The following is a 72089-nucleotide window of genomic DNA, read 5'->3' as shown; positions in this document are numbered from 1 at the left end:
TGCCCAGATCACCACGCCAATGGAGAAACTATTGAAAAATGATGTCACGTTCTGCTGGAATGATGATTGCATGAAGAGCCTGGATGTACTAAAAGAGAAATTGGCCTCCGCTCCAATCTTGGTCTTCCCAAAATGGGATGTGGAGTTTCATGTCCATGTTGACACGTCATGCATAGCATTGGGCGCGGTGCTCACACAAGAGGGTGGAGAGGGTTTGGATCATCCTATCGCATTTGCAAGTCACAAGTTGTCCAAAGCGGAAAAGAACTATTCCACAACCGAGCGCGAGGGGTTGGCTATGGTGTACACGCTCCAAAAATACCGGCACTATTTTCTAGGAGGACATTTCAAGATGTATACAGAACATTCCTCACTAAAATACTTGATCAATAAGCCTGTGCTGGGGGGGGGCATATGTAGGTGGCTCTTATTGTTCCAAGAATATGACTTTGGGGTCGTGGTAAAGCCTGGATGCCTGAACGTAGGACCGGATCACTTGTTGCGTATTAACATGGGCGAGGAACCTACTAGTTTGGAGGAAGGATTACCTAATGCACAACTCTTTGTTGTGCGTGTCGCGGACGGACACTTTGAACATATCATCCACTTTCTGACAACAGGGATTGTCCTAAAGGAATACTCCATTCAATAGAAGAAGGAATTTGTGGTGTGCGCGGCGGATTTTTCTGTCATCATGAGGCACTTATAAAAATGGGAAATGATGAGATGCAATGAAGGTACGTACCTGAATTTGAAAGAAGTCAAATCCCCGCGGAAGCACATGGGGGAACTTCAGGAGGACACTATGTACAACAGGCGACCATGCAAAATATTCTCCACGTAGGGTTGTGGTGGCCAAGCCTTCATCAGGATTCAAAAGCACACTGTAAGGCCTATGATATATGTCAAAGAATAGGTAAACCATTGCGGAGTGACAAGATGCCTTTGAATCCACAAATGACGTTGTAGCCCTTCGAAAAGTGGGCAATCGACTTTATAGGACCTATCAAACCTTAGGGAAAAATGGGTGCGCGATACATCATCACCGCAACGGAGTACCTGACTCATTTGGCGGAAGCGCAGCCATTCAAAGACTACACGGCCGCTATGACTGTTAAGTTTTTTTTTGAACATGTGTTAACTCGATTTGGCTGTCTAAAAATATTAATGAGTGACTGCTGTACACATTTCCTGAATGAAACCATCAGCGCACTAATAGAGGATTTCTAGCTGTATCACTAGAAAAGCACACCGTATCACCCACAAGCCTATGGGTCAGTAAAGCATTCAACAAAATATTAGAGACTACACTAACCAAAGTATGCAACGCATAACAGAGCGACTGGGACCTGTGCGTACCTGCAGTACTATGGGATTATAGGACAACATGCAAGAAACTGACGGGATAAATATCTTTCTAGTTAGTTTATGGCGTGGAAGCTATCATGCCAATGGAGTATATTGTACCTAGTTTGTGCATAACAATGCTCACAGGTATGATGGACCGCAAAGCCCTGGACAAAAGGCTCGCACAGTTGGAAGAACTCGAGGGGGAATGGTTCCTAGATGGCTTTCATCAACAAGTGCAAAAACAGCATGAGAAGGCCTGGCACAATCGCCATATTAAGTTGCGCACCTTCACGATAAATGATTTGGTGCTATTGTATGACAGTAAGTTTGAAAAATTCCCGGGAAAGTTCAGAATGCATTGGCTGGGACCATATGTTGTTAAGGAGGTCATGGATGGAGGCGTTGTACAACTAGTCAAACTAAATGGAGAGCCTTTCTGAGGCAAAGTGAATGGTAGTTGCTTGAAGCCCTACATGGGTGGCCCGACTATCTGACTAGCCGGTAGAAGCATAGTCTTCACACTCTAAGGATCCTGACAAAGGTGCGAGACTATAAAAAAATGTAGGGGATACTAGCATAGATGCAGAGAAGTAGTCCGGATACAGAGGTATCGGAACAACGTATGTAGCAGATGTATCAAGCAGCAGCTCAACGCTCTGCTAACCTCCGCGCAATTTGAGAACATTTGGAGGGACTCCACGGAAAGATCATCGCGTCGATAGAGTGACTCAAGGGTGAGTCATGATGTTTGTGTTGGGGGCCTGTTGGGCATGGAATGCCCCCAAGGCATGTTTTGGGGCTCAAAGCCCAAGTTTTGACTAAATCTTGTTGTAAAGCTTCGCGAATTATGGGTGCGAGGCACGAAAGTATGATAGAGTTAAAGGGTTGTCCACCCTAGTTGTGCAATGTAATTTCAACTGGATAGACCTACCCATGGTCCGTAGACCATGCGATTATATAAATAGAGCGAGGCTCCAAGTATAAAAGGAAAGGAACTAAGAATAGAAGAGAAGTATGAGAATTCTAATTGATTGAGTCATAGTGTGAAGTGTGTCTTTGGGTCGTAGAGTAGGAGAAGGCTCTGTAGCTGAGTGCGCAGAGGCCTAGTAGTGCGGATCTGAGTGCCTGAACCCCTATAGCTGAATGCACAGGGCGAGTCGAGTCTATAACCATGGGAAGAATAAACAAAGAGAAGTTTTGCTATAACTCTGTGTATCTGTTCTTGGGTTAATGCATGGTTGATATAATTTGCGAATATACTATTTATTTACTGCATGCACCTGTATGAAGGTTATATGTTGTTAAGTATAACTTAAAGCACTTAAGTAGGCAAATAAAATTAACTAATATTGGAATATAGGCAAGGTTTTGACGCAGAGCGTAGCGCACAACTCCTGGGTAGGGTTGCGCGAAGGCAGTATATCAAGTCGTGAGGAACAGGAAAGTGCGCGAAGAAACCTGCGTGCAAGGAAAAAACACGGACCATTCGAACTCATTAGACATCTCGAAGGTGCGGAAACCTGGTTCTATCACCCTCCCATACTACTTCGAGTGAGACCTCAGTCCGCGCTCCGCAGACTGTTGCCGAAAGGGCCAGTAGTACCGAGATTTGTTTGGCTAATTAACTTGGAACTTGGGTCAAGCCCCAACAAGCCAACAATGGAATGACTGTGTATTTGTGGTCATGGAAAAATTTTCTAAGATGAATATATTAGCAGCCTGCAAGAAGAGTATCACAATAGAGGACATTACCAAACTCTTCTTTGAACGAGTGTAGGTACATTTTGGGATCCCGCAGAACATTATATCAGATTGGGATGGTAGGTTCATGAAAACATTATGGTCAAGCCTCTAGACTATTGGACACCAAGCTCACCAAGTCGACTACATTCCATCCCTAAATGACATTTTTTTGGAAAACAGGCAAATGTGAGTCTTAGATTAACGTTTGTAGTCGAAATTTATAGTCCTCAGATATATATTTATAACGAAGTATTGTGTGTGTCAAACAATGATACCTTGGGAAGTTGATGTACCAATTTACTGCATTGTGGAAGTTGATGTACCAATTTACTACATTGTGGCCCATATTTTTGGCGCTTCATCTCCTAGGGTTAGGTTTTTGGAAGCTTAGGGTTTTCCATTCTTTCTCAATTAAAAATAGGACTTTGAGCCTCATTCTAACATAGTTCAAAGGAATGTAGCCACCATGACTCTTCTCAAAGATAAGCTACCATCACTTGAGATAATTTATTTCCATTATGCATGTAAGCATATTTCAGTCCTTTGATATTAGTGAAATGAAGTTTTGTTTTTTATGCATCTCTACGTTTATGTTATAATGGTATTACATCGTGTTCCTACAAAAGTCCGGATCAGTGGTCTTCAGTGGATGGTAGTCCATATATCCACATGAGAAAGAGTCTCCATTTGATAGTAACCTACTATAACTCTATGTAAAAAAAATCTTGACATAATATAATATCTGAGTAGTACAACAACGGGTGGTCTTTTTCCTAGAGAGGGTTTTCCACCAGAAATATTTGTGTCTATTATGTTGATTTATTTTATGGTTTCATGTTCATATTTGATGCGTTGATCTATGATTTTGTGTTTCATTTTATGCATGATTAAAGAATAACATTTTGGAGAAAAAGTTATAAATGCTCTCACTAATGATTCATCCCCCACCCCTCGCAATAATGATCTAGTTTCCAACATCATTACTTCCTTGGGTTGGAGGCATGGTAGGGAGACGGAGAGATGTTTTTGAGTCAAGGGAGGTAACAGATATTTCATATGCAGGAATGCAAGCCTATAGGAACCTCGCTAGCTACAAACTGGAGGAAGGAGGATGCTTCTTCAGGAAAGACAATAGATGCTACCATTTACAAACAACTTTTGGGGTCCTTGATGTGTCTAGTGAAAACAAGGCCCGACATATGCTTTTAATTTAACTAGTTGAGTCAATTTATGGTAAATCCTACCATGCTTCACAGGAAAGAAACAAATCATGTGCTCAAATACCTCATAAAAGAACAAATTATGGGTTATGATACTAGAGGATAGATGGTGTGAAGCTCCAAGGATTCAATAATTTATACTGGGTAGGGAGTCCATTAGAAAATAAGTCTACTTTAGGAGTTATCATTAGTGTTGGGTTTGTACCTATTTCATGTTACAGTAGGAAACATAGGTTTGTGGCACTCAACTCAGTAGAGGTCGACTACATGGTTGCAAGTGAAGCTACATGCGAGGCCATATGGATGAGTGAAATTATTATTGGTATTTTCAGTCAAGAGATGGACTCGACAATGATTTATTGTAATAATTATAGTTGTATCAAAATATCTAAGAATCTAGTATTTCATGACAATTCCAATCACATTGATATAAGGTGCCATCACTTGAGAGATTGTGTGCAATGGAGAATCCATGGTGTTGCAGTACATTCCCATTGAGGAGTAGGATGCATATATTTTGACAAAGGCATTGTCAAGAGCTAAATCCGAGTTCGACAGGTGCAAGATAGGAGTGGTGCATAACCTTTTTCATGCTAAGAGGGAGTGTTCGAAATGTAGCAACGAAAGCCTTCATTTACCTTGTGCCTTAGTCAAATGGAGAAATTCAATTTTCCACATTAGCAGGATGACTTGGATTGTAGTTAGCTTAAGTGACATGGCCTTGTCACCTAGTTAGATCATAAAATTAGAGTTTGTAGGATTGGAGTAGATTTGTGCATGTGGTGATTTGCTAGAATTTAGTAATCGAGTTCAATTATTTTCAGTTCAACTCATTTAACTGATATCTAGTCATTAATAGAGTCAGTTGAAGGTCAGTTGAGTAGTTAAGACTGTTGTAAACCCATTGATCTCTTAGTTAACTAGTCAATCAACCAAAAAGTAGCCCATACATGCTTGGAATTTTAATTTCCTAATTGGAGTGGAGGAAAAGGCACGTTGTAATCATCAATTATATATTGGTTGAGCAGACAGGCTTGACAATTAAGTAGGTGATGAATTCCCTTAGATTTATGTAAGGTAATAGGGAATTCCCCTATTCTTTAGGAGCTCAATTTCTCCAGGATCGCGCAAGAAAATAGGAGGAATATGGGGGGATTGAATAGGATAATTGCTGGCCAGGGATAGTCATTCAGCAGGAGAACAATTTTAGGGTGTAGAGTGTGCTTTAGAGCTTAAAGCTGACATTGTAATAGTTTCTCATTCTCATCTGATTAATGAAAAGAAATGGAGGGGATTTTCCCAATTGCATTCCCTTGTAAATAATTGTGTTTGTTGTGTTTTGATGGTTGCATGTGTTTCTATCTTGTGATTTTATATTCCATAGATTGTAGAAGAAATTTGTATCTCTTGTTTTTAGTTCGAATTCATTAGTAGAAGCGAATTTCTTTCCATTTCTACACTTTGAATCCTCTTGTATGTGGTGTACACCAACAGAGAGAAGTATTTTTTGACTTCCAATGCTTTAACACAATTTTCTTCTAATGTTTCCTTATTAGCCCTTTTCGCAAAGATTTCTATGTTATAATATAGGGCTAATATATAATATTCAATAACTATTGATTCACAAGGAGGTACATCAGTAGGGAATTTATTCAAGATCATGGTGAAGCATTGGTTGAAATATTTAACATTCTCTTTTTTCTCTATTTTCAAAACATTTGTCTCCCTTAATAGCTTAGTTGACGTTTCTCTTCTGCAAATTTATCAATAAATGGGTTTTGAATTTTTTCCCAATTTGTAATGAAACCTGCTAGAAGATTATAACAGTAGGTGGTGGCTTTATTCTTGAAAGTGTAAAGAAATAATTTGCACGTCACATATTCATATTGAACCCTCATTAATCTTAAGCATAGTTATAAATTCTGAATATGATCTTCTGTGGAACTTGATATGTGTGGGTCAAATTTTGAAAGCAATGTTTCTAGATGTTGGGGAATCATGTAAGGGACCTAGCAAGTTCGAAGCCCCTTGATCCATCCAAGGAAATTTATTGTCGTCCATATTACTGTCTAAATGTTATTCTTCACACTACAAGAAAAAATGTTATTAGTGGCGGTTGAAAAATGTCACCATAAGCTCATTGGTGATGGTCAAAAGAGCCTTCGTCACTAAAAACTGAACGTCACCAAAGGTGGTGTCGTCAAAAGTATAGGTGTTGTGGTGACATTCAAGGTCCATCACCAATACTAATTTATAATGACAGATAGTGACCGTCACCATTTAATATGAGAAATGGTGATGGATATTAGCCTCCGTCACCAAAAAAATGAACGTCACCAAAGGTGGCATCACCAAAAGTGTAGGTGTTGTGGTGACATTCAAGGTCCATCACAAACAATGATTATAATGCTGGATAGTGATCGTCACCATTTCATATGAACAACAATGAGTTATTGTGATGGAATTTTCATGGTCGTCACTATTAATGCATATATATGGCGATGTTCATTGACCGTCACCATTTCATATGAACAACAACAATTTATGGTGATGGACATTTCATGGTCGTTACTATTGATACATATATATGGTGTCGTTCTATTACTGTCACAATTTCATATTTTGGTGAGGGTAAACAAATGTCACCGTAAGCTTATTGGTGATGGTCAAAAGAGCCTTCATCACCAAAAACTAATCTTCGCCATTTCATATCAATATTAGGGCACGATGGAATTGAACCACAAACCTTCTTCTTACAAATAAGGTGCTCTTCCATTGAGCTAGAACCCTTGAAAAAATAGACTTTTAAAAATTAGACTTTGAAACTTTATAGATTGTAAATTCTGCAACTTTAAATAAATTATAAAACTTTGTAAAGTCTTGGAAAATCTCTTATTAAACAAAGAAAATAGCATCGAAGTTGTAGGTACCTATCTAATGGTTATGGAAGTTATGAAAAGTGGGTGGAAGGAAAAATAATTAAGTATAAGATACTCAATATGTTTAGTTGAATACTCAATTAGAAGTGAAACTTTGAAGACATTTATAACCTATAAATGATCTATAACTATAAAACCTAAAATCTGCAATTACATGAAATATTGATTTCTCACCTTGTGAATCATGTAAATCTGTTGTGACTGATTTGTGTGCCAAAAAGTAAAAAAAAGAATATTCATGATGCAATTATGACTAATTAGCTACATGCTTGAATCCTACTGGCTATGGGGTCTAGAAAACTTGTTGGGAGTGCTTCTAATTATTAATTAATTCAATATATCAAAATACAACACTCAATAAAAATGATCCTGAAATGTAACCAATAAACATATTTTAAGATTATAAGTACAAAATTTTGGCTAATATCCGTAGTGCACACCAGGATACACAAAAAAAAATAACACATACACTCCATAATAAATAAATTAATTAATACAACAATTTCTTTAGCACTTAACATATTATATTAACATAAATGATGCACAATAGTTCACAAATTCCAAATGAAATGCATAGTTTCTAATTTATCTGTTAAGAAATTATAAGTAATTGAAGGCTCTACCATAGGAAAAACTTCAAATAGAGAAGCATAAATCATATTAGTATAAAGCACAAGGATATAAATAAATTAAAAAAAAAACATCGCAAGGACATCAAAGCACTTATTTTTACTTTGTAGCAAAACTATTCCATTCCATACATTACCATAACTATCTCATCATTAGTAGTTTTCATTTTGACTTCCATGTCACTCTATTTTCTTTCCATTCCATATTCATCCTTGTTCGTTTTTAATAACTTTTCATTAAACCCTATCCACTCAAGAAAATTTTCCATTTAACTGTTCATCAACAATAAAATTTTGCAAATTCTGTGTAGTTCTATAGGGAGGCTATAGGATTGAGGAAAATATACAAGTCATTGAAATTTTCATATCCAAGTGTTCAAATTGTAAATAGAATTGTTGGGCCATGAATACGACCAGTTTGTAACACTTATTTCATCCATTTTTACTCTTCTCTATTATATCATCTATTATAATTTATCATTTAAATCCATTTTATAAATGATTTATGCTCTTATGGATGAATATTATTTATTCTCTTTTATTTCTAATAAATTGATGATTATGCGTGATTTTATCAATGATAGTTTTAATAAATCAGTTGTAACATTATTCACCATTTTTAGCCTCCAAGATAATTTCCAGATTGAAGACTTGATCATTAAAAGTGCCAACTCAGAAATTCACTGGAATAAGAAGTGACGGTTTTGCGGTTGAGATTCTCAGCAAATGAAGCAGAATCTGGAAAATCCAGAACATGGGTTTTGTCCAGAACGGGCCCAATTAACTTTTGTAAAGAACAGTTTGCCCAAATTTGGCTTGTACTGAGAGAAACACAGGGTTCTTTGAGCACTATTTTCTCAGATTTGTTGTTGCGGCCGTCCTCCAAATCTCAGCTGCAAAGCCAAATTCGTCTTGCTCTTGTTGAAAGATGGATGGAAATATATCTTCTTGTTTATCAATTGGTTGGAAACAATCTAGTTTTGTAATAGAAATCATGTTGTACTTATCTTGATTGTAACTGCTCTCTGATCTCTCTTTATTTAAATCACAACAGAGATCAGAGAGGGGGGTGATTTTAGAGGGATTCGAATGATGGAATTGAGGATGAATTAGAGATTCAGAATTGAGGATGGCAGAGGGAATGGATAATGGCTGAGAGATTCAGAGATTTCTTGTTGTAATCCACTGTAACTCTGCTCTGATATTTTAATATAAATCTAGTTGCCATTTCATCTTTGATCCTGAAGTAACCCAGCAGCATCCGCTGGCGGCTAAGGGCCCAGCCTCCGGTGGAGTACGCTGCTGCTATATTATATCTTTATGCTTCATGTATGGTTTGATTTCTTTATTTTACTCTGTTCAGTAATCTGATGCACTTTACTGTTTTACATATCAGCGCTATTAGATATACTTGATTGGATACTATCGTTATCTGCAACAGGAATGCTATGTTATCATTTTAACTTTGTATCGCATTTCCGTTCCTTTTGATAATTGATATAACATTGCTGTTCCTTACAGATTGTCATTCGATTACAGATTAACCGTGCTGTATGTTCCTAAATTGGTACAACTGTATGATGTATTCTTAAATTGTGACTGTTGTTTATTCGGGATTGCTGTTCCGTTACAATTGCTGTTACTTTATAACTGTGATTCATGCATATTGTATCGAAGCTCGGATTACTGTCCCTTTTAATGATAAGTGTGTTGCGTGCTTGATTTTGATTGTTGTACATTCATATTTAGTTGCTGTTCCATTTCTGAATTGCTATTCCATTTCAATTGCTGGTCTATTTCAAGATTGCTGATTTGTTGTTTCATTTACTTGCCATTTCTTAAGGACAGACTCAGGCTGTAGTGACTGTCAACTTCTGCTATTTGGCTCCCAGACCTCTGATCTGCTCGCATCAGTTATGAAAGGGATAGGTTATTGCCACCAAACCCTTGGCTGATGTGCTATTCTATTTTATCGTTATTTCCTTTACTTGTCGTTTCATTTATATTCATCAAGGACGATCTCAGGCTGTAGTGAGCCCCAGCATCTGCTACCTAGCTCCCAGACCTCGGATTTGTTCTCATCAGTTACGAAAAGGATGGGTTATTGCTACCGAACGTTCGACTGATGCAATGCTTGGTGTGATTTAGCCTTTTGAAGTAGTTAAGTTGTAGACATGCACCCATTTACTTTGTTGTTCATTTATATTGATTAATTGCACTAGTTTGCTTTTAAAGAGTTTTCCTAGTTTACTTTCAATGGCAGCTTTAGTTCAAGTTCGATTTCCTTTTGATTGCTTTAAAGCAGGACTGTCGACTGTAGAGAACATTGGTTATTGATTCCTCGTTCCCAGATTGATTGTCTTGTTTCGGGTTGATTTCAATTGCATCAATCTCTAGAGGAATGAGTTATTGCTACTATATCCTCAATTGATGTTTGCTGAGTGAATAGTTGGATTTCAGAGCATTTGAGTTTATGTTATTGTTAGATTTCTTTTTCAAGCATTTATTTACTTTTGGGTTTTAAGCACTATACTACAAAACATTACTCTTAAGTAAATAGCCGCCTCAGACTGAGTATACTCTTGAAATAAAAGTCGTCCCTGGGTTGATAATTAATGTGAATGTAATTAGAGGTGAAAAAGACCCTTTTTATCGCTTCACATTTTGGCGTCGTTGCCGGGGAGAGTGTAGCCATTACTAAAGAGTAGTGTGAATCTGATGAGTGCCTACTAGGGAAGAGTTGGATCTTAAAAATGGAAGGTAAGAACCTGTGTGCAGAACATGTAAAAGCCCTGCTCCACTGTCCGCTTTCCTAAAAGATTTGCTGTTGCTTTATTGTGTAGAAATAGATGTTTGAATTTTTGTGTGAATGACTAGGAAAAAATAGAAATTTTGAAAAATAAATCACATGATTTCACTCAAGTGGTGATGTAAGCACCATCCATTTCACTAACTAATTGACAGGAACATTGGAAGAAGGAGCTTCGAAGGAACACATGAAGAACATCTTCTGTTATGGTAAGAAACTGCCCAACATTTTTTTTTTTTGAATTTCCTGCTCAACTAATTCCACACCCTCACCACAATAAACCAGTACAACATGCTTACAGTGTTGGACTACCAAATTTACCCAACCTTCCCACCCATTCTATCTCACATGTGCCATTAGAGAAAATTTACAATGAGATTCAGAATGTTTTAAATTCAAAAATTGTAGAAGCTATGGAAGAAAATGAGGTTTCTTGTAGGTTGCACCAACAAACCATTTTAAAAGCTCAAGAACTTCATGGTATGAAGGGAAATTAAGAAAGGAACGGACATATTGAAGATTGGTTTCACTCCATCACATGTTTGCATCATCACTCCATACTTCAACAATTTTTGATACCATCTTTTCAAGGGAAGTTGGCTTCTCATACCCTAATTTTTATCAACATGCATTTTTCAAATTTGGGTATGTGCATACGTAAAGCCTCAATTCTAAAGTGGTTCCACTGGAAATAATCTTATACATAAACATATTCGATTCTCAAAGAAGAGTATGATAGTGGAGAAAATAAAATAAATAAACAAATAAAACAAACACATCTTTTTTATTTTTATTTTTGTAAAGCTAGTTGTTTTTTTGTTACAACATGCTATGGAAATCAACATCGGTGATATTTTTTTTTTTTTTTAAATTCATTTGTGTATGTAGATGAATTATAATGGAAATAATAGTTCTACAAACACTTATATTCATTTTTATCATCAATATGAAAAAATGGTTGAATATCATTTTTTTTGGCTTTCGGGCTTGATGAAATTTCTAGAAAAACAGTTGGGACAGTCATGTGTTCAGGGACCAAAAGTGAATATTTTTAAAACCTGTTTCTACCCTAGGTAGCCCTTGATGTCTACTTTCTAACCCAATTTGAATCACTCAATTTGGATTTGAAACGAAAAAGTTAGAAACAAAACATTGACAGGGTGTCTAGTGGGCAGCTCAGGAACAGAGTTGGGACAGTCAGTTTTTGGAGGCCTAAATGTTTGAATTTTTAAAACCTATTACTATGGTATATTCCCCTATGAATATAGTTTACAATTCAATTGGAATCACTCATTTTTGATATCGTATGGGGAAGTTATGATCAAAATATTGACTGTCTATTGTAAATCAGCACCCTTAAAACTATGTCTTTCCGGTTGTTCCTTACAGTATTTGACCTATCAATTCTTCTTTTCTTCAAAACCTGTTTCTATTTGAGATAAAAAAATGAATCTACTTTCATCTCCAATTTGAATAATTTGAATCCGACATCAAACGAAAAAATTATGCTTGAAATATCAACCGTTGGTCTAAGTGGGGTAATAAAAAATGACTCTGTAATGCAGGTTGTTCTAACTAAAATTGACATATCATATCATTGAATTTTTAAAACTTGTTTCTATTGGAGATAAAACTTTGAATTAGATCTCATTTAGCTTTGGAATCACTCAATTTGGACAAAAAACAAAGAAGTTGTGATTAAAACACTGCTGGTTAGTATGGTCGACCACTGCTCTCCCGCATGTGACAAATAAATTTTACTTTGTTATTTTCTCCATGAATTTTTTCTACAAAGTAACTACTTGTTAGTTTTTTTGCATAATTATTGGATTAGGGGAGCCGTGCACCTCTCCTTCTCCAGGATTTAATGTTTTATTGCAGGTAGACACTCGTTTTTTGCAGGTCCTAGGAGAAAAAGAATGTCAATTTATGGACGAGTGATTCTTGAAAGAAATTTTAAATGAAACAAAGGAATTTCATCCAGCTCATTACCCAACGGATTCATAATAGAAGAAATGAAGAATTGATTTCCATTTGAAGATTCATGTCATGATGCCAAAACATTTTTCGAATAAATCATTTCTTTGACATAACATCATAGCTGTTGTAACTTAATTTATTTATTTACATACTGTTTTTTGTTGTTTCTTTTCTAATTTCTCTTATATTTTGTGTTTCAGGTGTTGCTTCACTCAAAGTATAACTCATCCTCAGCATCAATACAGTGAACAACGAATTCCTTCTTAGCATGCTTGCATTTTATGCTTGTGCATTTTGTTGTTCCTTTTCTGAAGGGACAGCATTTGTGTGCACTTTTGTTATTTCTGCTGTTCCTTTTCCAAAAGGACAACATTTTCGTTTTGTTGTTCCTTTTTCAAAGGAATAGCACCTTTTGGGTTAGCTGTTCATTTTGCTGTTCCTTCTTCATGATTCATTTTGTTGTTCCTTTTTCAATTTCATTTTGTCGTTCGTTTTCCATGGTTCATTTTGCCGTTCCTTTTCCACGGTTCATTTTGCCGTTCCTTTTCCACAGTTCATTTTGCCGTTCCTTTTCCACGGTTCATTTTGCCGTTCCTTTTCCATGGTTCATTTTGTTGTTCCTTTTTCACGGTTCATTTTTGCTGTTCCTTTTCCAAAGGAATGACATTTGCGTTTTTGCTGTTCCTTTTCCAAAGGAACAACACTTTTCATTTTTGCTGTTCCTTTTCCAAAGGAACGACACTTGCGTTTTTGCTGTTCCTTTTCCAAAAGAACGACACTTCTCATTTTTGCTGTTCCTTTTCCAAAGGAACGGCACTTGTGTTTTTGCTGTTCCTTTTCCAAAGGAACGTCACCTTTCATTTTTGCTGTTCCTTTTCCAAATGAACGACACTTGCGTTTTTGCTGTTCCTTTTCTAAAGGAACAACACTTTTAGTTTTTGCTGTTACTTTTTCTAAAGGAACAACATTTCCATTTTCACACTTTTTGGTGTGTATTTTTGCTTTTTTTTGTGTACATTTCCTTTGTTGTTCCCTACAAGGAATAACACTTTTTTTGAGTGTTTTTGCTGTTCATTCAAAAGAGCAACACTTTAGGAATATTTTTGAGAGCAACCCTTTCCTTCCTCTTGTAGGATTACTCATAGTTCATCTCAACCACATTTTACTGATTCCCTTTTATGGCATGAAGTATACTACTTTTATGAGGACAAGAATTATGAATCCTTTTGAAGCAAAGTTAATATCATTCACGTTATGATCTTTAACAGGACAACTCCTTGATGATAACTTATTTTCAAAATGGACACAATTATTTATATACTACTTTACTGCATTGTTTTCTGTTAAACATGATATTGATTGATCATCTTAATACCATGCTGGTTCCACCCTTCCTGGTTATAATCTTCTCTGTCTGTAATAAATGAGATTATGGGTATATTTTTCTATTGACATGTTCAACTTCTTCCACCATCTCTACTCTTAAGGAGTACTGAGCCTCCCTCATTTTATCATAAAAATATGTAATAACAACAAAATTTTGTTCGCAGATGGAGGATAGGGGGTCTCATTACGAGCCAGCCTACCATGTTCATAAGGTTGTAACAAAGTGACATTCCCATTATGGCCACCACACCAGGGTTATGATCCATTGGATAGCCAAATTATCCTTGGAACAGGAGGTCTCATCACGAGCCGGCCTGATCACTTTTGCTACATCCTAGTGAATGGCAGTGTGGTTATCTGGTTACCACGCCAGCACACTGATCTCTTCTGTAGAATAGCACTGAAACTCTCCAGTTACAAATTGAGGATTCTGGCTCATATGGGTTAAAAAGCAACCCTGTCGAGGCTATGGACGCCTGCTGGCAGCAGCGGCTCTGCTTATGGTATTGAAGTTATATCTTATCGTCAATTATTATTATAATACCCTTTTCTTATTTTTTCTTTTTATCAGAGAAATTATTTCCTTAACTTTTTCCCTGTTTTGAACCTTTATGCATGAGAAATTGTTTTATGATCAATCACATCATTTTCAGCTAGAATACCATTAGCAAAGCATCTTTTTAGCATATTGTTGTCCTTTTTCGTTTTTCATAAACTATCATCAATCCAAAGTATCCTATCTCTTATTCATAACTATCTTTACACACTTTGCTCTCAATATAACCATAACTTTCACTGTCCTATCATTGATAAGTGTACTCTGCTTCATTTACTGATATATTGTTCATTCCATTGCCTTGTCGTCAGCACCACCCCTTTCATATGCTTTATGGTTATGGAACCCATTTTCCAATTGGATGGGGGAATGTATGCATTATGAGATTGCATGCGATATGATTACTGCACTTTGCCATACCTTGTTGATTTGACAACATATTAGTATTGCATGTATACATAAGTTTTTCTAATTGAAATTTTGCATGCATCTTATCTGTTGCTATTCAAAGCTAACACTATGGATTCAAGAACATTGTATGCAAAATAGTGTTTTGTTTACAGGAGAACAACAAGTATGGGCAGAATTCTATTCGTAGTATGACCACACTATTGCACTTAACAGAAGAGGCTCGCGAACGTGAACAATTCTTCAGACATGATGTGCTTACCTGGATTTCACCTTTTGCATCACTTTCCGCACCAACTCAGCTTCAATAACTGCCAATCCATATATGTCATTTCACATTTTTCTTTTTGGAGGTAAAACTTGAGGTAAAATCACATAGTTTTATGATTTATTACGAATTTAGGAGAATTTCATGAACATCCATTTTGAGCATTATTTATCATCCTTCATTCCACATCTTTACCACTTCCCCTTTTTCAGCAGCATATCATTTTCGAAGTGTGGGGGAGTGTTCTTTTCATTCATTTCTTTCTTATGACCACGTCATTCATATTCTTTATCATCCATTTCTATTCTTATTCCTTCTCAACACCTCCCTTATTCCATGTTGTTTTACACCAAGCATAGAATTCAACAGATAGTAGCAACCACCTCTATTTGTTTTCTAGCATCGCATGAGGGCATGCTAATTTTCAGAGAGGGGGAGGAATTGCTACGCATGATGGATGTTTTCTATTTTCTTTCTTATTTAAGGCATACAATTTCAGTGTAGAAATTGATTTCCATAATATTTTTAAAACTATGAACTCAATTCTTGTGATCTCTAGGAAACACAGACATACTATTAAAATACACATACCTAGATAATTTAAAGATAAATTGGTTCATAAAATTTCGGAAATCATGCACTCTCACCTACAGCCATTTTGTTTATATCTCATGATCCGTGCATCAAAACAGTCTGATTTTTGGATCATAGAGGCATTCATATATTGTAAATTTACTTAATCTGGTTTGTAGTTTTTGAGAAAATGGTTAATGAAGTTTGCTGTTATCTATATCATATTTTGCTGCAACTTCATACATATAAGTTGAAAGTCAATGTAAAAATTGTTATGCCTTCATAAAGATTGCTAAAATTGAATATTCATTAATTAAAGAAGCATTCATTTGTTCTCAAATTTTTATTGCTTGGTTAACACATGGGTTTTTGTCTTTGGGTTGCATGAAGACATGCAATATATTCAGTTTTCTTTGCATGAGGACATGCAACATATTGAGTGTGGGGGTATGTTGGGCCATGAATACAACCACTTTGTAACACTTATTTCATCCATTTTTACTCTTCTCTATTATATCATCTATTATAATTTATCATTTAAATCCATTTTATAAAAGATTTATGCTCTTATGGATGAATATTATTTATTCCCTTTTATTTCTAATAAATTGATGATTATGCATGATTTTATCAATGATAGTTTTAATAAATCAGTTGTAACATTATTCACCATTTTTAGCCTCCAAGATAATTTCCAGATTGAAGACTTGATCATTAAAAGTGCCAACTTAGAAATTCGCTGGAATAAGAAGTGACGGTTTTGCGGTTGCGATTTTGAGCAAATGAAGCAGAATCTGGAAAATCCAGAACATGGGTTTTGTCCAGAACGGGCCCAATTAACTTCTAGAAAGAACGGTTTGCCAAAATTTGGCTTGTATTGAGAGAAACGCAGGGTTCTTTGAGCACGATTTTCTCAGATTTGTTGTTGCGGCCGTCCTCCAAATCTCAGCTGCAAAGCCAAATTCGTCTTGCTCTTGTTGAAAGCTGGATGGAAATATATCTTCTTGTTTATCAATTGGTTGGAAACAATCTAATTTTGTAATAGAAATCATGTTGTACTTATCTTGATTGTAACTGCTCTCTGATCTCTCTTTATTTAAATCAGAACAGAGATCAGAGAGGGGGGTGATTTTAGAGGGATTCGAATGATGGAATTGAGGATGAATTAGAGATTCAGAATTGAGGATGGCAGAGAGAATGGATAATGGCTGAGAGATTGAGATATTTCTTGTTGTAATCCACTGTAACTCTGCTCTGATATTTTAATATAAATCTAGTTGCCATTTCATCTTTGATCCTGAAGTAACCCAGCAGCATCTGCTGGCGGCTAAGGGCCCAGCCTCCAGTGGAGTAAGCTGCTGCTGTATTATATCTTTATGCTTCATGTGTGGTTTGATTTCTTTCTTTTACTCTGTTCAGTAATATGACGCACTTTACTGTTTTACATATCAGCGCTATTAGATATACTTGATTGGATATTATCGTTATCTGCAACAGGAATGCTATGTTATCATTTTAACTTTGTATCGCATTGCTGTTCCTTTTGATAATTGATATAACATTGTTGTTCCTTACAGATTGTCATTCGATTACAGATTAATCGCGCTGTATGTTCCTAAATCGGTACAACTGTATGATGTATTCTTAAAATGTGACTGTTGTTTATTCGGGATTGTTGTTCCGTTACAATTGCTGTTACTTTATAACTGTGATTCATGCATATTGTATCGAAGCTCGGATTACTGTCCCTTTTAATGATAAGTGTGTTGTGTGTTTGATTTGGATTGTTGTACTTTCATATTTAGTTGTTGTTCCATTTCTGAATTGCTATTCCATTTCAATTGCTGGTCTATTTCAAGATTGTTGATTTGTTGTTTCATTTACTTGCCCTTTCTTAAGGACAGACTCAGGCTGTAGTGACTGTCAGCTTCTGCTATTTGGCTCCCAGACCTCTGATCTGCTCGCATCAGTTATGAAAGGGATAGGTTATTGCCACCAAACCCTTGGCTGATGTGCTGTTCTATTTTATCGTTATTTCCTTTACTTGCCATTTCATTTATATTCATCAAGGATGATCTCAGGCTGTAGTGAGCCCCAGCATCTTCTACCTAGCTCCCAGACCTCGGATTTGTTCTCATCAGTTACGAAAAGGATGGGTTATTGCTACCGAACCTTCAACTGATGCAATGCTTGGTGTGATTTAGCCTTTTGAAGTAGTTAAGTTGTAGACATGCACCCATTTACTTTGTTGTTCATTTCTATTGATTAATTGCACTAGTTTGCTTTTAAAGAGTTTTCCTAGTTTACTTTCAATGGCAGCTTTAGTTCAAGTTTGATTTCCTTTTGATTGCTTTAAAGTAGGACTGTTGACTTTAGAGAACATTGGTTATTGCTTCCTCGTTCCCAGATTGATTGTCTTGTTCCGGTTTGATTTCAATTGCATCAATCTCTAGAGGAATGAGTTATTGCTACTGTATCCTCAATTGATGTTTGCTGAGTGAATAGTTGGATTTCAGAGCATTTGAGTTTATGTTATTGTTAGATTTCTTTTTCAAGCATTCATTTACTTTTGGGTTTTAAGCACTATACTACAAAACATTACTCTTGAGTAAATAGCCGCCTCAGACTGAGTACACTCTTGAAATAAAAAGTCGTCCTTGGGTTGATAATTAATGTGAAGGTAATTAGAGGTGAAAAATACCCTTTTTATCGCTCCACAAGAATATCCTAGAGGCATGACTTATACTTAACAAAAACTGAAAATTTGGAGTATCTCAACTTCTGCATGGTACCTTGTACCTCCATAGGAATCCCTACAAGTAGTCATGTAGCATCTTCAACATATAAAATGCAACATTGTACATAGTAGAAATCAAACCATTATTCACTATGGGGCTCATGTATTACGCGTAAGAAGTGACATGAAGAAATTATATAAATGTTCTCATAATTGTTAGAGATACGATAAACATATGAGACAATCAACAATATTCATCCAAAAGATGACACAATGTCACATCACCAATCAAGGATAAACGAGAAAAAATAGATTTTAACCGAAGAGTTCATTAAGTAAAGTGAAAGGACAACTAAATACAATACATGAATAAAGGTTATGATTATATTCTTGATGTTGATCCATTTCATTTTCACCACCCTTTTTTCTCAACCATGCCTACATGCCATTTTACTTCTTGTCAATTTGCTACAAGAAGAATAATTATTTCTACAGAATTAGTTACATGAACGACTATAAGATTGCAATGATCTATAAGAAACTCCATATAGGAAGCACAATAAGCTCAATAGAATAAAAACACAACAATGGAAAGTTATTTAATTTTGCTTTCCCTCTTCTTTGACTTTTTTGGGGATTCTTCTACTACAATTGTTGCTAGAATGCATATGTTGATTGTTCAAAATTTAGAACCCTTCCTATAAGAATTTCCATATAAAGAACTATAAGATACTAAAATCAAGTTTATAAGGAAAGGAAAAAAAAGATAAAACAATAGGATAACCCCCTTTCTTTCCAAAAACAACCTTCTAGGTGTTCTTATATGGAATGGGAGTAGGGTTTAATGGAAGAGAGCCCACAAAACCTGCTAGATTTTATTAGAATATTATGGTTGTAAACATTTTTCAAAGAAGTTGATGGTTGGGGTATTTTAATAAGAGATTATGATGATGATGATGTGGCTCTTGAATTTTCCTCAACTTTCAAAACTACAGGGGGAAATAGTATGTGAATTCAGTGAGAAGTAATACATAAGGACTACCACTAAATATTGGAAATATTTTAAAGTTGATATTGCGAGGCATGAAATCATCTAACAACAATTATTCTTTACCTTTTTGGGCTTAGATATCATTGTCATATTTTCTTCTTGAAGTGGACAAATGAAAGCCATGATTGGACAAAAAAATGGAAACAGAGGCAATGTTGAGAAGCCAAACTCAAACTGTGCAACAAACACAATATTATATTAGTCTCCAAAAGAATACAATTTAGTACACATATCAAGCTGAAATTTATATAAAGTCCATGAAATAACAAAACCTAAAATAACAACAATACAACTCATGAAAGGAGTTTTTCTTTAACAAATATGAATCCTTTCCTTTTCTTGAGTCACACTTACTACTTTTATGCCCTAGGGTCGCATTTTCTTGAGCCAAAGCATGCAGTGATCTCAGGGCCCAAACTACTTAGCAAAAACAAAAAAAAAATCAATCAAGCAACCAAAAAATGTATTGGATTTTGGATATGCAAAGACAAATTGAAATATGTTGAAACACATCAAATTCATGCCAACATATATCCTCTTTTTTTTAAACAATCATGTGCTTTTATGACACTTTCCACTCATAATAATTCAAAATCATGCCAGCAAATGAAACAAATTCCAAACCTATCAAACCAAGAATAAACCTCCTTCAAGTTACCAAATCTTGTCCAATGCTGTGATTTTGATTTCAAGTCAATGTTATAAGATACAACCAAACTAATAAAACATACACGAAAATACATCAAAAGTTGAAGTAAAACGGTCAATTTAAAAACTCTAGCATACACCACAAAAACTCTACGATAAAAGAAAAAGAGGAGATGGAAATCAACATTGGCTCAAATAGAATCCATGATGAGATGAGCTCCAACTGGAAACAAAGAATAGAAGGAGATATGCAAAACATCCTGATCTCATTATGAATGCATAGGTAAAAACAATATTGAAATAAAAATAACAAAGCCACAAGATAAAATCACAACCTAACACTAAATATGGACTACAAATTCATTCTGAGTTTTCTCCACTTCTTGCGAACACCCTTTTACCAAACCACTCTCATACAATTCAATATTTTTGGAGTGCTTATTTTCACATAGCTTAACAAAAACTGGTAATTTAATTGTAAAATAATTTAAGATAACAAATTCTGAATATGGAACACATGCTAAAATGTACCCTGTAAACCAAGTGCCCTTTATTCCCATGACATCTTGCCTACAATTTCCCTCACATATAGTAATCGTACACCATAATTATAACACATATTTTCTCTATGATTTGGCCAACCTGACTTTAACTCCATACTTAATACCAACTAGTATCCTCAATTACCACAATGACTTATTATTATTCTCATCACATCCCCTAGAGAAAGAAGCTAAGGCTTTTGATTATTCAAAAGGGTACCTTTTAAAAAGTAGTGACAATAAACTAAAAATAAGACAGAAAATGCTAGAAACAGGTTATTTCTCCAACCTTGCAACAAACTTATTCTAATAAATTTCCATAGAAAGAAGTTAGAAGAAAAATAATAAAGGAGATCCAAAGCAAAATGCTCGTAGATTCATAAGTGGTGTTTGACATATAGTGGAAGACAAAAGATAAAAAAAAAACATTTCAAATATATATAAATACAATTGAAAATGAACTAAAACAAATGGGAGAAGAAGAATAAGAATGAGCACAAACCTAGGATGTGTAGTAAGACCGCATGCCAGTTAGAACTCTCGATGATGGAGATGTCCCTGGGAGTTTACTTTGATGAGATGTAAGGGGGAAATGGCTTTCTCCATCATATGGAGTAGTTTCGGAAACGAGTGAACTTGTACCTCCAAAACAACTATATGAGTGACTTCCATATCCGAAGGATCCTTATGGACCAAGACCGTAATTTCCTGCACCTAGTGATGTCTGACGAGAAGTTGTTCCTTGGAGAAGAAGTTGGTGGCAAAAGTCCAACAGTGCTGAAGTGTTTAATGAACTATAATGGAGGTTTATTGCAACAAGGTCTATAGACAAACTTGGCAATGATGCATCACTTAATCCATATGGATTTAGGCCAGTAACTGGTATTGATGCTAGGTTCACAATATTCCAATAACCAATAAGTGGCAGGTTGACTGGCCCATGAATCGATCCACCATATTTTGAAACATGATTTCAATCACCTTTATCCTTCAAATCAGGAACAACTTGGCCATGGTTTGCTATAACTTTCTGCTTTTTCCCTTTAAATGCTAATTTACAAAAAGGTTGATGCCCATCTATTGATTTAACAAGGTCTTCTAGGGTTCGATTTGTTTCTTCAATTGCTTTGTAAAGAATAAGTGAGTATCTTTTCGACTTACCAGCTTTTCTGTCAACCACCAGGGCCTTCTTCAATGTCTCCATAACGAGAGAAAAAATTAGTCATTCTAGCATGTTGCATGTGTTCATGGACATTACCCACATAGACCCTTCGTAAGTTAGGATCTGTTGTAGTTGGTCGAAAGGGATTAGCTGGATGTATGGGTTGTATAGGTACCATGGGTGGAAGAAGGTGTTGTTGGAGTTGAAAGGGATTAATTGGTTGTATGGGTTGTTGAAGGAGTTGGTTCAACTACGATTGTTGCTGCCCAACAGCAGCCAAATTACAGACAACCATTCTACCATCAATTATCTTGATGGGTTCTTCCAACACACTCAAGGCACAATCAACATGTTTATATGTGATAAATCCAACGCACTCAAGGCACAATCAGCATGTTGGAAAGATTTTAAAGTTGATATTGTGAGGCATGAAATCATCAAACAACAATTATTCTTTACCTTTTTGGGATTAGATATCATTGTCATATCTTCTACTTGAAGTGAACAAATGAAAGCCATGATTGAACAAAAAATTGGACACAAAGGCAATGTTGAGAAGCCAAACTCAAACTACGCAACAAGCACAATATTATATTAGTCTCCAAAAGCATACAATTTAGTACACATATCGAGCTGAAATTTATATAAAGTCCATGAAATAACAAAACCTAAAATAAGAACAATACAACTCATGAAAACAATTTCTCTTTAACAAGTATAAATCCTTGCCTTTACTTGAGTCACACTTACTACTTTTATGCTCCAAGGTCACATTTTCTTGAGCCAAAGTGCACAGTCATCTTAGGGCCAAAACCACTTAGAAAACCATAAATAAAGCAATCAAGTAGCCAAAAAATGTACTGGATTTTGGATATGCAGAGACAAACTAAAATCTGTTGAAACACAACTAATGCATCCCAATATATATCATCTTCTTGTTAAACAATCATGTGATTTTAGGAAACTTTCCACTCATAATAATTCAAAATCATGCGAACAAACAAGACAAACTCCAAGCCTATCACACCAAGAATAAACCTCATTGGAGTTACCAAATCTTGTCCAACACTGTGGTTTTGATTTAAAGTCAGTGTTATAAGATACAACCAAACTAATAAAACATACACGAAAATACATTAAAAGTTGAAGTAAAACAGTCAATTTAAAAACTCTAGGATACACCACAAAATCTCTACGATAAAAGAAAAAGAAGAGATGGCAATCAACATTGGCTCAAGTAGAATCCACAATTAGATAAGCTTTAGCTGGCAACAAAGAACAAAAATAGATATGAAAAACATCCTGATCTTGTTATGAATGCATAAGTAAGAACAATATTGCCATGAAAATAACAAAGCCACAAGATAAAATCATAGCCTAACACTAAAGATGGACTATGAATTAATTAAGAGTTTTCTAAAATTCTTGAAAACACCCTTTTACCTAACAACTCTCATACTTGGAGTGCTTATTTGCACATAGCTTAACAACAACTGGTAATTTAATACTAAAAGAAGTTAAGATAACAGTACCTTGTAAAACAAAAGAATCATGAAAAATATTACTGTAAAAAATTTGAACATTTTGGGAATATAAGTAGAGTTGACTGTCAACTTTACTTTATATCTCTTAGATACAAAAAATCTACAATCTACATAAAAAAAAATCTATGTATCTATAAAATTTAACACCTATATACAAAATTACAATCATATAATATATGAGATTTGCTGAGTGAATGTGAAATAATATATATTATGATATCTATAGAGTATATATTATTATGAAAGTTCATGTCGACAAACAAGCATAAATTTATCCAGTGAATCCCACCAACGATAAAAGGCCATAGATTTTACAAATGAATCCAACATATACACATTATAATATCCCCCAAACAAAGAATCTCATGTCATAAATATATCTAATAAATCCAACAATTCTATATCATGAATACAATGATATATCATGAATTTACTAAATGAATCCAACATATACAGACATGGCTTAAAGAAACAAACTTCTTAAAAGAGAAATCAGGAGCCGACTTTTGTAATAATAGACAAAAACTCTGGAATATACATGGGAATTGACCATATATTGTCTCCACAGATAGCAAATTTTATCTTGGCTCCCTATGTCCCAAACAGTGAAGCTCAAATTCTTAAAAATTACCATCTCTATATTGAATCCTATAGTGGGCATTGTTCTCACGTACTCCCCTAGTTTGAATTTGTAGAGAATTGTTGTCTTTCCTATTTACAAATCCCAGAAACATATTATAGTATTACAAAGCCATTCAACACCATAATTATATAACATATAATATAGAGGAGTGTTAAAGAATACAGAGAAGTGTCCAAGCATGATTGAATTTTTCATATAATTTTGGTGGGCAGTTACATCTTCTCAATCTTTCAATATGATCAACAAAACCAAGGACATAATGTAGGATTTGTATAAAAATTTTATTTATTCAATGCCAAAACCTTCGATGAGAGCAGAGCAGACCATGAAAGAACAAGAAATGCAAATTAAATCCACAAAGAAACAACTATTAGGCATTGAAACATCTAGCGATTGTCGATGGCATTACATAAGTTTTTTCCCTAGATTTCCTAAGCTGACTCTTCATCATCATAGTATTCATCATCCTTTGCACTAACATCCTGATATTGCATGTATTTAGACACCAAATCATTCATTTTTCTCTCTTTTGCAGTGAATTCTATCTCATCCATTCTTTCACCAGTGTATCAATGTAAGAAGGCCTTCCTCCTAAATATGACAGTGAGCTGCTTACTCACTCTCCCGAACATCTCCTAGATGGATGTTGAGTTCCCAATGAACATGGACGACATGGACAGGACTTTTGGCGGGATATCACATGGACTGGATTTCACATTGTTGGGGATCCACTCCACGAAGTAGGAGGAATTATTGTTTTGAACATTCATCATATGCTCTTCCACCTCTTTGGTGCTCATCTTGCCTCTCAACATGGCAGATGCAGTGAGGTACCTGTTGGGACATTGATCTTCAACATACACCATGTTCTTGTAATCCCACATCTATTGTGTCAGTTCCAGAATGGTGAGGGCTTTGTATTGTTGTGAACCACGTGAATTCAATGGGGAAAATCCCACCATAAAGAAGTGAAGACAAGGGAAGGGGATCCAATTCATTGACATTTTCCTTAGATATGAGTTAAGATGACTAGGAAACCTCAGGCAGTAGGTGACTCAACTCATTGTTATAGATATCAGATGGTTCAAATCAACGAAGCTGGGAGTTGTGAGCTTGAGAGCCCTGAAGCAAATGTCGTAAAGGGCCTCATTGTCTAGTACCATACACTCATCTGCATTCTCCACCAGTTGATGCATAGAGTGTGTGGCATTGTAAGGCTCCACCACTATGTCAGACACCTTGGGAGAAGGGAAAATAGATAAGGTAAGCATCGTTCTATCAGGTTACTCCTCCCTGATCTTGGAGATCAAAAGTGTTCCCATCGTAGATCCAGTACCTCCTCCCAAAGAATGACACACTTGAAAACCTTGGAGATAATCACAATTTTTTTCCTCCTTCCTGACGACATCCAACATAGAATTGATGAGCTCATTCCCTTCAGTATAATGGCCTTGGCCTAGTCATTTCCAACCCCGGACTCGCAAAAAATGAATTTATTGGGCTTAAACACCTAGCCATAAGGCCCGCTCCTCACACTATCCATGGTCCCAGACTCAAGATCCATGAGCATAGCATGGGGCACAAAGCTACCACAACTCGCCTCACTGTAGTAAACATCAACTCTTTTGAGTTGTAGATCGGAAGTGCCCTGGTGTCTCCCGGTGGGATCAATCCCATGCTCATCATAGATAGCTTCCCAAAACTTGGAACCGATCTAGTTTCCACATTTCCTGCCCTGAATGTGCAGGATCTCACACATATTTGCAATTTAAAACTTGCAACATGAAAATACCAAACCCTAAAATAAAACCTCAACTAAAAAACAAAGGATTCAGAGAAAGCCAACACAAAAAGAAGAGACAGAACAGGGCAATGGGTAGTTACATCTACCAGCTAGAAAAGCCAATCTAGAACTATGAGATGGGTGTGATCTAGGTGAGGCTATAACTGGTATTTCCCAATGGGTAGTAAATAGGTGTCTCTGGTAAGATAGACAAGATAAACACATCACCTCAAACTGGGGTTATAATAATTTCATCGCTTCAAGTAAAAGACATAGTCCAACCCAGTTCCACTAGTCACGTTCAAGTTTGTTCTTACCATTCTACCCATTTCATAGTGTTACATAGCATTTTGTCACTGTCCCTGTACTGCCCATTCCTTGATCTTGAAGGACCTCTACAGTGAACCCCACATGCTTTTCCTTCATGAAGAAACTCCCATTATGTCCCTCTTCAAGAGAAGATCATTTCCCTTTTGCACCATTTCCCTTGAAACCTTTTTTTTACCTAGTTTACAAGGTCGACGCTAATGAACTTTGTCTCCCCCATGTCGATGTGTAGAGATTAGCACTATTCCCTACACCAATCAGTGTGATTGAGCTGTGTTCTAGTCGCGCCGGTCCTGTTATGGAAATTTTTTTAAATTAGAGTCAAAGCTTCCAGCTCTAGAAGCTTCGTAACAGAAGTCTGGTAAATGGTTTGGCCATATGGGGTCGAGGATGACAGTTTGGGCTCCTTTCCCCTATAATTATGGAACTAACTCAATGGATAAGTCCTTCACCCATGAGAAGAGGATCCATCTTACATCCATATTTCCTATATAAACCTCCCTTCTTGCCAAGCACAAGCTAGTTAGAGTGTTGGCTGAGTGTGAGTATACTATTTTGATTAGACAAGCAAGCTATTACTAGTTGTAGCCATCTAGTTGTGTGAGGGAGAAGTGTGTTTGGTTTGGAGTTAAGTCTAAAGGGAAGAGCCTTTAAAATATTGTTGTTTGAAGCCATCATGGAATGCTAGTAGAAGTGTGTGGGAACCTGGTCTTGTTAGAGGAAGACTGCAATGTCAAGACGAATGGTTGTAATCTCTCTTTGATATTAATATATGCAACTATCGATTGATTTCCTACATGTTTTGTAGTATTACATATTCGTGTCTTGATGCTTCTTAACTCATTAAGTAGGTCGAATTTCAATTTGTCTTTTATTATGTTTGTGTGTTGTTGTTTTTTACTTGTTTCAGGAGCTTGAAGAAGGAAGCGAGAGATTGCTGGAGCGAGCAAGCAAGGACATCATCAAGCAGGATAAGCGACCAAAAGGTAGGCCCTATTGATTGATTCTAACCTAAGGAAATATTACATAGAATGTATTTTTTGTGGCTAGACCCATTATCGAGCTAGATGAATTCGTTCGTGTCCGCACTTATAATTTTACTTCACCACAAATTGACGACTCCGTTGGGGAGATCCCATCTTTTGTTTTTTTTGGATTTCATGATTTCATGAAAACTTTTCTAGTTTCATGTTTTCCCTTCGGTTCTATTTATTTTCTTATGCTTACTGGCCTAAGTTTAAAATTCATAGTAGCAGATCTAGTCCCTATTTTGAAATTTCTTTTATTTTTCCTTAGTTCCCTCAGGCAACGCGTTTAATCGGCTAGCAGTCGCGTCGACCAGTGCGAATTGTGGAGTAATAGTCACGTCGACCCGCCTCTGGCGCTTATTGTTAATTAGGAAGTCGCATCGATCTCTGTAAGTGAAGATTAGGGCTAGACCCCAATCTTGGCCAGTGTGTTCTGCTCTTGTGTTTTTGACCTCGTGAGCCCTTTTGACTATTTTCCCCCTGATTAGGAAGCTACTTTTCATTTGGTTTTGCTTGCTTGTTGGCTTGTCATCTTGCTGTCCTATTGATCAAGTCATTGAATGGATAGCGACGCTAGGGTATCTAGCTAGTCATCCATTCAGAGGTTTGTGGACTCATCAAGTCTGGTTGTGGGTGTGTTTGCTCCTTACATTTGCTTTTGATCCCCCTTACGACTTTGACCTATTTTTGCACAAGTTTGAAAAAAAAATTTTACTAGTTTGAATGTCCTTTTCCGACATAGATTACCTTGTCGGTCTTGTGTTTGGTAAAGTTGGTGTTTCATTAATCTAAATGAACTTCTCTTTTCATTTTTTCATTTTCTTGAAGAGCTCATAGTCTTAAAAAAAATTTCATTGAAAGATTGTATGCGAAAATTTTTGTTTCGTTGTTTCATGAGAAAATATGAAGTTCTATCCTATTGCATCATTATGATTTGCATCTCTTAAAAAACTAGAATTGCATTAGCATTTGAAATAGGAAGAGAAATTTTTTCATTTTGAAAGGACTATAGATAAGTGCTTGTCAGGAAATTAGGAATTGGAATGCATTTTTCATTAGTTTATTTTTCGAAAAAGTGAAGTAGTGAAGGATCATTTTGTTTTCAGTTGCTTGATTGCTTTCAGTTGATTGAGTAGTTTCTACCCTCTTTAGTGTAGGCATTTCATCAAATTGAAAATGTCTTGTCCCATTTAGTTGCATTTTAGGTTTTTCAAGTAGCATCACTAAGAACTGAAAACTGAAACTTAACTCAAGATCAACTCTAAAATGAATTCAATTAACCTAAGGCACATTTGACATTAACGATCATATCTAGAAGGTCTAGGCTAGAGACGTGTTCCGGCATTTGTAAAACTAGCAACTGTCATTACTTTCAGCATTAGACAACACTAGCACGGATTTGAGCTCCTCGTACCATCAAGTATATAATGGGAGACCCCACTAGGCTGAAATCCTTTTATCCTTAGGAAGACGATTCGGCCGCCTTGCGAGCGTGATACAATGAACACAACATTCGGGGAGATTTCCTGGTCGTATTTATTGGTTCACCAGGAGGTATTCTGCAGTTCATGGTTGCCTGGTAATCCTATTCACCTAGATCATCTAGAGTAGTCATTTGATCTTTTTGACTCATTAAAATTAAAATATCATTCGAGCACTTGTCCTTTCGAGCTCGTTTCCAATCGAAAGTGATCGAGTCATCTTTGTTTCTTTCTTGACTCTTTAAAAATGAAAGAACATCAACCTTTTATGTGTCTTAATAGTTGATTTCCCATGATCTAAAACATCCTTTTAGTCTTTTTGACCAAATTGTGAGTTCCCTTAAAAATACATTTTGAAGCCTTGAAGTTACTTGTTTTGTCGACTAAGACAAGGTCATCGTGGCTGAACCATCTGGTTCACCCAATTCCTCTTCCTCTCCTTCACCTGAAAGATTGTCAAAGGAGATGTTTCCTGAGTTACCAAAGTCACTTGAGGACCAAAATGTTGAACTCGCAATTTTTTTGAGTGTTCAACCATTGTCATCTCGTCCTTTGCCTACTTTCGATTCAGGGTCATCTGCTGATTTTGGCCCAGAATCTCTGGATAATCTTGTTTGAACTCCAGAGAACTCACTGACCACTGATGGTCAGTTTGGACTGGTTATCTATCCTCCGAACCCTCTATTTGACGTTGTTGAGATATCACCACAACGTCCTTATAGTCCGCACGACCAACCAGGTGTTGCTTTTGGAACTATCCCCCAGTACACGTTCGGTCATTCATCATCGTTTGTTTTTAGACATGGAACCTGAAGGCGATGCCCCAGCCACTTCTCCATATAAGTCCAAAGTTTCTAATCCACACACTGTTGAGGGGGAAGAATTGCAGTTGCAGTTCCCACCCGAGGGTTTCCCTTATGCAAAAGGTATTCCCACCAATTCTTCATTCGACTATGTGTCTTTGGGACACTTAGTTTGAGGCACACCTAGTGCCTCATCAGTCTACCATACTTCTGTTTGGGTGTCAGGTGTCAGGCCTACATCAGGTCTGCTTGTCATGAACACGACTTCCCAACAAGTTGTTACTTCAGTCTCGGTGTAACCCACCGTCCCGAACACTCTTGTATCATCGATCCCAATTATGTGTCAGTCTCAACCAGCGGTTTCAAAGATTGTCTCTGCCAGTTCTTCTGTCCCATTAGTCAGTGGCTATATTGTGCCACCACCTGGGGGGCATAACCTGAATGTATTTATGGTGTCAGGTGCCACTAATGTGAGTGGCTCACGAGCTCACATGCTTTGTATAAACCAGCCCTCTTCTGGTATTATTTACAACCCTACTGACCCAACTAGATCATGCGATGTCCAGTACCAACAGGTCCAAAATCCTGGTGGTCCGTCTGGATCAAGCAATGTTCAGTATCAGTAGCCCTATGGGGCTCAAGTCCAATACCAAAATCCTTATGTTCCATATGGTTCTCAAGGATTGGTTCATCCACCCTACACTCTCCAACCTGGGCAGTACATCTAGCCTCGCTATGGCCAGATTCAGTTTCGTAATTTCCAGGGCACTGTTCAAGTACCCTTGCAATAGCAATGACAACTTTTGCAACAACCAGGGCAGCCTTTGTTACCAAAATGGAAACCTTTGTTGCAGCAAGGGATTTCTATGCAACAACAAGGGATTTCCACACAACAGCAAGGGCAGATTATCCTGCAGCAAGGTCACCTGCAACAACCGCAAGGTCAGTCCTTTCAACAGTTGCAGCAGGTCGTGAAACAGTAGATGAAATATGCTCTACATACCTCTCAACCCATACCCTTGCAAGGCCAACTTCTATAGCCCCAGGGACAAATTTTTCAACTACGAAGTCAGCCCTTGCAACAACAAAACCAACCTAAGAAGCAGCAACCCTTGTATACATATCAACAAGGTCAACCCTTGCAGGGACAGGGTTAAGGTCAAATCCTGTAGCAGCAGGTGCAGAATACTCTTGTCCAAGGTCAACAGGTTTAGAATCCTGTCGGCCAAGGGAACCAGGTACGAAACCCCTACGTCCAAGGGTAACAAGTGTATAAACCTTATGCCCAAGGACTGTAGGTCCAGAACCCTCTTGTTCAAGGAAAACAAGCCCAACAACCCTATATTCCAGGACAACAGGTCCCATACCCATATGTCCAAGGTCAACAGGCTCAACAACCTTTTAACCCATACATTTCCTATCAGCAACCTGTGCATGGATAGTTTCAACGTATTGGTCCGAATCCTCCCTTTGGTCAAGGTAATCCGCAATGGTGGTAGCCTCAGATGCCATATGGCCAAAATCCCCCACTGTGGGGTCAAAATCCTTACCAGCAGGGATGGGATCCTCCTTGTGGTCTTGCCTATTGATCTCCCATGCCTTTTAACACTCAATTACCTTTCTTAGCTACGCTTTAGTTGCCGGATGTATCGCGTCTTATGAACGATCTGATTCTTCATTTGTCGTACTGGCCTTCAATGCCTTCCAAGATACCAAGTGATTGCCAAAAGTTCGATGGAAAAGCCAAAGAAGATCCTCAGGCCCATGTGATGACATATCACCTTTGGTGCTCATTGAACTCATACGTGGATGATTCAATTCGTCTTCATCTTTTCGAATGAACCCTCACTGTTGCCGTAACAAAATGGTACATCGAGATACCTCGAAGTAATTTCCATGACTTCAATTCGTTAGCCATGGCTTTCCTCACGTATTTTCAACTGCTGTTTCATTATGAAACTGGCACCTATTTTCTCACATCACTTAAGAAAGACACTGCGATGCACATCTCTAATCAAACCCATGAATGGAGACATAGATGTTGACTGATAAAGTTCGAGATAGTTGATTAGTTTCTCACTTAATAGTTTACAAAATCATTTGTAGCCCCAATTGCTTGTGATATAGCTATGGGTGGATGTGTCACTAAGGAGAAATCCATTTCCCATGCCCACTACTTGGATCTGGTTTAATCTTAGTCTAGCACCTTATACAAATTTTTACCTAATGCTCCGCAGCCATCATCCGATCCCGTATCATCAAAGTCACCAGTTGTTCCTCCCGTTGATGGAGTTATTGGTTCAGTATCCCAAACCCCCACTAAAACTTCTTCCAAATAGAAGTTAGGCTCGAATGCTGCTCCTAATGATTCATATCAAAATACACTAGGCCTTGGTAAAACTTTAGAGGTCCACGCTATCCAGTCTACCAAAACAGAAAAATCCTCGAAAGGAAAAAAGAAAGGCAAAGGCAAAGCTAAAGTTGATGCATCGAAATAGGGTCCTCCCAAATCGTTTGCTGGCAAATCTTCGCAATGGAAACCTAAGTATCCATGCCTCATTTGCGAGGAGGATCACTATACTAAGGATTGTCCACGATGATCCGAAGTTAGTCACCTGCTCAAAGGGACCCTTGTTTTCCTTAAAGAGCCATTTCCATCTCAGCAGACTCAAATGGTAGACTAGCACCGATCTTCTTCCTCTAGATCTCAAGTTTTCATGATGAGCACGCCCATTAATGTGGCCACCTAATCAAAATATTATCAAACTCCAGCTCCACAGCTAGGAAAGAAAATGAAGATGATCCTTCTTCTTCCACCTTGAATTCTGGCCCTCTACAAATCGAGCGTCCTAACCCTGATTCTGCTACTTGGTTGTTAGGTCCCTATAATACTAGTGATTATCCCATTACTATTGTAGTTGTATCCCTTATTAATATTTTTTTGCTCGTATTGTCCCCATATAGTTATTACTGTGCCCCATAGAATCCCCCTATTGTTAATTTTGTGGCTTTATATTATTATTGTTAGGTTGGCTGGGTTATATTGTGACTCCTTAGACTCCTATATATAGAAAGGAGGTTTGTCATTTGAATCATCCAAGAATTTTTCATTTATGTAATGTAAAGGATGTTTCCCCATCGAAGAGGCTAAATTCTAAGACTTTTATCTATCTTTTCTATCTTTTTATGAGCTGGTTTCATAACATTTGGTATCAGAGCTTTGGATTCTAGGGTTTCGCTGATCCAAATAGGTCATCATGGCATGCTCGCTATAACTTTTTTCTACGACGTCTTAGAAGCTAAAGAGAAAAACCAATTTGAGATGAAACGACACTGAATCTCGGGTCCAAAGTTCAAAGCTTTTCGTGCTATATTTGCAGAGATATGATCTGAGGAAGTTGGTCTTTTTGTAGACTCCTGAATTACATTCCAAACAGGTGACCTGGGGAAAATAATCATAACTTTCTCTCTGAGCATCGGATTGAAATTTCATAAGAAGGCAAAGAAAGAGGACAGACTGTGGTTTCTTGTATATATTTTTCAGAGCCAAAGGTCGAAACAGTGACTCGTGGCACATCGTATAAGTTTTCTCTACTGAACTAGTCTATAATCAGGTCACTGTGGGAGATTTGGCATAACTCTTCCTTGGAGAATCCAATTTGGATCAGATTGGTGGCATTGGAAAGAGGACGCAGAGGGTTACTATAGTTCACAATTTCAGAACTAGATGATACAATATTACAGAGATACATCAGATTCAATATCCAGCTCCTACAAAGTGAAAAAAGGTGTGTAGTTTCTTTTGAATTTTTACATAAGCTTGGTTTGAAAAATTAGTTTGAAGGAATTCAAAGGGCATAGTAAAGCATTATTATCAGTAATTGATGCCCTGAGGAAAGAAAATGCAAACACCTAGTAAGCAACCTGAAATATCTAGCATGACTCATGAAGAAGAGGAAGAAATGCAACATGATATGTCAAAATTACGAGACCAAGTGCAACAAGTGTCACTTGCACAAAATGTAACAGAATCTAAGATGGATAGTTTAAAGAAAGATGTAGAAGCTAAGATGGATGGTTTAAAGAAAGGCATAGAAGTTAAGATGGATTGTTTAAAGAAAGGCGTAGGAGCTAAGATTAATGACATGGAAGCTAAGATGGACGATTTGAAGACAGGTATGGATGACTTGAAGACAGACATGGAAGATTTGAAGACAGATTTGAAGACAGATTTGACAAAGTTTCTACAAGAAATGCTTACTAATGGTGAAAGGGTAGTAAAGGAAACTCATGATGAGAACAAAAGAAATGTTAATCATGATTCCATAGACTCTAATGTTGGACCGAAGACCCACCATATTCCAAAAATCGATATGAGGAAGTTTGATGGCAAGGATCCTGCAACATGGATATTACAGATGGAGCAATTTTTCAATCTCAATAATGTGAAAAACACACAAAAGATACGTATTGCAACTTTATATTTGGAACCAAATCAGTTTGTATGGTATCAATGGCTTTGCTCTCGTAAACAAATTATCACTTGGGCAATTTTTACAGAAGAATTGATAGCACATTATGAGGATACAAAAACCAACACTTTTTTTATCCAATTGATAAGTCTCAAACAAAAGTGTTCAACAATGGAGCACATTTAGGAGTTGCAAAAATTGAACATAAGGGTAAAAAATATTCTAGAGGAGCATAGGATTGATGTGTTCATAGGGACTTTAAAGGATAATATCCAACATGATGTTTGCCTTTGGGAACTTGATTCATTAGAGAAGGCATTCAGGTTAGCAAGAAAAATGGAAAGAAAAATTATGGCAACTAGGAATCATACCACTCACAACTATAAATATGGAAGTGTTGTTGCTCCTAGTCTTCCACAACCTATAAGGTTGACACCACAACAATTGGAAGAAAAAAGAGCAAAAGGTATTTGTTACAGTTGTGATAACAAATACACTAAAGGTCATAAGTGTGTTGAGAAGAAATTATTCTACATAGATTGTGAAGAGGAAGAAGAAAGGGAGCAAGAAAGGCCAAAAGAAGAGGATATACACTCTAGGAACAAAGCCTAGATAAAGAAGAAATGAACCCAACCATGTCTTGTAATGCATTGGCTGGAATTACCACTCTTCAAACCATTAAGATAGAAGGACAAATCAAGAATAAAAGGTAATAGTGTTGATTGATTCAGGGAGTACCCACAATTTTATTCATTGTAAGACAACAAGAGAATTGAATTGCTTCCTATATCTAGCACCAGAGTGTCAAGTGATGGTTGCAAATGGAGGAACGATAAATTGCTCTGGAAAGTGCCATAATATCAAGCTATCCATGGAAGAATATGTATTGACTAGCCCAGTGCTTTCCATTCCAATGGGAGGTGCTGATGTTGTACTAGGAGTCTAGTGGCTACAATCCTTGGGTACAATAGCTTTTAATTTTCAAGAACTTTTCATGAAATTTTTTGTGGAAGGAAAGGAAGTTGAATTAACGGGTATTGCAGAGAAACAAGGAAATATAATTAGCTCTAACGGTATGACAAAGCTTCTAAAAAAGGAACAAAGAGGTGTAATTGCACAATTATGTTCGCTAGATGTTTTCACATCGGAATCATCTATTCCTCCAGATCTCCAAAAAGTCTTGGAAAATCATTCCAAGGTATTTGAGACTCCCAAAGGTCTCACACCTATTCTTGATCAAGATCATGCTATTCATTTGATTCCAGGAAGTGTTCTTCCAAACACCAGGCCATACAAATATCCCTATGCCCAAAAGAGTGAAATTGAATGTATGGCTACAGAAATGCTAGAGGCTGGTATAAGTCAACCTAGTCAAAGTTCTTTCTCTCCTCCAGTACTATTGGTGCACAATAAGGATGGATCATGGCGCACGTGTCCAGATTATAGGGATCTCAACAAGCTCACTATTAAAGATAAGTTTCCCATTCAGGTCATTGATGAATTACTATATGAATTGCATGGATCAATTTACTTCACCAAGTTGGATCTTCATTTGGGATATCATCAAATCAGAATGAAGACTGAAGACATTCTGAAAACAACATTTAGAACTCATGAGTGTCATTATGAATTTTTGGTCATGCCTTTTGGCCTTACCAATGCACCTTCTATATTTCAAGGTTTGATGAATTCCATTTTCAAACCCTTCCTTAGAAAATTTTTGTTAGTATTTTTTGATGATATACTAATATACAACAAGTCTTCGAAGGATCATGTTGAACATGTTGACATGGTGCTACAACTATTGGAGGAGAAACAATTATATGCAAAAAGATCCAAATGTTTCTTTGGAGTACAAGAGGTGGAATATCTGGGTCATATTGTATCTCATGAAGGAGTTAAGGTAGGCCCTAGCAAAATTAAAGCCATTAAGGAATGGAAAATACCCACATCCATAAAGCATCTGCGAGGATTTCTCGGGTTGACAGGGTATTATTGCAAGTTTGTTAAGAATTATGGGAGAATAGCAGCACCTCTAACAACATCATTGAAGAAAGATGCATTTTCATGGAATCCAGAAGCAACAAAGGCCTTCGAACATATTAAAGGAGCAATGTGCCAAGCACCGGTCTTAGCTACACCAGACTTCACAAAAACCTTTATTGTGGAACGTGATGCTTTATGAAATGGAATTGGTGTTGTTTTAATGCAAGATGAAAGACCCATTGCTTTTGAAAGTTGTCCAATCAAGGAAAAGTTTTTACACAAAGCTATTTATGAGAAGGAAATGTTGGCAATACCACATGCAATTAAGAAATGGCGACCCTACCTACTTGGAAGACACTTCAAGGTAAAAACGGATCATGATAGCCTTAAATATTTTTTAGAACAAAGATTATCCTCTGAAGAGAAACAAAAGTGGGTCACAAAGATGTTGGGTTATGACTTTGAAATCATCTACAAAAAAGGAAGAAAAATGTGGTGGTAGATGCACTCTCAAGAAAGGATGAGGATGTGGAAGCATTGTTGTGGGCCATTTCTATTATCCAACCAGATTGGATAAACGAAGCATGGGAGGAATGGAAGAACGATGAAGAAGTGTGGGCACTTATTCGAAAGTTACAACATGATTCTAGTGCATCTGATACATTTAGCTGGCAAAATGATTCGTTATGGTACAAAGATCGCTTATACCTCTGTAAGAATTCCAAACTCAAACAAAAGATTCTTATGGAATTGCACACTTCCCCTTAGGAGGGCACTCAAGATTTTTAAAAACTTACCACAGGGTTAAGAAGGAATTTTTTTTGGGATGGCCTTAAATCGGATATTCAAAAGTTTGCGGCAGAATGTTTGGTTTTCCAACAAAATAAAGTTGAAACAATTAAGACCCCGAGCCTATTACAACCTTTATCCATTACAAGCCAACGTTGGGAGGAGGTTTTAATGGATTTTATCACAAGTTTACCCAAGTCTGAGGGAAAGAGTGTCATCATGGTGGTAGTTGATAGGCTTACCAAGTATGCACACTTTTGTGCATTATCACATCCATTTAAAGCTAGTACAGTTTCTACTGCATTTATGGAAACAATTCAAAAGCTACATGGAAACCCAAAGATTATTGTAAGTGACAGAGATCCCATTTTCACTGGAAATTTTTGGACAAAATTATTCTCTTGTCTTGGTACTCAGTTAGCTCATAGTTCATCTTATCATCCTCAATGTGATGCGAAACTGAGATAGTAAACAAATGTTTGGAAGGATATCTTCATTTCTTTGTATCTGATAAATAGACATAATGGGTCAAATGGTTGCCTCTAGCTAAATGGTGGTATAACACTTCCTTCCATACAATAACAAAAATGACCCCATTTATGGCACTTTATGGATATCAGCCACCATCCATCACATCATATTTAAGAGAAAATTCTAAGGTTCAAGCAGTGGAACATCACAACGAATATCAACAACAAGTCCTCCAACTCTTAAAGGATAACCTCCTGTTGGCACAGAATAGAATGAAACAACAGGCATATCAACATCGAAGTGAAATAAGTTTTGATGTAGGTGATTGGGTATTCCTACGGCTACAACCATATAAACAAATGTCCCTCAAGCAAGCTAAGAAGGATAATAAATTATCACCAAAGTATTATGGTCCACACAAGGTGTTGCAAAAGATTGGTACTATGGCATACAAATTGGAGTTTCCTGTAGCTTCTTGAGTGCACCCAGTTTTCCATGTTTCATGTTTAAAGAAGGTTATAGGTGACAAGCTCCCAGTTCAAAAAATATTTCCAGAACTTGATGAGGAAGGAAAAGTTATATTGGAACCAGAAGCAGTCACAAAAACAAGAACTCGATAGCTACAAAATCGATCAATTTTGGAGTATCTCATCAAGTGGAAGAACTTATCCACTAGGGATTCCACATGGGAGGATGATAATTTTATAGAGAAGCATCCATAAATACTCAAGCGTTGAGGACAACACTTTTTTGAAGGAGAGGGGTATGTTAGGTCCCTATAATACTAGTGATTACCCCATTACTATTGTAGTTGTATCCCTTATTAATATTGTTGTGCCCCTATTGTCGCCATATTGTTATTACTGTGCCCCATAGAATCCCTCTATTGTTATCTTTATGGCTCTATATTATTATTGTTAGGTAGGATGGGTTATATTGTGACTCCTTAGACTCCTATATATAGAAAGGAGGTTTTGTCATTTGAATCATCGAAGAATTGTTCATTTATGTAATGTAAAGGACGTTGCCCCCTCGAAGAGGCTGAATTCTAAGGCGTTGATCTATCTTTTCTATCTTTTTGTGAGATGGTTTCATAACATCGGTTGCCCTCTCGAGGTGTGCTACGGAAATCCTCATATAATCCCAACACCTGAGGCGCTCAACACTATAATATTGTTGACGATTTGGGTCAGGTGCCATCATCCATGTTGGCTCTCGAAGTACTCCAAAGTTGCCCATCACAGCGGAAATCTTTGCTGTCGGCTATTAGGGGCATTGATTGCACTGATTCTAATTTGATCTGTTGTGATCTGGAGAACCATGTTCCATGGCTCCCTCATCAGATTACCTTTCTTATTCAGGTAATCATTAATGTGAAGACCAACCACCGCTCTGTCATAGATGAAGGAGCTTCCACCTGCATCATGTCAACTACATGGTGGAAGGCTATTGGTTCCCTTGCACTGAACCAGTCTTCGAACACTTTGGAAGCTTTCGATGGGCACGATTGGCAACCCTTCGGTGCCCTACCTAACCTTGCCATCACCTTGGAAGGCAAGATAGTGCAAGTCAAAGTAGAGATTGTTGACGCTAATCACAATTATAATCTTCTACTCGGCCGAATTTGGACTCATGCTATGCATGCCCTGGCCTCCTCTTTATTTCACGTGATTCATTTTCCCCATCAAGGGAAGGTTGTCACTGTCAATCAACTATCTTTCTTTGCTTCTTCCTCCTCGGATGGCAACGTTCCATACGTCAAGCACTCTGGTTCTCCCTCTGAGAGTATGGGGGCGGGGATCTTCAAAGATTCTCACATAATGGGAATTTTCCACTCCCACCTCATCATGTTACCTCTGTCAACATGTTCTCGGTCAAATCTGATTCCTGGGTCATACCTGCACCAGATCTTGTTCATGCTTGGGGCGAGATCATGCCACTTAGTCCCACCGAAGTCAATTACATGGAAATTATTTCAGCTTCGAGCTCCACATCCTCTGATTCTTATATGCCGAGGACCTCTCTTGATATGTATTCTCAATCCCCCTGGCTTGGCACTTTGGAATCTTTCGATCCCTTACCTGAGACCTTCCTCGTCGATGAAGGTATCATGGAAGTCATGTCTCTCGAGGAACCGCGATGGATCGATACCCATCATCGCTCCTTGTTCTAGCCTCACCCGACGGTCATGTCTACCACTTTCAAAGAGTCCTCTTCTCCATTTCTACCACCGACTATTACTCATGAAGTATGGTTCGAAGGAAATTTTGGTAATATTACCCAAACGATACCGATTGACATTTCTATCAAACTTGGTGTCGTTGAACATGTTCATATTGGGTTATCTTGTTCTCCGGATGAGATCAAGACATATACTCATCTATTTCAGGAATTCTGTGATGTGTTTTCATGGTCTTACAAAGAAATGCCTGGCATGGATCCTAGCATTGTGGTGCATGAAATACCAACGATCCGCACACAAAGCTTGTTTGCCAACAAATTCACCTGGTGCACCCTAGGAAGGCCGCTGTTATTAAGGGTGAATTTGAAAAGATTCTCAAAGTTGGGTTCATCTATCACATCCCCCTTATATACTGGGTGTCCAATATTGTCCTGGTGACCTAAAAACAAGGCACGATCCACGTTTGCATGGATTATCAAGATCTTAATCATGCCTATCCTAAAGACAACTATCCTACTCCCTTCATTGATCAAATCATTGATGAATGTGCCCATGGGGTACGTTCGCATACAAGAAGCTCCCTTTCAGCCTAAAAAATGCTAGAGCCACATTTTAACGGGAAATGTTCTATGCATTCATGATATTCACACAACATTGTCCAGCCTTACTTGGATGACTTTCATACCCATTCTCATAAGCGACAAGACCACCCAGATCATCTTCGACTAATTTTTCTACGCCGCAGACACTATAACATTCGGTTAAATCCACACAAATGTGTTTTCTGCATGGAATCAGGACGACTCCTTAGCTTTATCATCTTCAAGAATGGAATTCACCTAGATCTGTTAAAAGTCAAGGCCATTGTAAATTTACCCCCTCCATCTTCACTGCACCAACTCCAGAGCCTGCAAGGAAAGAACAACTTTCTCTGTTGCTTTATATTGAACTATAGTGGGGTAGCTACAGGATTTACTCAGTTGCTCAAACAAGGAACGCGCTTTGCATGGGGCGAGGTGGCCCAAAAATCTTTTGATGATCTTAAGGCCATCCTCATAAATTCTCCTTTGTCGCATCCACAAGACTATTATCGAGATTACTTCCTTTACCTAGTCGCAGCCCCTAGCACCATCTCTTTGATGTTGGTTCAAGACGACGACGAAAGCGGCGAACATGTGATCTACTACCTTAGCCGGAATCTCCTCAACACTGAAACATGTTATGCACATGTCAAGTTGGCTTTGCCTGCCGTTTAGGCTGTTCAATGTTTTCGATGCTATATTCTTTTACGTACGAATATAGTGATCTCTGAATGCAACCCTATGACCTATATCCTGACTTGTTCGTTGCTAGGGGGCAAGTATTCTAAATGGATCGTTATCCTGTAAGAATTTTATTTGGTATTCACTACAACCAAACCTAAGAAGTCACTTCTTTTCACTAAATTGATTTTTTCCCTTCCCTCCAAATATCTCCCTGCTAGTGCAGATGAACAACTCCCAGATGAGACCCTTTTCCTGATTAGCACCCTTGATCCATGGTATGGTGATATCATCGTGTATCTCCAAACTTCCATGTTTCGGTTTGCATTGACCAAGGATGATCGTCGAAGGATTTGGCATCATTCCCAACCCTACCGTATTATTCCCAACCCTACAGTATTATTGGCAATACTTTATACCGTGTTGGTGTCGATTCTGTTCTTCGCCGATGCCTCACGATCGAGGAAGTTGAAAGAGCTCTCAATGATTGCCACTCAAGGGCATGTGGTGGTCATATGTTTGGTTATGCTACAACTTAGAAAATCCTCTATGCTAGTTATTTCTGGCCATGTATATTCAAATACTGCATTCTTGTTGTCTGCAAGTGTCATTAATGCCAAATTTACCAATGCAAGATGCGCACCCCACCCGCTAACCTACACCCTGTCATTACCATTGGTTCCCTTGCCAAATGGGGAATTGATTATATGACATGTAACCCTTGTTCGACCGAAGGTCATGGTTATATTATTATCGATGTGGATTATTTCACCAAATGGGTCAAAGCGTTGCCTACATATTTGTAAGATGGTAATACGGTGACTCAATTCCTTTTTAACCATGTCATTTCCATGTTCGTTGTACCCCAAGCCATTGTCATAGACCATGGATCCCATTTTAGAGATTACATGATGGCGGAACTGACAATTTCATTGGGCTTGCACCATGATGGCTTGACCCCATATTACCCTATGGCTAACGGTTAAGTTGAATCCGTGAACAAGGTTTTGGTCACCATGCTTCTATGTACTATTAGGATGCACAATTCAAATTGGCATCTCATGCTTTTTTTATCTCTATGGTCCTACCGAACTTCAACCAAAGATGCAACTGGGTTCACACCATTCCAGCTGGTCTATGGTCAGGAAGCAACATTTCTGATCGAATGTGAGATTCCTTCTCTCAAGTTAGTTGTTGAACTCCTCCCCGATAGATCACCTTAAGAAGAACGCCTCTTATATTTAGAATGACTGGATGAGACTCGTCATCTCGCTGCCTTGGTCGTTGAAGCACAGAAGAAATGGGTCAAATCCCATTGCGATTAGTCGATATCCCCTCGCGCTTTCTCTGAGGGTGATTTGGTCCTGTTATACGACCAAGCTAATGATAAGCTAGGAGCAGGCAAGTTCGAACCTATGTGGCATGGGCCCTATATTGTAAAATTTGTTTTGCAGAAAGGAGCCTATGAGCTTATTGATTATGAAGAAAATCCTCTCGATAAGCCCTGAAACAAGCTTTACCTCAAAAAGTAATATGCTTAGGACATCTTGCATGGTTACTTATGTACATTATTGTGTGATCCATTTTTGTATAGTGTGGTTTTGTGTGATAGTTTTCAAATAGATTTCATGTTTACTATGATTTTCTTGCTTTGTAGATGTCTATAACTCCTCACGTTGGTTTCGCTGATGGTGCTTACCAAAGTACCCAGAAGCTATCATTCGCGGCATGGGCTATCTACAACCCTAATAGTGAGTTGATTTACCTTCAAGGTATCTTCTTAGGTCGTACAACCAACAACATTGTTGAATACAGTGCGATCATAGAACTATTATCAGAAGCCATTGCCCCGGGCATCAAAGAATTGGATGTCAACCTGGATTCATAGCTTGTCGTCCTTCAACTCAATGGGAAATATTCTGTCAGGAACCCTCAAATATTACGAATGTATCTTCGTATCCATCTATTGGAAAGACATTTTGATTGTATTACATATCATCATATTCCTAGATGCATGAATACATTAACAGATGCATTAACTAATTAGGTGTTGGATAGACATTTGTGAAACATGTGAAAGATAAGACAAACCATTTGTACCATAATAGATAGGAAAATACAACACACACAGACACACACACACATATATATATGTCAGAATGTTTGATACATCATAACCCAAAAAATAATATGTATGTATATAATAACATCGATGGCTTGCAGGTCTCGTACATCCGTGGCATGCAGGCCTCAAAAAATATGTAAGTACTAGACCTAGGAACTACTCAGCATGGTGGTCATGATAGCATGAGACAGCTTGTGCAACATGACTCAGTAGTCGGCGGATCCAATCTAAGACTCCCACTGTGTGCCTCTGGTACCGTTGAGGCATGTCTCCTATCCGAGCATACTCCGGGATACCATGAGTCAACCCCTCGAGGTTCCTCACGTTCTCCTCCTCATTATCACTCCCTTCTTGATAAGGGATGACAACATCGATGGGCAAGGTACGCGCTTGGCTATCGGGGACATCCCGGATGGCCATCCTGGTCCAACATCTGCATAGACAAGAGAAATGTTATAAGCATGCATATATCAAAAACAATTAAAAAAAATCAAAATCAAAAATTTGATTTGAATCTTCGTCATCGAAGTCCTCTCCATCTAGTAAGGGCATATCTGGGTCTCCATGGAAATGAGTGCCACTATATGGCTAGTCCTCCATGACAATCTTCTATCGTTGTAGCCATGAGAAGAATGTCGGTTAGTATGACATACGCTGACCCCCAGTGATCCTGGGCATCAAATGACTCCAGCGGGCCATCTGTGGATTGCGTGGCGAAGGAGGATCAACCTCAGTCAACTGATACTGGAACAATGGAACTCATTCCAAGAAGAAAGTCACAAATACTAATCCGAAGCCAAATTGCTTTAGATTACCCGCCTTGGCCTTGGACAACTGCCACTTAATATTCATCTTCATGGCCTCTACCCAGTTGAATATTGTAGGAGATGTGTAGTCAACAACATAAAGGAACTTCGACTTGTTAGTCTCATGTTCCACCTAGGACCCCGCCACTCTGTTCATAGTCAACAGAAGCACCCTCAGTGTCAAATACCGCACACTGGAAATTTATATCTTCCCACTCTTCAATTTCAGGGCCTCAGGAAAATGTTCGACAAGCAGGGAAGATATGACTGCCTCGACCGGACATGACCCATACAAGTTCACTGGCTCACCTCTATGAGACAGTCCAGTGATTAAGTAGATATCTGAAGATTTCAACTCCAGCTCCTAGTCCCCAATGAAAAAAATCTCGCGATTGATTTCCCAAAGGCTTATCAAGTATCGAAGCAACTCGGGTTGGGTCCGCATCCCTGGTGTAAGGAAGAATTTGGGGAGCCTGCAAGCCCTCAAATCCTCCAAGAAATTCGGATCATTCAATTCCTAGGTGTCAACATCTTCGTGTTCTCTTTCCTTCAAATCCACCATTTTCGGCAATTTCTCTCATTCAAAAGCCATTTATTTGAGTCAATCGTCAATTTTGGCACATAAAATTCAAGTTTTAACAGTTAGTTTTTGAGAAAAGAGGATTTTTCCCTATCCACGATGTCGATGCTCCTGTTTTAGAAACAGTCACACCGATCGGTGTAGATTGTTATGAAAATAATCCTCAGCTGGCGTGATCCTGTGCCCAGAAATCGCACCGACAGAGGGCGAAATTGTTTCTCAAAAACCTCCGTAAAAATCCTAAAAAAATGGATAAAAATAGAAATGAATGGCAAGAAAATGGAGCTTAGGGCTTCGGCTGTTACCTAGAACTGACGGCTCATCAATTGACTTCTCGGATCTCCCGTAATCTGCTCCATAAAAACTAGGGCAAAAGTGGGTAAAAAGTCTTCACTACAAAGGTGAAATGGTAAATGGTAAAATTATATTTAATTTTTCCCCCTTTTTATTCATTTTTCATGAAAATATCAGGTTTTGTAAATATTTTTGACCTATTTTTCCTCAAGGACTCAATAATACACTTTTCCTTGCTTATGTAGTGACAAGTGATGGATGTTTGACGATGGTGATGAGTCACATTTCAACTCTTTTCTCGACTCGTTGAACTCATATGAAAAGATTGCCGAGTATTTTTCCCTTCTTAACTCGTTAAAGAGAATAAAAATGGGGGGCCCGCTTTCAGTTCTTTTTTGACCCTTTAAAAGCAAAAAGATGGCCGAGCCCTTTTCGTTTCGAACTCGTTAAAGAATGTGAAACATCATGCGCCCAGTATAAGTTTACCCCTTTTTCAGGCTGCAATGCACTATTTATGAAAAAGGTACTCCTTGATTGAAATGGTCAAGTGGTTCTCTCAAGTATTGTTTTCTACCTTTCCAGGCTCGAGAGACACAAATGTACGAAAAGGGACCATAAGAAGTTTTATTTTATGTTTCTTTTTCAAAATCTCTAGACATGAAAAAGACACAGAGTTACACCTTTGTTGGACTCATTAAACTATTAAACAACATCGGATTCGTCACCATGACGAACACGAGCTTATCCTTCCTAGGGTTCGTTAAACATACTAGGTCAGATTTGTCCAAAGGATGAATTTATAGTGCAAGCATATGTTATCCCCTTCAATCTTGCGATTAAAAAATAATTGGGGTACTCGCTAGAAATGGAGGGGGGGAAATTTGGAAATCTATCAGTCATGTCGGTAGCTTACTCTTGAACATGACACTCTTTGCTTCATGTCGGGTTAGGACATCCTCCTTTGTATCATTGACTTTCCTGGGTTTGGTTTGTTCATTTTTTACTTCCATTTGATCTCTGACACGTCATCATGACCACCGATCCCATCGATCCAAAAGCTGCAAAACTTTTGGTTATGTCGCCGATATGTTCAAGAGTTGTCGTTCTCTAGTTACACTTACCTCTAATTCTCTGTATCATCCAAAATCATTTTGCATCCTCTTGTCTCCCATCGATGATGTGTGATTCATTATGGCCCTCCTTCAACATGGTTAGTTTCTGTCGACTTCAACTCATTATCCAGGAATTTGACTGAGAGACTCCCTTCCAGTACCTTAGATCTTGCATGCCCTAATGGAAAGTTCTTCGCACTCGACGACAAGTTCACATCATTGTCTTTCGATAGAGTGATTTCACAGGTGTTCAACTTCAGTTCCTGTATTCACATTCTGTGAATTTTTCTAACAGTACCTTGAGGGTGATTGTCATTATTGGTGGTTTCTGTCACGCTTGTTAACAATTTACATCATTGACTGGTAATCAAGTGACTTTCTATCATGTTCGATGTCAACACATCTATTCGCATGCTAGGATTTGTACTTTGATCGGGTTGTGTTGGAGCGCAAGACCCTGAACTCAGATCACACAAGTCCAGGTTGCGAAGTGGTGTGACATCGTTTATGATGATATGCATGTCTCTTTCAGATGACTAGCTGCGACCAAACCATGAGTTATCATATGTGATCCTTCTCATTATTGGATGGTTGCGACCATACCTTGGTTTCATTATGATCCCATTTGATGGATGGCTACGCCCATACTGGGATCCATTTACATGATCATTCTCTAGATGGTTGCATCCATGCCACGATTCATGTATCATTTGATAAAGATATTAGTTTATGTATATGTATCTATACTTTCTTATAGATTTCTGATGACAGAATGGTTTCCTGCACTGATTTGTAAAGCATTTCACCCCTCACTCTAGTTCGGCCTTCACGCTTTAGGGGGCATGTTTTACACAACATTTTGTCACTATCCCTATACTCCCCATTCCTTGATCCTAGAGGACCTCTACAGTCAACCCTGCATGTTTTTCCTTCATGAAGAAACTCCCATTATGTCCCTCTTCATGAGCATATCATTTCCCTTTTGCACCATTTGCCCTGAAACTTTTGTTTTGCCCAATTTACAAGGTCGGCGCTAATGACCTTTGTCTCCCCCGTGCTGATGTGCAAATATTAGCACTATCCCCTACACCGATCGATGCAATTTAGTTGTGTTTCAGTCGTGTCAGTCCTATTATGTAAAGTTTTTTAAACTAGAGCCGAAGCTTCCAGCTCTAGAAGCTTCGTAACAGAAGTTTGGTAAATGGTTTGGTCAGATGGGGTCGAGGATGACAGTTTAAGATCCTTTCCCCTATAATTATGGAAGTACCTCAATGTATAAGTCCTTCTCCCATGAGAAGAGAATCCATATCCCATACATATTTCCTATATAGACCTCCCTTCTTCCCAAGCACAAGCTAGTTAGAGTGTTGGATAAGTGTGAGTATACTACTTTGATTAGATAAGAAAGCTATTACTAGTTGTAGCCATCTAGTTGTCTGAGGGAGAAGTGTGTTTTGTTTGGAGTTAAGTCTAAAGGGAAGAGCCTTTAAACTATTGTTGTTTGAAGCCATCATGGAATGCTAGCATAAGTGTGTGGGAAACTGGTCTTGTCAGAGGAAGACTGCGACGTCAAGATGAATGGTTGTAATATCTCTTTGATATTAATATATGCAACTATCAATTGATTTCCTACATGTTTTGTGATATTACATATTCGTGTCTTGAAGCTTCTTGACTCATTAAGTAGGTCGAATTGCAATTTGTCTATTATTATGTTTATGTGTTGTTGTTGTTTACTTGTTTCAGGAGCTTGAAGAAGGAAATGATAGATTGTTGAGCGAGAAAGCGGGAACATCATCAAGCAGGATAAGTGACCAAGAGGTAGACCCTCTTGATTGATTCTAACCTAAGGAAATCTTCCATAGAATGTATCTATTGTGGCTAGACGCATTATCGGGCTAGAGGAATTCGTTCATGTCCGCACTTATAATTTTACTTCACCACACGTAGCTAGCCCCCTTTGACTGTCTTAGGTTTCCTTGCGTAGATCCTTAGAAAAAAATAGTAGTTTCAATTTCACTAAATCAGTTTATTGAGCAGCTAAGGTAGCAACATCGATAGGGAAGTAGATGAATCACTTATTTGCTCAGTTCAATTGCTCTATATGTGTATCACCCATTATGCATTACCAACTTAGCTAACCAAGTTTGACCTAAACTTGTCTGCCTATACATGCACCCATCTAGAAGCCATCCAACCATTACAGTACATAGTGCCCAAATTTAATTGAATTTTGCAGACAGTATTAACAAATAAGCATTACAATACATCACAATCACTCTTCTTCCATCTAACTTAAAAAAAAACATAATTGTATAATATATAAAATAGAGGAATGTCTAAACTTGATTGAGCTTCACACATAATCATATCCATAAACATCGCAATACATCAATATGCTAACTTCTTCCATCAAGCTTTAAAAAAAAAAACTAACCGGAGCATAGAAATTAAATATCTAACCTGTTCCATATAAATTAAGCATCAATATGCAAACTTCCGTCGACCCACAGGAGACCGTTCGATCAAAAGCCCTGGCTATAGTGTATATGGCTAGTACGCTCTCATTTGGTTGGGATTCAAATCCTTTGGATTCAATATTTCATCACTGTGTTTCAACTTTCTAATATTAGATGACATTTTAAGATTTTAGGATATTTCTATTGGTTCATTATTTTTGTTGATGTTGCAATGTTCTAAAATTCAATATAATGCTTTTGTTTTCAACCAATTGGCTATACATACATGTCAGGAGTGTGGTCAGCCTCTTTCTCAAAACTATGAGCCACCTTCAAATGATCCTTGGACTACTAGCATTTGTGGTTGTGCTGAAGATTGTGAAAGATGTAAGTGTCTTTTGCTTCATGCCCTTGTGAGCTATCTTTTTCTACCATCAATCCTCTTGTTGGGTTCTTCCAACGCACTCAGGGCACAATGAACATGCTTATATGTGATAAATCCATATCCATTGTTCTTACCAGTGGTCTTTTAAGTGCCTGTAACTGCATCTATAATTTCTCCATGCTCAGCAAAGACTGTTTTGAATGAATCTAATGTAGTTTTCATACCCAATCCCTCTAACAAAGACCTTCTTTAAAGTCAAATCCAGATCCGTAATTTTTCTTCCTTAATCAAGAGAATATTGAAAAGTTTCTCTTTAGTTAAACGACCCAACAACTTGGCAAAAACTTCTTCTGTGATTTTAGGAGTGTTTGAATGCTCCAATTTTCACTTCTTCCCTTTGTTGCCATCAATTATGGAAGTAAAGTCTTGTTCCCACTCTTTTTGGAATATATTATTTTTTTGTCTTTTTTTCAGTAAGAGGAGTGCAATCAACCAGAGATTGCACTGGCTCAACCATGTCATCAACCAATGGTTGATTAGACTGTTGAGAAACCATAACAGATTTAGGAGTAGAAGAACCTTCAAACTCAGACCATATCCTTTGTACAACTGGAATACCAGTGCACAAATGAGTAAGATGGTCTTCCTTACATATGTTACAAGGGAATTTAGGTTTAAATCTTCTATGCCTAGGTTTCTGATCAACATCCATTATGCCAACATGACTAGCAGTGGTTGGTGGAGAGTCCCCAACATGACTTGCAGATGTTAGTGACTCTCTGCTAAGAGAGATAGGACTTGTGCCCCCTATCCTACTCACAGAAGCAGGTGAGTCAATGAAATATGACTCACAGAGGTAGGTGACCCATTGCTAGTATGACTTGCAGTGACTAGACTTATGCCCCCAGGGTGACTTGCAACGACTGAAAGATCATCTCCAACATGACTTGCAGGGGTTGGTGATGATTCATGGATATAACTATTCTTCTTCTTCTTCTTCCTCTTTCTCTTCTTTTTATATTTGTTATTATAGGAGGGAGGATAAAGAGGAATATTAGATTTCTCTTTTGAAGAAGATGAATAATTAACATCCATTTGATTCCCTTTAAATAAATCATTCATATGAGAAGTTTCAAGAGCATTCAAAATATTCAAAGTGGACCACATCCAAACTGGTAGTCCAAACTTCAATCCAGGAATATTCAAGGTGGCCATCAAGGGGGTACCAACGTTTCCGAAAGAATGAAAAACACAAGGATCCCCTTTTGGAAGGGTCCCTTGGTTGGCTTCCACTGGAATATTGGCCATACCCAACTTATACGCAGATCCTTCCCTTACGGAATGTACACATGACTTTCCAAGGAAGAGAGATGCACAATCAAACCTTTGCCCTTAAGGAGGCAAGTCCAAATTTTTCAAAAGAAATATCAGAAGCCTTTCAATACCGATGGAGTGGATGTTTGGTCACTCAGAATCTAAGGTCCAAAAGTGACATGAAAAATCCACCTAAAGCCAACTAAATACAAAGAGAAAAGAGCACTCCACTATAAATTCCCTAAAGATGCAACCAATCAATCAACTTCCAAGTATTTCCACTCCAGGTGATGAGGACCTAACACAAAAATACAAGAGAGTGAAGTAAGGCACCTTTCGAAGATAGTTTGGGATAATTACGGCCCAAGCCTACCAGCGAAGGTAACTTAAACAATTACGATGACCCCTAGACATAAGCCTTTTCTAGTCCAAGTACCCGAGCTTCGCAAGGGCACCCTCCAAAATTACTAATGAGAGCGATACAACATTTGCCTCAGGTACCACAGGTATTCACCCCCATAGTCACCTATGTGGTCCCTAGGGAAGGAAACTAAGGTTACCAGTTCATATTGAAGCCGGGTGGAATAGTTTTTGGTCGGTGTTACACTAAAATTTGTCACCATGACTATCTGCAGTTAGTATGGCTCCATTAACTGTCATACTATCCTCCTTGGCAAGTCTTATACCTTTGCTCCTCATGTCAAACTCCAAGAAAGAGAGAAAGTCCTTAAAAAGTCAATTAACTCTGGTTACGCAGTTTCTCTTAACCTTACCTGCGTGTACGCACCCCAAGTTCACAATACCTGCGTACTTGTACGCTCTGTCTGTAAAGGGGTGAGTGCATACTCCTGTAAAGGTCAAAAGGCGCGAGTTTTACTTCAAAAAAGTTACTTGTGGTTAAATCTAGAGCATTCTAGAAGATGGTTTGACGTGTATTGAGCGCCTCCAGATGGTTCATGTATCCCTATGAAAGAGGAGCTTATCCCATCAAGAGGGGAGCTATCCCATTCAAAGAGGGGCTTATCCCATTGATGGTGGACCTGATTAACTTCCTCCAAAGCATTATAAATATAGGCATTGGGCCAGAGGGAGGGGAGGTTGAAAGCTGAACATTCCTAAGGGTAGATGCTGCTGAAATTAGGACTCCCTTATAGAGCTTGAGAGGAGAGATTCCCATCCTTTCTTAGCTTCATTTGGAAGTGGGTGAGTTGATCAAAGTAAAGGAGAACTCTTGCTGGACCCTGGGAGGGACCTGCATAACACCAAGGCACTGGTTGTAATGGTTTCTTTTGTTTCCACTTAATACAATTAAGTTCATTTTTCTCAACAAGTTGTTATATATAATTTGTTTCATATACTCCTTGGTCTTTATGATCAATATGTTTTATTTTATGAGTTATTCAGGTGCTATGTAATCGTTTGCTTGTTAGTGAATGCAGGTTTCAAAGAGAAGGAGGAGCTCATTCGGATCGGAGAGGATGGACTGCTACAAACAACGTGGGACTAAAGGTATGTTTTAAACACCTGATTACTTGTATTCTAAATGCATATTTAGGGAAAAATAGTGCTTAATTGTCTTGTTTGTCACTAGAAAGCCTTAGCTTCTAGGGAGGTCGGTTTTGTCCGCAAAATTGACTCTTTCCGCATGACAAAATGGTGACTCCACCGGGGAATCCATGGATTTGATTGATTTCTCTTTTGATTGATACTTTGATTTGAGAAAAGTCGATTTCTTTCTGGTTTTTGACTGATTGACTGTGAATTTGGGTGGAATAGCTTAGGTTAAGTTAGATTTTATTTTTCTTGGTTTTTTTAGCAGTACGCACCCTCTCCATTAAGCATAGTGCGTACTTGTACGCACTACATCTTTGTACACAGAGCGTACACGCACCTGTGCAAACAGGCTGCCTGCGTACCCTGTCAAAAGTTGAGAAAATTAAATTTTTTCCTTTTTGCCTCTTAGATTTTGTTTATAATTTGTTTTTTGCTGCCCAGATCCACTGGTTACCTGTCAGAAGTCTTCATCTAAGCTTGTTTCATTAGTATCAAGGGTTTTAGTGAAATTCATAGAAGTTCTAGCCCTAGGGTTTGATTTTTGCATTGGTCCTGTAGTGACTTTGGCTTTAGAAGTTGTAAAACCTTGGATATCCCTGGTCTTTTCAGTCTTCTTAGGAGTCGGACCTTTCATAAAATCCACCTTTGTGAGAAACCTACCTTTGTGTTGTCTCTTTGCAGAATTTTGAGAAATCTTGTTGGTTAAAGCTGTGAATTTAATTCTTAAGAAAAAGAACAAAAGATTTTGATTTTTGTTTTTGACTGGTTTATGATTCTGCATGAACGAGTCCTTAGTTGAATTGTAACTGAGTAAAACATCCTGGAATTATACTTTGTAGGCTTTTGCCTCATTAGGTTTGCTTTTAGGTAAATTTCTCTTAGATTTGCTTTTAGGTGAAATTGATTTGATTGTCATAGATTTTTTTTTAAACTTGATTTTTGTTAAGTAGTTTTACATGCTTTGTTAATATAGGAAAAAATACAAAAATCTCTTTTGAAGAAAAGTTTGTTTTAGTAGCGTTTGAAGTCTTTGAAAAGAGAAAGGAATTTTCGTGAAATAATTAGTGGTCATGTGTTGTATGCTTTGGAAAAGATAAAGAGATTGTTTCTTTGATTTTCATTGCCAAGAAAGTTGTCTTTATATCAATTTTGCATTCTCCAACTCTCTTAGCTAGGGAATTCATTGAAAAAGAAAAATAGTTCAAATCATCCTAGGTGCATCTTTTTAGTGGATTTGAGTCGAGTCTACACACCATCAGTTTCATCTCCACTACCGTTTTTCCTAAACAAAAGCCATAAAAATTAACGCTTAAAGTAAAATTTACTTAGTAACTTTTTATTTACTAGGGCTCTGAAACACCAATATAGATCAGGCTAGTGTCTTGGAGTAGGAGAGTAATTAACTCTCCAAGACAGCAAAACCAAACAAGTAGCTCATCTTGTGGTAGGATAAATCCAACTGTTTCATTTATGCTCTGGGAAAGCTCCTCTTAAAGGAGAAGCACGAGATCGTGTCCGAACTAGTGAGGGGATCAATCCTCCTTCATTGGGAACGACGCCAGATACGCACGTACTACAAACGGTAAACCTCAGATTATTGTTGAGGAACCTGGGGTCACTTGTCGGTAAACCTTGGATTATTGTCAAGGAGTCGGCAAGGGGATTTAGCTTGATACTCTGCCCTTGCGTGCTATCGGATCGTAGACTGCTCCCCCAGGTGTATTTGTTGCTGTTGATGACCTTAGTGACCATTATCTTTAGGATTCTACCCAAGGTGACGGTGGAGGGAAGATCCCACTGTACCTGGAGCAGACGTCGGCTAGACTCACTTGGATTTTCCGGGGGGTTCACTTCACTCGAGAGGGTTAAAGTGGAGGAACTTGTGCCGGTCTATTCATTAAGCAGGTTGCCGGGGTAACTGTTCCACCCGCCACTTCTGTATTGAATTCGACGATGTTGGGCTTCATCACCAACTAGTGTTTTCGATCCGGTAGGCTACTGTTTTTGTATGGTTTGACGCCCTAGATTCTTTAGGCGTGTGATTTGAATTTGTTTGGTTCTTTAGAGACTTTAGGTGGTTTGCTTTGAGATTTTACTTTGTTTGCGTGTGCAGTAGTTAAAATTTTTTAACTGTGGCTAAATTACCGAGATAGTCCCGTAGACTTCGGGGCCAGTCTCCTGAGATTGTAACCGTGGCCGATTTGTTGAGGAAGTCCCGTAGACTTCGAGGCCAACCTTCTGAAGACGTCCCGAGTCATTACGAAGGTTTGAAAGTCCTTGTAACTCCTAGTGGCAGTAAAGTAGGTTCACCTGAAGAAGGAGAGTCATCGTTGGTAGTCCATCCAGATTACCAAAGTCTAGAAACAGGTTATAATCCCGAAGCTATTGCAGTGTCTGAGCTTGCTGGTAGTTTTTCATCTACTAGTGATATAGGCGAAGAACCTGAGATATCTGAACTTGTTACTCCAACTTCTAGTGCTCCTGATTCACCTAGGGTAGAAAGAGTAATCACCGAAAATCTTCCTTCTGGTTTGATAGCTATTGAAGAACTTGATCCAGAAGAAGAAATAGGCGTCCCTATCCCTGAAGATCAACCTACTATTGATCTAAGGGAGCGTGAATCCATTTTTTACAGTCCACCTAGAAGTACTACTTGGTATCTTTAGTTAACTAATTATTTGGACAACTCAGGGTCAAGTTTTTCTCCACCTCGTACTCCTTATCCACCCGGAGGTATTTATACTCCTGTAAATATGTCTGGTCAGTCGTCCATGTTTACTCAATCTCCTGAATCTTTCTTATACGGCGGTCCTTCTGCTCCCTCTGGGTATCAGTCACTTTCTGGTACTTTTGCGGGAGCATCTCCTCAACCCATTGAACATGGGTTATTAACTGGAAACAATGGTAATAAACCGTTGGGCGTAGGAGACATTTACATGATGTCAGGTTCAATTCCCAGTTCTCAACCTCAAGGTGGCCAGTTACCGCCTAGGGGACAGCCTCAATTAACGCCTGGGGGGCAACCTCAAGGTACACAAATTGCGTCTGGAGGGCAACCTCAAGGACAGTATGTACCCGTAGTGCAATACATTCCTCAAGGTCAACCCCAGCCTCAATATGTACCCCAAGGTCAACCTCAGTATCAATTTATACCTCAAGGTCAACCCCAGTATCAGTACTTACCTCAAGGGTATCTACCTCAAGGTCAGTACTCCACTCAAGGTTATCAACCACCCCAAGGTCAATCTTATGTTCAAGGTACGTGAAATGTACCTTTCAGTTATCAATCCTACCCTCAATCTGGTTATGGATCTCAATATCCTCAACCGGTTATGGGTCAATACCCCGGAATGAACATAGTGTGGGATCCATCGCAAGTTCAACAGGTATTGCAACCAAGTGTACAGTTGTCATCTCAAACTGGACAACCCTTAGTTTCTGGTTCACCCCAGCAACCAGTCCAGTCTAATGTTCAAACTTCTGTAACTTCGGTAGTTTCTCAGTCTGGGCCTATTGCACCTAGTACTCCATCTCAAACGACTACTGCAACTACCACAACATCTTTTCAATCTACCACAATTACTTCTGGAGTATCGACAACTACGGTTTCTACTGTCTCTGTAACTACTCCTCAGACATCTTTACCCTTGTCTGGATCCACGATTCAAACTACGGTTCAGATGCCTGTAGGACAACCTGGTTTAAGTACGGTTGTCACTAGTCAACCACAATTCACTTATCAACCATACCAGGGACAGTACCAATATGGGCCTGCTGTCCAGCAGCCAGTTTACCAGTATCAACCGTATCCTGGGTACACTTATCAACAACCACGACAACCCCAGTACGGTCCGATTAATCCTGGTTTTCTAGGAGGATACAATATCCCGAACGCGATGCCTATTCCAAGTTATCCTGGATATCCTCCTCCTGGGACTGGTCTCGTGACCCAGAGCTTTAAGGATCCTAATCGGCAGTTACCGTTTATCGCAACTTTGGATTTACCAGACTTGTCGCGCCTAACGAACGATCCAATAAATTATCTTCCGTTTTGGCCGCCAATGCCAAATAATTTGCCCAATGACATACCCAAGTTCGAAGGTAAGTCTAGAGAGGACCCATCGGATCATGTGATGACTTACCACCTCTGGTGTGCCTCTAATTCCATCTCGGATGATTTGATCCGCTTACGTCTTTTCCAGCGTACTCTCATTGGTCTCGCGGCCAAGTGGTACATTGAGTTACCACGGGCCTCTTTTTATAACTTTAGCCAGTTAGCTACCTCGTTCTTAACTCATTTTCAGTTGCCGATCAGATATGATAATGGCATGGAGTTACTAACTTCATTAAAAAAATCGACGTCCACTTATATTTCCGATCATATTCATGAATGGAGATGTCGAAGGCGGTTAGTGAAAGTTTTTATCCTGGACCAAATCTTAGCTGAATGGTTTGTTAAATCATTGTTATCGAAGATTACTGAAGACGTAGCTAAGGCCGGAGTAGTTACTGAGGAGCAAGTGATTGCTCAAGCGCAGTACCTTGACTTAGTTTATACTCAGTCAGGTACGTTACACGAAAAGATCCCAGATCTTCCTAAGTCAAATCAAATCGCTACTGCTCCTTCGGGGTCTCATGCCGCTGATGGCATGATTGGTACAGTGAATACTAAAAGTAAGAAGAAATCCTCAAATAATTCTTCACCTATTATAACCTTACCAGACTCCCTGACAGGAGAATCTTCTATTCAAGTTTCCGCTGATATTCACGCTGTAGAGTCATCTACAGCTAAATCTAAATCCGATGGGAAAAAGAAAGGTAAGAAGAAGAATAAAGCAGACAAAACTCCAAAGGAGAAAACTGAAAAGTCGGAAACCAATGACGAAAAGCGCAAACCTCGATATCCTTGTCTTATTTGTGAAGAGGATAATTTTACAAGAGATTGCCCTCATCGGGCCGAGGTTGTGAAAATCGTCAAGGGTTCCCCAACTCCTGCTGTTTTGAAAGATCCATTTCCAAAGCAGGAGAGTAAGATGATAGGTTCTTCCTCGAGTGCCAGTGAAGAACCCATATTGATGATGTCTCATGTAAGGATTGCGACTCGATCGCAAGATTATGGTAGTAAGAGTCCTGTTGATGGCAAAGAAGTAGAATCTTCTCATTCTAATCCATCAACCTCAGCTCCCGGTTCCGATCCACTACAGATCGAGAAACCTAACCCGGACTTAGTAATCAAACCGCCTGCCAAGGGTGTACTTCGAAGGTCTGCTTTCAATCCACATGCGAGAGCAGCCCAAAATTACAACATTGTTGAGGATTTAGCTGTTTCACCCTCAGCAATATCGGCTTTGGAAGTGCTGCAATCATGCCCAGCACAACGCAAATTACTTTTGTCGGCTATAGGAGCTGTTGATGTTCAGGAACCGAACCTAATAATCTTTGATCTAGAAAATAGTACACCGCGTTTACCTCATCAAATGGCTTTCCAGATCCCAGTGATAGTAAAAAACAGGCCTATTCATCGGACTGTAATTGATGAGGGAGCTTCTACATGTATTATGTCGATACAGTGTTGGAGATCGCTTGGTTCTCCTTCACTAAATCAATCCCCGACAATTCTTAAGGCCTTTGATGGCCATGGGTTCCATCCGTTTGGCATTCTACAGTATTTGCCTATAGGGGTTGAAGGAAAAACCGTTAGTCTAGATGTGGAGGTGGTTGATGCCCCTCTAGACTACAACCTTCTCTTGGGTCGAAGTTGGTATTACGCTATGACAGTGGTCGTTTCATCGGTCTTCAGAGTAATAAAGTTTCCACATAATGGCAAGATCGTAACCATAGACCAGCTGGCTTACTTTTCATCCGACCCAGCCTCTTCAGAGAGTATCCAGCATGTCGGTAAAACGACTATCCCTTATAAGGATGTTGGAGTAGGATTAGTTAAAGATGCCGGTTTACTGGGAACTTTTCCTTTTCCTCCAATCAATGCCTTGTCTTCGTTTGCAGTTATTCATATGATTACTTCAGACACCATTGTTTATGACGATCCTTGGATCGTTCCTTCTGAATCTGAGATAGACTCATTTGGTGATGCTATGCCTTTGAGTCCATATGAACTTGCTTATGAAGCCGTGCAGTCTTTTACCGACCCGCATTCAACCAAAATCGACCAAATGAATGTGGTCCATGAGGAATCACTTTTCACGTCAACCTTGGAGTTAATAGCGTTTCTCGAAGTTGTGTCATCTGATGAGCAACTTCGTGAAGTCCTGTGTGTAGACGATTTACCATGGGAAGATCTCCATCATAGATCTTCGTTTTTACCTGAGGATGATCGTTTTGAAAATGATTTCTCATCAATCTTTACAGCTGAATATGTCAAAGAAGCTCAGAGTCCAATGAAACCTCCTGATTCAGAGCTGAATTTGGGAAACATTTCTCGCACTATTCCCATTGACATTTCAGTCAAACCCGGAATTGTTGAGTACATTCATATAGGTGCCTCGTGTTCAGATGACGAAACTCAGACATACAAGGCCCTATTTCAAGAATTTCGCGAAGTGTTTGCCTGGTCCTATGAGGAAACGCCAGGAATTGATCCCGTGATTATTGTCCATGAGATCAAGACTTACCCAGACGCTAAACCCGTCCGGCAACGTTTGCGTCAGATTCACCCACGAAAAGCGGCTGCCATTAAAGCAGAAGTCGAAAAGCTGTTGAAAGCAGGTTTCATTTATCTGATCCCGTTAACGGATTGGGTATCGAATATTGTTCCGGTTAACAAAAAACAGGGAACAATAAGAATATGTATCGACTATAGGGATATCAATCGAGCTTGTCCCAAGGACAACTACCCAACACCCTATATCGATCAAATAATTGATGATTGTGCCGGCAGTCAAATATTTTCCTTTATGGACGGTTTTTCCGGTTACAACCAAATCAATATTCTACCTGCCGACCAACCAAAAACGGCTTTCATTTGTCCATGGGGGACCTTTGATTATTGCAAATTACCTTTTGGACTTAAGAATGCCGGAGCCACTTTTCAAAGGGCGATGTCTTATGCGTTTCATGACATCAAACACATTGTGCAACCGTATCTAGATGATTTGCCAGCTCACTCATTACATCGAGCTGATCACCTTGTCCATTTACGAGCAATCTTCATGAGGTGTAGGAATTATCGTATTCGGTTGAACCCACACAAATGTGTCTTCTGTATAGAAGTGGGACGATTGCTGGCATTGACAGCTTGAACGGCTGCCAATGCCAATTTCTCCACATGTGAATATTTGAGCTCGGTTGGATTTAACGTCCAACTAAGGTAATATATCACATGTTCCGTTCCGAATTCGTCTTCCTGAACTAAAACCATTCCGATGGTGGAATGAGCGGCGGCGAGGTAATCCTGGTTGTAGTTGGGAGGATGCAACAACGGTGCATGGGTCAACGCATGCTTGAGTGCATCAAAAGATTTTGAGCTATCTCATCCAAAGAGAATTGAGCGTTCTGTTTCAACAACTGGGTAAAACCCTTTGTAATCTCGGTGTAGTTAGGAATGAATCGGCGTAAAAAGTTTGCTTTCCCTGCAAACTTTGGAGTTGGCGAAGACTCGAAGGAGGAGGCAATTTGATGAATGCTTCTACCTTTTGGTAACCGTGAAAGCAATCACCATAAGTTCAGGTCGGGATATATTTTTGATCTCTATCCCCTTCTCCTAAGACTGAGTGTTACACCACTCTTGTCGGAGACTAGCGATGGACTGGCCACCCGGCCTAGTCCCGAACAGAGTCAAGTGTTCGCCTCTCTTGGGCAAACCAGTGAGGAAATAAATATCTGAGGGCTCTATCTTGAGCTGGTGCCCTCCAATGTAAAAGCACTGGTCCTGGACATTCCATCTCTCTACCAGCCACTCTAGAAAGCGCACCTGGGCCCTCATGCCAGGTATGGCCCAATATTTGTAAAGGTCGCATGCCTTCAAAGCATCAATGGACGGTTGATGATTAATGGTGGCCAAATCAACATCTTCGTGTTCTCTCTCGCGCCAATCAAGCATGGTGGGCAATCTACACACCAAAAAACATCTGTTAGATTCAATGAAATCAAAAAAGTTTGGTCCTTTTTGAAGAAATTGGGGTTTGAAAACTCGTTTTGCGGGGTACGCACCCCGCCTTTAGGAACAGAGCGTGGGTACGCGGTTTCCCTTAAGGCAAGGTGTGTACGCCCGGCATTTTCCCAACTGAGAAAATGTTGGGGTACGCGGGTCACCAGTGGAGCACCTGCGTACCCCGAAAGGCGGACCTTGAAACCCCAAAGCCTCCAAAAAATGAAGCTAGGACCTAAAATCAAATTCTAAACGGATGGAAATGAAGAGGAGGATGTTGTAGAATACCTGATGAGACGACGTTCGATTTCGACGGTCGGATTCTCCGCAATGTCCATGGGAAGTTTCTTGCCAAAAGCCCTTTTTCTCTCCTCAACAGTAAAATGGTAAAAATGAATTGGTAAAACCCCTTTTTATAGGTTTTTTGGGTAAATAAATGGTAAATTTGTTTATTTTTCACCATGAAAAGGTATTTTTCAAAGTATTTTTTATCTATCTTTAAACAGGTATGAGTAATGTGTTGGTTTTTGTGCAGGATAAAAGGATTTTCAGGGAAAATTGTCATTTTTCACAAACAAAATCATCAGAGTCATCTTTAAGCCCTTTTCTGACTCCTAAAACATGAAAATATTGCCGAGCGTTTCTTTTACACTCGTTAAAACGGAATTAAAAGACGGTCCCCTTATAGCCCTTTTCTGACCGTAAAAACAGGAAAAGATTACTGGATTTTTGTCGTTTCAAATTCGATATTGGAAATAAAACGACGTGTCCTTGATCACTTTTTACTTTTCAGGTCAAAGACACAAATCATGAAAGTACTCCTTGGTCGTAAAAGATCAAGCGGTTCTCTCAAGTATTATTTTATACTTTTTCGGGCTTGGGAGACACAAATTTACGAAAAAGTTCAACCCTGGGGTCTTCTTAAGTTTTTTCATACTCTCTAAAATTGAAAAACGCCGAGTTTCTCCTATACTGGACTCGTTAAAATTTCATAGTAAAGGACCTGTTCGATTACAAACAGGAACGGACCACTCCTTCTTAGGGTTCGAACCTAAACTAAGTTGGACTCATCTAAAGGATGAGCTTATAATCAAGCATATGTTATCCTCCTCAAGCTTGTTAAAAAATAAAGAGGTACTTGCCAGAAATGGTGGGGGAAAAGAGAGAAAAATGAGCCTATTTGTTATCCTTTGTCTCATAAGAAACCTTATCACCACTCTTGAACACGACACTTTTCATTCACCTGGGTTGGGAAATCCTTTTCCTAACAGTTGATCAAACCACATTGAAAATCTTCAGCCGGTTCCGGGTATTAACTTTGGGTCAATTGTCACCAAGCCATCTGTCGTGTCGTTATGTGTTCAAGAGGTCACTGCAAATAAATCATTCATCTGGAAAATACCTGGCATCCATCTTGACCATCCCTGAGTCAGTCCTTATAGCTACATTTCTTCAACTTGATCTATGATTTCGTGTTGTGGGCTTGCCTGCAACGGGTCACTTTCTATCAACATCAGCACATTATCTAGAAAGATGACCTAGAAATCGTCAGTACCTTGAAATCTGCATGCATCAATGGCAGGTTTCTCGCCTTTGACGACAGTTTACATCATTGACTTTCGATCGAAGGATTCCGTAACATGTTCGACATTAACACATTCATTCATATCTCATGGATTGTACTGGGTACTTTGAGAACCATTGACATCACTGGTGGTCTCTCTCACACTTGTTAACAGTTTACATGATTGACTGGTAATCAAGTGGTTTCTTCCATGTTCGACATCAACTCATTTATTCGCATGGATAGAATCGTACCTTTTCGGGAAGTAGAAATGAAGACCCTGGATCTAGTTTCCACCATCCAGGCTACGAGGAGTTTTGTATTCATTATACAATAGACTAATCATAAACAGATGGCTGTGTCCATACTGTGTCTACAAGAGTCTATGATTATGATGTACTGCGAAATCATTCCTATATCAGAGCAGTAGTTAGTTTGTTAGTTAAAGTTTTCAATCTGAGTATGGGAATGCCTACCTCAGTGATGATATGATCTTACATATGTATTTTGTGTTGAATATTTGTAGGTTCCGACTGGGCTCTCCACAAGATAATCCTTGAAATGGTAAAGTACTTCACCCTTCCTAGATGATATGAAACCCTAATCTACTACAGGCTTCGCACTTTAGGGGGCAATCTGTTACACTAAAATTTGTCACCATGACTATCTACAGTTAGTATGGCTCCATTAACTGTCATACTATCCTCCTTGGCAAGTCTTATACCTCTGCTCCTCATGTCAAACTCCAAGAAAGAGAGAAAGTCCTTAAAAAGTCAATTAACTTTGGTTACGCAGTTTCTCTTAACCTTACCTGCGTGTACGCACCCCAAGTTCACAATACCTGCGTACTTGTACGCTCTGTCTGTGAATGGGTGAGTGCGTACTCCTGTAAAGGCCAAAAGGCGCGAGTTTTACTTCAAAAAAGTTACTTGTGGTCAAATCTAGAGCATTCTAGAAGATGGTTTGACGTGTATTGAGCGCCTCCAGATGGTTCATGTATCCCTATGAAAGAGGAGCTTATCCCATCAAGAGGGGAGCTATCCCATTCAAAGAGGGGCTTATCCCATTGATGGTGGACCTGATTAACTTCTTCCAAAGCATTATAAATACAGGCATTGGGCCAGAGGGAGGGGAGGTTGAAAGCTGAACATTCCTAAGGGTAGATGCTGCTGAAATTAGGACTCCCTTATAGAGCTTGAGAGGAGAGATTCCCATCCTTTCTTAGCTTCATTTGGAAGTGGGTGAGCTGATCAAAGTAAAGGAGAACTCTTGCCAGACCCTGGGAGGGACCTGCACAACACCAAGGCACTGGTTGTAATGGTTTCTTTTGTTTCCACTTAATACAATTAAGTTCATTTTTCTCAACAAGTTGTTATATATAATTTGTTTCATATACTCCTTGGTCTTTATGATCAATATGTTTTATTTTATGAGTTATTCAGGTGCTATGTAATCATTCGCTTGTTAGTGAATGCAGGTTTCAAAGAGAAGGAGGAGCTCATCCGGATCGGAGAGGCTGGACACGCTACAAACAGCGTGGGACTAAAGGTATGTTTTAAACACCTGATTACTTGTATTCTAAATGCATATTTAGGGAAAGATAGTGCTTAATTGTCTTGTTTGTCACTAGAAAGCCTTAGCTTCTAGGGAGGTCGGTTTTGTCCGCAAAATTGACTCTTTCCGCATGACAGTGGGGATCCAACAAGTAGGAGAGGGGGTATCTCTCTTCCTTTCCTTCACTCGTCCTCTTGCTTAACTCCGGGAAGAGAAGAGATTTCCTAGTCAACTTTACGACACTATATTTCGCTCTTTTAATCAACTTCTATGTTTAAATTCAGAGTGGCCTTGGAGAGTTAACTCTCCACAAACCTATTCCAAGGCCCTAAATGACCTATAGTAGTTGATGTAAGAATGGCAAATAAAAAAATTCTAGTTCATTTTTAAATTTAGCCCCTGATTTTAATGGCTTTTCTTAGGTCAAGGGTAAGATGGAAGTGAAACTTTATGATGTTATGGACGCGAAAGAAATCAATAGAAAACCTAGCTATATGCACATGATTTTTTTTTTCTTTTGATGAAAAAGATTTCTACAAGGTTCTACGAACAAACTATGAAACCAAAAAATTCTTTTACTTTTCTCAAAACACACGCTCACACATTCAAAATCTACGAAAAATGAGTAAAAATTATTACAGTGCAACTATGCTAATGCAAACTAAATTTCTAATGCAAGATTCAAAACACTACTCAAAAAACAATCAATTGTGTTTCTTAAAGAAAAAAGAGGCCAAAATTGACAAGGGGAAGAAAAAATTCAATCACAAACTCCTCCCAAAATCAAGTGAATTGAACCTAGTGTAAAGAATTGACACTTGCTCAAAATTATAAAGAGACCAAAAAAAATGAAAAAGAAAAAATAGAGATAAAAAAACAATGCTTTTATATTTTTTCTTTTTAAGGACACGAAGAGTTTTTGAGAAAACAAAAAATACTAAAGGATTCAAAGTCAAATTCAAACATAAAGAACCTCAAACTTGACAAGCCACATATATCACAAGCATGATAAGATTTGAAGTGACAAGAGGCTACAAACTCAAATGAAATGATCTAAGGAGAAGCACAAAACCTCCAACAAACAAGAAAGAATTCAAGAAGACCAAGAAAATTTTTCAATATTGTAGGAAAACTTTCTAAAAAAAAAAGAAAAAATCAAGAACACCAACTTTTGGGAAAGAACGACAAAGTAATGCAAAGGCTGGTTTATAAATGAATTGAAATCAATTCTCAATCCCAAAGGCTCAGAACAGCCAAAAACTTCACTGAGAAGCCTTGAACCCAAACACAAAAATCAACACCTTACCAAAAAGAAAACCCTAGGTTGACTAGGTCTTTTCGCAAAGAGAGATAGGAAATTGAAAACCTACCAGAAGAAAGACTTTCCAAGGTAATCAATGACTAAACAAAAGCAAGAAACATTAGGAGAAACCATTTACTAGACTCATAATTTGAAAAATTCAAATAAAACCAGGCATACATGACTATAAAGTGACAAACCCACATGTATACATGATTGTTCTCAAGGAAACCCACGTATACACATGTTTCTTTGGACAAAAGCTCATGTATATGCTACTATGTAAACTAAAAATCACGTATATAAAAGTCAGTAAGGAAAAACAAAAAATTTAGGGCTGATCTAAAAGATCGTACTTTTTTCCCAGGTTGCATACAAGTCAAAGATATTGGAAAGACAAGAAACCAAACAAGAAGGCCCAGATCAAGCAAGAAACAACCCAAATTAGGAAATACTAGAAGTATTCCCCAATGGAGTCACCAATTCTGTTACGGGAATAATACACCTTAGGGTATGGGTTGAGCACCCCAACATAGCAAAGAGAATACACCAACAAGAAGCAGACAAACAAGAAACCTTTATACTTAAACTACTGAAGTAGGAAGAAGAAGTATTACTTGAAGGTCCTACATTTGAGGTCATTCCGGTAGGGTCCAAACCCTTTGCTTCCTCTAATGCCTCAAAACCTGCAACTTATTCAAGAAAAGAATATACAAACACAGTAATAGAAAGCATGTTCATGATCTACGTGTTAGATCAGATGAGAATATATGCATAAAACATGTAATCATACATAAATTAGATTAAAACATGAATTAAAGAATTAAGATCTAATCATCAAGAACAAGACATGGCTTCGTTTATTGATGAAAACAAAAGAATATGGAAGAATACAACATGATCCTTCTCTAGCTCCAAGCGAGACCTTCTTCCAGATCTGTCTAGCCCAAGCGTCAACAATCCTATTTCAAAAGCATACACATGGATTCCATATAAAAGAGATGGACATCACAATGAGGAAATAAGAGTTTCCTATAACTGGTAGTGTAGGAGGCATAGGAATAAAATCAGAATTTATCAAGGATAATTTGGATATTATGTCAATATCCTATCTCCTTATCCCCTTAGGCCTTCCCTATGAGGTTTATTTATATGATATCAAAATAGTTTTTCAGTTGGGAAACAGTGAGGCCACAAGCTCCTGTAGGTAGGATTCCAATGTAACTCGTAAACCCCACCCAAAAAATAGGGATTTTTAATTTTTTAATATTTTAAATCATATACGTGGGTTAGGTATAGCTGAACCTGCATGTGCACACGCTTATTATAGGGCATAGTCGCGTATGGAATTTAAAATAATGTTTTTTAATATTTGGACCAAGTCTGATGGAAAAGAGTTGCCCAAGGCCATGACTCTGAGCATCAAGTATACAAGGGTGATAAATGATTCTGTAACATGTCCTACAATATTACTATTTACATCTACTGTACATAGGTTATTTGCACCAGTTGGATTTTGAGGAAGGAGTTCTGACTGTGTATCTCATGGGATGGATGAAGGCTAAGCTAGATAACATCCATGATCTACTTCGAGAAAGAAATTTATGAAAATGATGTCTGCAAATCTTATTGACTCATTATGTTCCTCAAGAAGTGCCATGATATGTTTCACATAAGGCTTTACTCAAATCTTGTCTTTTTTGTCCTTATATGGAAGCCATAAATGTGTCTAATCAGTTGAAAAGTACCCTTGTAATTTGTTCGACTAGTCTATGATCAATAGTAAACCATAGGCTTCCGGAATGTCCACAATGTTTATGCATTGGTGAACTCTATGGACATATGAAAAATGAATTATAACCATGCTTAGTTCATCAATAGTTTGGAAAAATTATCCGTCCATCTATGATTATCCATGCATTAGTTTTATCCCATTTAGCATTAATTTTCTTGGCAATAGATAATGGAATGACGTTTGTTAATGCATCGAAATCAACTAAACAATTATGGAAATTATAATTAAATTTTTTAAAAGTTAAAAGAAATGGAGGGTAGAGTGTTATAATTCAAATTGATAGCATTAACCATAGATTTGATAATATCACGAGAGTTTCCAGGCATTAGCTAAGAAACAAAAACTATTTACCTACCAAAGAGTGCGATGAGAGTGCCTAGATAACCAGCTCTCGCTAGCCCGTTATCTTTTCAAGATCAAAGGTTGAAATTTTGGCTCGAGCTCTTTTCATGTCATTGACAATGTTGTAATCAATACTTTCCATCTTAACTGACTGTGTTGATGGATTAGGTGGTGTAACTTTATTCGACAATTCAAGAGTCGTGGACTTTTTTAACTATTGGTGGAAGTGTTATTAGAAGAAGTAGCACCTCTAGACTTGTTCAATGAATTCTAAGCTAGATTAGAAGGTGGTAGAATTCTTCGCAACAACTGCTTCTTGTGTTCTCACTCAGAAACAGGTCCCTTACTCCTCAAATTCTAATGGCCAATTGACTACTGGGGAGGAGATTCACTAATTGATGGTTCATCAACATTCCTCTTAACGACATTGTATATAACATTAAACATATCCACTGAGTGTTTAGTACCAAAAATTTCTTTGGCCATGGCTGGTTCATTTGCTTCTTTGCTCTGCTCAGGTTGTTCTTATGTTAACAAGGTATCAACTAGATTACCCATCATAATGTTCATATCATGATTCTACTGTGGGCACATTTTTCTGAATGCTTTTGTTGGTGAAAAGTACACCAATTTTCCATGCCCAAAATTTTTACATTAAACACCGTGTTAGAAGTTTGAGCAGATTTAGACAATTGAGAATTATTGTTACTTTTAAAGAAAGGTGTCCTCAAAGACTTATTGTTGGTATTGGATGCCTCACTTGACCTCCTGTTTAATTATAATACCTCATTCGTGAGCAACTTCAAAGACTTGGTCAAGATTTCCATATCAAAAGAATCTTTCTCCTTAAATTTTCCAGAAGAGGATTGGGTCTTATTACAAGTTTCCTTTGAGTCATTGGGATCGTCAGTATGTTCAATGACTCCAATAGAATGAAAATCTTTTTCAACAACAAGAGCTTCTTCAAATTTTAAGGCCAGAGTATCCTTCACAACTCTTTTGAAAAACATAGAAATATTGGTTGGTAGGGTAGTTGTATAATAATCTTTAATAATGTCATCATGTGGTTGTACATAAACAGGGAATTTGCTCAACAAGAGATTAAACCTTTGGTTGAAATATTTAACTCTTTCTTTGTACCCCATTTTCAAGTTCCCAAGTTATTTTAATAACATGCAAAGAGTTTTATCGTCGGCATATTTTTCCAAAAACAACTTCTTAAACTCCCTCCAACTACATATTTAATTGGTCGGAAGATTGTGATACCATACAAATGATATACCTTCTAAAGTGTACAGAAAGAATCTACAAGAAACATCGTGAAAATGTACCTCAAGAATTCATAAGTGCATGTATAAATCATCAATATGGTCTTGTGCTTTGGTCTTCTTATTGAGATCAAACTTTGAAAACAACTTTTCCAAAGGTTTTGGCATTCTATGAAGATTATTCAAAAGACTGAGTGGCCATTGGGCTATCCAATCCAGTTCTGCATCAGCCATGTCTTTTTCTCCTTCCTCTTCTTTTGAGTTGAAAGTCTTCCTTTAACGATCCAAAGTATCCTCAACAGGTGGAAGTTCCCCTTGGTGATTTGTTCTCTCTATAGGATCAACCAACTGCTCAAGGGTTGTGATAGCCAAATATTCCACCAAAGAAACCAATACACCATTGGGAGTTGTTTCTTTCTTTACAGACTTATGAGGTAGAATAGTAGCAACATGGAGAAAACCAAGAGCTCTTGTAAGCTGACAAGCAATAGGCCAAATCGTCTAGAACTAATCATAAGTAACATCAAATGCCTATCTTATACTAGGCTGAGAATTTTTCTCTCTCTCAAGAGTATGAGTTGGGGTGGAAATGGGAATGTCACTCTGTGGAAGTTTTCTTGTTAAGGTGTGGCGAGTTATCAACCACAAAAATGGAGCTTCGCTCCTAACATAGAATGTTGATGGTGCTGGAACCCACCAACATGCAATGGGGTCTCTCCAATGAAAATTTCCAATTAGACTTCACACTATTTAGTATAGGAGCCGTTTCAGAAATAAGGTCATACTACTACTTTTATTAGATGTTGACCTTGGTTGTGATGGTTAGCATGACAGAGTAATGTACATGTAATTTTGAATGAACAAGAGAGTATTCCTTATGAAATGTTCCATTTTAGAATGTATGAAGGTTCTTTCACCGAAGGGAGACAAAAGTGAGCCTTTAAAAGAAGAGTAATAATACTAATATAGCAAAGGCACATGACCATATATATAAGAATCGTTAAACAACTATCGAAATAGTTCACATAACGTAATGATCATTAAAACAAATACAACACACCTTCGATAAGATAAGCACCAAATCCACCAAAATAGTTCAATTTATTTAGTACAAATGAAAAAAAAATATATTGTTAATATTCAAAGAATAGTCTTACAACATTTACAACATACACATGAATGTGTGCTGGCTCAATGAGCTTCAAGTATTAAGAAAAAGTTTCAAGATACATCGATACAATGAACATCAATAGATCCAAAGTGGAGCATTAGAGCTACCACTTTCTCCTCAAAAGAACTATCTTCCTATCTAATGTCTGGTTAGAGGAACCAAGGTGAAAATTACTTTTCTTGATCTATAAGGGTGTACTTATAAAAAATGAGGTCATTGTCCACCTCCCTTCTGACCCTTTGACTATCCTCATGACTCTTTAACTTCCATCTAACTTTTCAAATTTACATGAGACTCTTTGAATTATACTTGAATTTTCACATTCCTTAGGTGACTCTTGGACTTCCACTTTACATCATAGTTCTCATATTATTGAAAATTACATGATTACACCCACATATTATGTGGCATATGATGAATCATATGACATGTTCAAGTGACACCTTGACAAGACATGACATGACATTGATGACATGGACTGGATGATGATTTGGAAATTTGAGACCACTCTTTCTATAGTTATCTTTATGTCTTCTTGAAATATGGTACATTATCTTCCTATTCCTCCTCCATAAGGCTTTAAGGTGATGAGTCTTTACCATGGTCTTCATATTCAGTTGGTGACACAATCTCGTGTCCCTTCCTCTTCTCGTTCAATCATGAGCTTTTCCTTGCAACTTCATAAGTGTCCTCTGATATTGACTCCTTATTCTTCTCCTCAATCATCATCCTTTAATGACAAAGTAAAATATACACAACTAGAAATCACTCATTAAAATATGACATCAATCCAAAAAATATCCTAGTTTAGCTTTCTTCATGAAAATGTTGATTGAGATGGAAATGGGTGGTGGATTGAGAGGCACACTCTGGGATTATTTGGTATGGAGTTCCAAGGGCTAGGAGTGATGGACTGAAGCTTGATATTTCAAAATGTGCAGTTCTTGATGCCCGGGAACGATGATTGTGTAGTTGAGGAGCTCAATAAGGTAATCTTGAGCCTTAAGACTACCCAGTGCACAACACATGAGAGAGAGATGCTAGGGTATTATGAAATTGCGTAGTTCATGGAGCTAGGGAGGCATCTTGTTGCTTGTCAGTGTGCAATTCACAGAAGGTGGCTGATTGAGTGGGTGAACTGCATAGTTGTAGAGGTAAAGAGGGCATGGTTAAGAACTATGACTATGTGATGCACATTCCTTGGAGGAAAGACCTGCACATTGCACAGTTCCAAGAGGAAATGGGGGGAGCTTGAGCCTTACTACTTCACAATGCACAGTTCAAGGAGGATGAGTTGGGTCAAGTTGTTCAGGTAGGGTGATATCCAAAATTTAGCTAAGTGTGGGACCAATGAAGTAGATATGCAACAAAGGTTGGTATTGAACATGATCACACACTCAAAATAGCTAATGACATAACATCAAACACTCAAAACTTAGGAACAACATGGTCCCATTAGTGTGATGATAAAACAACATACTCCTCCAAGTGAAACACTTATGATACACTTTGTGATGATAGTGATGATACTTGTGCAACAGTGAATGAAACTTTGGGAGTGGGTCTAAGACATGTCTATATTTTTAATAGGACCCATTGACATCAAATTTTCCCTTGAAATGAACCATAACTCTACTTTTGTGATGTGCGACACTTCCCATACCAAAAGACGACACTTGAGTTTTCTTCACAAAGGAACTAGAAAATTTAGAGAATATACATGGACTGACTCTTACCACTAGAAACTATAACATGCAAGGATAAATTAGACTCTAAAATTTGAATGTAGGCTAAAATTTTGGAGGGTGTTGTATTAGTGACAACATGGGAGTAGAATAATAATAAGAAGAAGAAAGAAGGATATATACCCCAAAACTATGTTTACATTCTACTAACCATTGAGAAATCCTTAGATAGAAAAGAAATTAGATGAAGGCACATATGTATTTATTTATCTACAAACTTTGCACCTTTATACTGGTTATTATGAACAAGGACATCCAGACAATGATTAATAATTTAATGATTTGTAATATGAATTATTGATACAACTACTTAATACTATGATTGACAAATCAATTGTGAAAATAGTTGAAATTTTCTCCTCAAAGCCCTAAAAATCAATAGTAGTTTGGTTGATGAAAGAGTAAAAATGATTGGCTATCCTTAGAGATCACATTTCAACTTTTGCATGTGGCTACAAGGACATAAAAGGGATCCTTCCAAACATATGTATCCATTATATCTACACCATATATGATTTTGTACCATTTACGAAACCTGAAAGGAGAATGAATGCTACTATAAACGACATTGTCAAACAAGAACTTTAGAAACTATTAGATGCATGATTAATCTAACCTATTTCAGATAGTTAAATGATTTCACCATTGATTATTTTTATTAATAAGAATGAAAAATCAAGAAGCTTAGTTGATTATATGGAGCTCAATAAAGTCAAAAGTAAATACTATTTCTCCTTGCCTTTCATTGCCGAAGTACAAGATCTCATAGTAGGAAAAGAATATTTCTCAATTTTAAATGGTTTTAGTGAGTACTTTATTTGGTCACCAAAATTCCATCTTTTTACCAACATTTTCCTTGATTTTTAACCATTTTCCACTTGTCCATAACCTTGAATTAATACTATATTAATGATATATGAAGTATTAGGTTTTATTTTAGTATTTTGAGTGAATTTATGATTAAATATTAGAAAAATAACATTTTTTCACTTATCCTTGAAAGTTGGGTGAGTTTGATGATGACTATAGAAAATGCATATTTATAGCAATGCATATTTTTACAACTTAGCCTCAAATTCAAATTTTCGCTTCAACCGTTACAAATTTGATGAATATTTGCAAAGGTCACTCATGTATATTGGATGGAGAAGAATCACAGAAGAAGAAAAAATTTCAGGCAATATGTATGGAATTCAAAAATAATTGCATATGTACCTAAAAACAATGTCAAAACTATACTTAATCAATCATGCAATGATGGTGAAAGATGAAAATGGATAGCTAAGGTATAAGAGTTTAACGTTGAAATCACCCCAACCAAGTAGATTAAAGGTTAAGGATTAGCTAAATTTCTTGTAGAATCAAATACTAGAGTGTTGGCAATCAAATTCATTGTAAGAAATGTCTTCAAATAAAACAATTGAGAAGAATCCATAGGAACCTTCTCCAAGAAAGCCCAATCGAAATAATTCATAACAACCTTTCTTGAAGGGAAATGAAAAGAATTCTTCTTCCATGTAGTATAAATATATTGTTTTTTATTTTCATAATTTGAAATGTTCAGTTGATCTAGATAAAGAAAATATGAGATATTTAAAGCTTCAAACAGTAAAGTATTATATCATTAATGAAAAATTGGATTGGAAATATCATCTGAGCATCCTACTTTTGTGTGTGGTTGAAGAAGAAACAAAGGGGATAATTAATTAATTCCGTAAAGGAATTCATGGGACACTATGCATGTCGAACAATAGCACATAAAATCCTAAGGGTGAAGTAAGTGTCATAATTAGGTCGTGTATTGAGTGTTAGTTGTTTATTGGAAAATAGAGAATTCCTCCT

General features: G+C 37.9%; 2 pseudogenes; both read right to left on the bottom strand.

The window, feature by feature from the left end:
- Positions 1–21341: 21341 nt before the first annotated feature.
- Positions 21342–50470, bottom strand: LOC149169382 (uncharacterized; annotated as a pseudogene).
- On the bottom strand, positions 24620–25947 carry LOC149169383 (tubulin beta-5 chain pseudogene; annotated as a pseudogene).
- Positions 50471–72089: the final 21619 nt, after the last annotated feature.

This window comes from Pinus tabuliformis, chromosome 4_2 (assembly GCF_031772625.1).
Source record: "Pinus tabuliformis cultivar Carrire ecotype Pingquan chromosome 4_2, CPIR1, whole genome shotgun sequence".
NCBI classification, from domain to species: Eukaryota; Viridiplantae; Streptophyta; class Pinopsida; order Pinales; family Pinaceae; genus Pinus; species Pinus tabuliformis.
Note: the sequence above shows the minus strand (reverse complement) of the source record. Positions and strands in the feature narration are given on the sequence as shown.